Here is a 72089-nt window from a genome sequence, read left to right as displayed (position 1 = left end):
TCATAGGAGCAGCCAACCGAGAAAAGTTCTCAATAAACCTTCTGTAGTAACCCGCCAATCCAAGAAAACTTCTTATTTCCGTTACCGACTTCGGTCTTTCCCAATCAGCCACAGCTTGAACTTTTTCAGGATCGACACGAATACCTTCGGCTGAAACCACATGGCCAAGGAATACTACTCTCTTAAGCCAGAAATCACACTTGCTAAACTTAGCGTACAACTTCTTTTCTCGCAACCTTTGCAAAGTGAAACTTAGATGGCTCGCATGCTCTTCTTCGCTCTTCGAATAGATCCAGATGTCGTCGATGAATACAATCACAAACTTATCAAGCACATCATGAAATACTCGGTTCATGAGGTCCATGAACACCGCAGGAGCATTGGTCAATCCAAAGGGCATGACTCTGAACTCGTAGTGACCATACCGCGTTCGGAAAGCTGTCTTGAAGATATCACTAGACTTCACTTTCAATTGGTGATATCCGGATCTTAAGTCAATCTTTGAGAACCAAACCTGCACCCTTTAACTGATCGAAGAGATCATCTATTCTGGGCAGCGGGTATCTATTCTTGATAGTCAGCTTATTCAACTCACGGTAGTCGATGCACAGGCGCATACTACCGTCTTTCTTCTTGACAAACAAGACCGGAGCTCCCCAAGGTGATACACTAGGTTGTACGAAACCTCTATCAATGAGCTCATTCAACTGGTTTTGCAACTCTTTCAACTCAGTAGGAGCCATCCTATACGGAGCTTTATATATCGGAGCGGCACCAGGGACGAGATCAATAGAAAACTCGACATCCCTGTCTGGAGGCACTCCCGATAGATCATCAGGGAAGACATCAACAAAGTCAGAGACAACCCTGACTTCATCGACTCTTTTCTCCACTTTACCCTTGCCTTCGGATGAAGCATCATCCACTAGGGCATAGACTTGCATCAGTGCAGACAGCACCTTCTTACAAACCCTTCTCTTTTCACCATGAAATTCTAAGACCGGACTTCCACAAATATGAAACTGAATCTTCTTTGAGGAACAAAGGAACACAGCTTTGTGGGCTGTTAACCAATCAATTCCCAAAATAACATCGAAGTCCTTCATATCAAGAATTACAAAATTGGCTTCCAAGTTCTTCTCACCAATCAACACAGGACATTTAGATAACCCCTTATCTAGTTTCACAATAGGACCAGTAGGTGTACTAATCAATAAGCAACTAGACAACTTCTCAGGGATTAGGTCAGTCTTCTTGATGAATGCAGATGACATGAACGAATGAGATGCACCCGTATCAAATAAGACAAATGCAGAAATAGAAGCAACTAACAATGTTCCTATAATCACTTCATGGCTTGGATCCTGCTCAGCACTGGAAATACTGAAAACTCTACCAGAGGGAGGAGCAGGAGCACTCTTCACCACTGGAGCGAGCTGCTGCTGGACGGGCCGCTTCGGACAAGCACGAGCAAAATGACCAGCTTGCTTGCGGTAAAAGCAAAACAGGATTGCTTTGGGTCCAACGCTGGGGTAGCTGCAACGAGAGGGCTTCGAACAAAAGGCCTAGCACTTGCACTCACTGGTGGTCGGTTTCCGCCATCTTGTCTAAACTGGCCGGGTTGCTGAAAACCCGAGTTCTGACCTACACTCTTAGGCTGAAAGGTAGGAGTGGGGTAGGGTGTAGGTCTCACAAAACGCCGATCATTACGATCCACCAACCCAGAGTTCCTTGGCTGCCGGGGCTTTTGCACACGTGCACTTTCCTTCTCTGTTTCTTCCAATTTCTTCGAGTTCCGCACCACTTGAGCATAGCTCACTATAGGCTGGACTTGTGAGGTAAGCTTTAATGGCGGGCGCAATCCTTTGAAGAACTTCTTCGCTTTGGCGAGATCGACCTTCGAGAGAATCTGGAGCAAAGAAATGAAGCTCCTCAAACTTCAGTTGGTACTCCAACACGGACAGAGATCCTTGTGTGAGAACCATAAACTCAGCTTCCTTCGCATCCTTCACCGCCTCGGGAAATAATTCATACAAAAAGCCTCTTTGAACAACTCCCAAGTTACAACTCCTGCATGCAAACCTTCCAAAACAGGCCGAGTGGAGATCCACCATGCATCGGCTTCTTGTTGCAACTTCGTTCAGCAAACAGAATCTTCGAGCTTCCGAGCATTGCGGATGTCGGAAAGCCTTCTCCAACTCACGAAGCCACTTGTTAGGAAACAAGGGGTCCTTGGTAACTCTAGTGAAAGTGGGTACTTGCATCTTGAAAAAACTCTCCATCGAAGTGAGTATGAGGAGTTCCGAGCTAAACCTCCCGCATTCGGGACTGCGGCATGAGGATTCACATTAGCACCAGCTCGAGTCTCATTATGCGAGTCATGAAACCCACCAACATCTGGTTGAACCGAGAGCTGCTTGCTGCTGCATCATATTGCCCATAATATTGGCAATATCACGGAAGCTTCCAACATTCGGGGCATCGGGTATCTCATGGGTACCCTGATCAACATTAGGTATCTCACCACCTCCATGAGGTATTTCACCACCTCGCTGAGGTATTTCACCACCTCCTTGACCACTGGATTCACCATGCCCACTTCTCAGAGTAACCATTCTGCAAAACTGAGAACATCAAAATACCGAATTTCGAAGTTTCAACATAAACCACAAGTCCAAATGATTTGAAAACTTAAATCATGCTCAAATATATCCATATAGTCATCAAACAATAATCCATAAGGCAAAAATCACATTTTCCAAAAATTCAACAGCAAAAGAGGTCTCTGTGACCATTGGTCGAGTGATTGGTCGACTGACCCAGTCGACCAATGCAGACAGAATGCGAAAATTCGCATTATAAGCCTCATTTCCACATTCCAACTTCATTCTATCCTCTTCCAAAGGTGAGAGAGCTCTAGGGAAAATCTCCAAAAGTTCTCACAAGTGTTCTTGAGGTGTTTTGGTGCTTCAACAACAACACATCAACACACAATCATCACAAACAAGGTAAATCTCTCATTCTTTCTTCCATTTTCATCTTCTCATGCTTGCATTTCAATCAAAACCATGCTTGCTTGTATCCAATGCTAGAAATCATGCTTAGGAATACTTAGAAACATATTCCCTAAGTTTTAAACACAATGCCATGCATAGACAACAAGTTCTAACATATTGGTGTTCATCTCGCAACGTTTTCATACCGAAATCGTTATCTTTAGAAAATTTTCGTTTTCTCTCAAACCGCTTGAAATTTTCGCACGAAATCAAATGCTACATGCTCAAGATGATATTGTAGATAGGTCCATATAATTTGATTTAACCAATTTCAACTTTTAAAAAATCCAATTTTGACCTAAATTGCAAAATCCCCAAATTTTCCTTCTTGCTGAATTTTCCGCTTTAATTCAAGTTTTCGATCGATTTTCTTCAAACAAACTTCATAGACATGAAATTCCTAGTATTGCGCACATGCTAGTATGTTCAAATCAAATTTCCCCCAAATATGAAATTTTCCGAAAAATTACGAAAATACCCTTTTGGCTCAAATCTTAAAGTAGCACTAACTGGAAATGTCTCTTGTCTCTTCCACAGTTACACTATGCAGAGGGGAGGGCGAGGACGAGGTAGAGGTCGTGGTCGCATTGTAGGGGCACTTAGGGGCAGAGGTCAGGTTCCTTCAGAGCCTAGACAGGAGCTTCGGAGACCGGACATGTTCGACACACCTCAGGCCGAGTTTTTGTACGAGCCCTACTTCAGTTACTGTAACATCGAGTTGGGACGTCTACTTCACCTACGCCAGCTCAGAGTCTTTAGGATTCGGCGAGAGATTCGACACGTTGCGGTGGACTCATCTCTTCACCGAGGATCTGCCGGTATACCCGGAGCTAGTGAGGTTGTTCTTCAGCAACCTAACCTACACAGAGGAGGCTCGAGGTCAAGGACATCCACTTAGACTCGTCCTAAGGAGCACGGTCTTCCGGACTCAGATTCGCTTTTCCACTCGAGCACTGGCTGAGATCTTGCAAGTTCCTTACTACCCACAGGCGGTGTGTGTGGATACCTGCGCGGGAGCAGATTTGGACAGCCATCCGATGCCGTACGAGCTTCGCGAGATATGCTCTACGCTATGGGATAGTTGTCGATGCTTCACTCCGTGGACCAGCGGACGGATGACGGATTCTGCACGGATTATCGGTCGCATAGTCGGCCGAAACATTATGCCGAAAGCCGGACATCACCATCGGGTCACAATGATGGAGGCCTTAGTCATCTACCGCATCTACATGGGCTTCGAGATCGATCTCTCCTACATCATTCAGCGGGTCATGCTTTGGACTTGGTTCTGCGGCCTAGCATGCGGAACCTTTGCTATGGGAGGCTACCGACCTTGATCTTCGGGCATTTCGGGGTGAGTTTCGAGGATACACCGGTGGACACCGGTTCCACGGGGATACTCTATCGGGACTCGGACCATTAGTCGGATGAGGCTGCAGCGGTCTAAGAGATCTCCTGGTCCGGAGGGTGAGGATGATGAGGAGTCGGAGGATGAGGATCGGGAGTCGGAGGATGGAGGAGAGGATATCGGTCCCGATAGTGATGATCAGGCCGGAGATGATACGAGATATGCACGAGGCTGAGCCGGTGCATCACGAGTTTCCTTCATCACACTTCGAGGCGGGTGGCCCTTCACATGCGGTTCCGGAGACTTTAGATTTTGGGGCACGAGATGAGATCGATGACTTCCATGCTAGAGAGGATGGAGGTCGGACGAGAGTAGATGTATGAGAGGATGGAGTCACGACGGGATAGGATAGAGCATCGGGTGACTCAGCTAGCGGAGGAGTTCAAAGCATACGAGAGATCGAGAAGATCACCTAGATAGACTGTACCCTAGGATTTTCATTTATGCATTTCAGATGTAATCGTTGTAAAAGCTTTTGAAATTAATGTAGTTCATTTTGTTTCGCTTAATTATTGTATATTATGCACCTTTCTTTTCTTTGCATTAGTGACATTTGTTTAAGTATAATTATGGTATGTTATTCGGAAATGTTCTGTTATGCTTCATAGGTTAAGTTTCTAATCCAAGTGTTCTATTATTCACTTCTAAGAGTAGAGGAGTCATTTCAGATCAATGTCTCAGGAATGTTCAGTTATTGTCTTTTGTGGTTAGGATTTCCTCGAACCTTGGGCTCTGATACCAATCTGTCACATCCTCCCAGCCGGTACCCTATCTGGCATACCCGAGAGTGTGATCCACAGCCCGAAGATCAGGTATCGAGTAATCAACCTCCCACATAAACAATAACATAATCATGAACAATAATAATAAAAGTGCAGAAGATAAACCATATATCCAAATAAGGAAGGAATGAATAAGCAAAATGTACTAAATCAAAGTGTCTAAATCAGATAAGTAAAGTGAGGTGAAATCTCACTCTACAACCAGCGGAAAAGTAGTTCTAAAAGAGAATAAGCAAGATAGAATCTAATCCCAGTAGCAGGTACAATGGGTAACTAAATTGTTCTCAACTTTATAGACAACATCCCTATAAGTATAAATCTTATAAACAACACAAGGGCGCTTCCACTCTATGGTCGGACTAAGCATCGTACGGAGCATAACCACTCGCGGGATCTTCAGTGTAATTGTTGTAACCGCAATCACCTTCCTGGAGATATGCCTCTTCTCCTTGCGCTTCTTCATAGGGGCCGTCATGATATTCAGTACCTGTAGAATAGTCTAACAAACATTGTACAATAAGGGAATGAGTTTCTTGAGTTTCAAAGAAACTCAGTAAGGCAGTTAAATCCATAATAACATAAATGGCAAAATTTCAGAACAAACATAAATGCAATATGGTATGAAACAAACAATGAATGTATGAATCTAACTCTACATCTGCTAGTCTCTATTGGCAGACATGCTTTAAGTCATAACACCGTACTTCTTTAGGAAGGTCTCAATCACTCATCATCAGTTGGTAATGGGTCCGGCATCCCTCGGGACATTCCATGGCTGGGGGTATAGGTCACCACTCTCTCACATCACCATTGGTCTAAGTACCGGCGCATGTCAGGGTAAAGCCTAGCCAAATGCAAGTCTTCTACTTAGTTACATAAAGTCAGATCCAGATACGTCCATTCCTCGTCCCTGACGATCCTTTCCGGTATCCTTCACACTATAGTCCTCATAGTCCCTGACTACGGACTCATCAACCCTATTGGTCATCCACATATGGTAAACGGGAAGCTCTCACGTCCTCTCACGGGTTGGTTACCGGTCTTGAGCGCCCGTGAGCCCAAGTCTATCCATATGCAACCCTCCAATAAATGGCCCCCACAATGTGATTCCTGTCCTCTCACGGGTTGGTTACCGGTCTTGAGCGCCCATGAATCCCCATTGCTACCACGGGTCGTTCGGTCTCAATACCCCTCCGATTAGGGTCTGACATAACGGGACATCCTAGCCAAACACTACTAGACAGTCCTAAATATGTCATCCAACAGTTTAGGAAGGTGTCCAGAGGGCATCTCCGGAAACATCCCATAATATTCCCGTAGTAGTCCAAGGACAGAAGTGTCAAAAGGACACCTCTCCTTTCCAAACCATACTTAAGCATACACATGCATCAATACATATCATCACATATATGGTAACTTCATATATGGAAAGAAATCAATAACTACAATCAATTTGTATATAATTGGTAAGTAAATCATACATGAGTCAATTCAATATGAATAAGTAATGCTACTGATATCAAGACAGTACCACAGTAGTATAACATTATAAGAATCTAATTAAAGAAATAACTTAACAAGATTCAAATATAGAAACTAAGATATGCAATTTATGTTGTTAAAGAAGTAACCATCCTTACCTTTTATAACTCGCAAAGGAATCCTAAGAAATCAAGTAAGATCTTGACAAACTTGAGAAGAAGGTCCTAAACAAGTGTATACAACATATTAGGAAAGATCCCTAATAGAAAAGATACCAAAGCATCCAAAACAGACCAATTCTGGAGTTGTTGTACTCATTGGTCGAGTGGATTGGTCGACTAGTCCAGTCGACCAATCGATCGACCAATGCGAGACGATAGCCTATAAAATCAGAGTTTTGAGATATAAAATCCGAATTTGGTGGTTCAAAAGGGTACTAATCAAGGGGTAAACTACATTAGTAGTATCCTAACATATAGGAGATCTCAAAACACTAATCAAATCAAGTCATCAAGATCCAAATTAGGAAACAAAAAGTTACCATAATTAGATCAATCATGGATCTTGAAGAATTCAAGATAGAAATCAAAGACAAGAACAATAGGAGAATGGATCATTGATTCAGGTAAAGGTATCATGAAAAGCATACTTAGATCTTCAAGAAAATAGACCTAAGAGCGTAAATCTAAATAAGGAAACAAAACCTACCATATATGTAATTATCATGATTCATGAAGAAAACATGGTATGGTAGAAGAGAAACAACTAGAGATTGATAGATCATGGATCATGAAAAGAAAACACAGCAATTGACTACTAACATGATCAATATAGTAGATCCAAGGAGATCAGAATTCAAATCAAAAGATAAACAAAGACTAGATCATGGTTTGATCATGATTCCTTCAAAAGCTTGCAATGATCATGGTTAAGATCATTCCATTAGCCATTAATCCTTAGGAAGATCATGAGAGACAAGTCCAGAGATGTTTGCAACAGAGAATGCAGCATCTCCTCTATTGTCTCAACTCAAAAAGGAAAGAAAAACAGAGATGGAGGAGAAGAAGAGAGTGTAGACATACCTTTGATGCAAAAGGAAGAGTTTTGACGAACATCCGTCAAGAAAATCACCAAGGATGCAAGGGAGATGACTTGCAGAGGTCTTTGGTTCGTTCCAAAGAGTTTGGAGGCAGCAAATACGAAGTAGACTCGAGATTGGACTTAAATTGAGCAAGCAAGACCTAATTGCCAAAGACAGCACCCATTGGTCGAGTGGATTGGTCGACTGGTCCAGTCGACCAATCAGTCGACCAATGCAGACAGCAATTCCAAAACAGGGAATTGAAGACCCAGATCAAATCCAATCCTAAAGGGGTTTTGCACACATATCAAGTGACTTACCTAATAGGTAGAAATGCCTTCAAACCATGATAGAGAGCACTCCAAGTCCATCAACTAATCCGATCTTCATCAAGATTCAGTTTCCATAAATAGAACTTCATCATCTACTCTCATGGATTCAAAGCCAGCCACCAAGTCCTCCACTGGGATGGCCCAAAGCTGACTTCTTACTTTACTTCGGGTCACTGGACCTACAAATAACAAGGTTTCCGGGTCAAGGCTAGGGCTGGGTTTTACATCCATGCCTAAGATCTGCCCAGAACCCAGTGAGGATTAGGGATCGAAAGCATGAATATTGGACCGGGGTGCTATTGACACACCTAGGGAGTTGCTTGGGGCAGTCGACCTGCCCTTGTGGGCTGGACTAACCGCCCTTTTTGTTGTCCAGATGTTGGTCGTTTGTTTTTGCCAGATGAACCTCAACCCTAATTCTAATTGCATGAACACGTATTTAGGAGTTCAATGGCTTGCTAGCATATTTGTTTGAGAACTTTGGATTTGTTTTGAAGGACTTGGATGATCATTTAGGTGAGCAAAATGATTCACATATGCTTGGATTGAATCATAAGTTTTTCATATGCTTTTAGATGCATGCTTATGAGATGCTTTAATGTTTGTACATGTTGTTTAGGACGTGCATACAAGGGGTGCATTATTGGAGTATATTTATTATGTTTTTTTCTTTAATTTCATTACTTATCTTCTAATGGAAAGCATGTTGGGCTTGGAGTTGACATATTGCATCCATATTTGTAAATATATTAGGGGTTGTTGTTTAGGTCATTGCTTTGGTACTTCTTGCACAATATGTAGTTCTACACATGCATATTATGATTTTCTAAATGTAGGGCTAAAACACGATTGCTTGTTGCTACCTTTTAGGCAAGGAGCATTGAAGCTGAGTGATCCATGATAGCGGTAGGTGGCTGATGGGCATCCAAAAGATGATTGAGAGCAGTGAGGAGACACAGTCCAACAATGAAATTTCCTCTTTTGAATCATCGTGATTTATTCTGTTATTTTTGTTCTATTTGTTACACACATACGTTACTTATGGCAGTGCATCAGCCAATCTAAGAAGGGGCCTGTGTTGGAATCTTGTGCTGTTGAGCTAATACCGATATTCCTTGGGTTGGGATGTAATTGTCACATCCACCCAGTCGGTACCCTATCTGGTATACCCGAGTGTGTGATCCACAGCCTCGAAGATCAAGTATCGAGGAAATCATCCTCCCACATAAACAATAACATAATCATGAACATAAATAATCAATGTGTAATTATAATAATCAAGAGATCCAAATAAGGAAAGAAAAAGATCATATAACAGATAAGTATCTAATCAAAAGAAGTAGAGTGAGGCGGAATCTCACTCCACAAGTGCAACGGAAAGTAGCTCAAAAGAAGGAAAGATATTACAACTATTCTCAAAAAGAAGTAACAAAACTAAACTAAAGAGTTTTCAACTTTATAAAGAAAGTCTTTATAAGTGTAGACTTCTGAAATCAGGCACGGATGCTTCCACTCCACGGTTGGGCTAATCATAGTACGAAGCATGATCACACGAGGGATCTTCACCGTAATCGTCGTAACTGCTATTACCTTGCATGAAGTATACCTCTTCACCTTGCGCTTCCTCATATGGACCGTCATAGTATTCAGAACCTATAGAGAAGTCTAACAAAAGATATTGTATAAAAAGAGTGAGTTTTAAAGAAACTTAGTAAGGCAAGTTAAATCTACAACAACATAAATAGCATGATTACAAAGCAAGCATGATGCAATATGATATGAAATAGACAATGTATGTATGATTCTAACTCTACGTATGCTGGTCTCTATTGGCAGACATGTTTTAAGTCATAGCACCGTACTTCTTTAGGAGGGTCTCATCACACAACACCGGTTGGTAGTGGGTCCTTCATCCCTCGGGACAATCCATGGCTGGGGGTATAGGTCACCGCTTTCTCACGTCACCATTGGTCTAAGTACTGACGCATGTCAAGGTTAAGCCTAGTCAAATGCAAATCTTCTACTTAGTTACATCAAATCAGATCCAGATACGTCCATTCCTTGCCCCTGGCGATCCTTTCGGTATCCTTCACACTAGAGTCCTCATAGTCCCTGACTATGGACTCATCAACCATATTGGTCATCCACAAATGGTAAACAGGAAGCTCTCACGTCCTCTCACGGATTGGTTACCGGTCTTGAGCGCCCGTGAGCCCAAGTCTAGCCATTTGCAACCCTACCAATAAATGGCCCCCACAATGTGATTCATGTCCTCTCACGGGTTGGTTACCGGTCTTGAACACCCATGAATCCCCATTGCTACCACGGGTCGTTCGGTCTAAATACCCTTCCGATTCGGGTCTGATATAACGGGGACATCCTAGCCAAACACTGCTAGACAACCCTAAGTATAACAACCAATAGTTCAGGAAGGTGTTAATGGTGTAAAACCCAGCCCTAACCTTGACCCGGAAACCTTGTTATTTGTAGGTCCAGTGACCCGAAGTAAAGTAAGAAGTCAGCTTTGGGCCATCCCAGTGGAGGACTTGGTGTCTGGCTTTGAATCCATGAGAGTTGATGATGAGGTTCTATTTATGGAAACTAAATCTTGATGAAGATCGGATTAGTTGATGGACTTGGAGTGCTCTCTATTATGGTTTGAAGGCATTTCTACCTATTAGGTAAGTCACTTGATATGTGTGCAAAACCCCTTTAGGATTGGATTTGATCTGGGTCTTCAATTCCCTGTTTAGGAGTTGCTGAACTGATTGGTCGACTGGACCAGTCGACCAATCCACTCGACCAATGGGTGCTGTCTTTGGCAATTAGGTCTTGCTTGCTCTATTTAAGTCCAATCTCGAGTCTACTTTGTATTTTCTGCCTCCAAACTCTTTGGAACGAACCAAAGACCTCTGCAAGTCATCTCCCTTGCATCCTTGGTGATTTTCTTGACGGATCTTCGTCAAAACTCTTCATTTTGCATCAAAGGTATGTCTACACTCTCTTCTTCTCCTCCATCTCTGTTTTTCTTTCCTTTTTGAGTTGAGACAGTAGAGGAGATGCTACATTCTCTGTTGCAAACATCTCTGGACTTGTCTCTCATGATCTTCCTTAGGATTAATGGCTAATCAATGATCTTAACCATGATCATTGCAAGCTTTTGAAGGAATCATGATCAAACCATGATCTTGTCTTTGTTTATCTTTTGATTTGAATTCTGATCTCTTTAGATCTACTATATTGATCATGTTAGTAGTCAATTGCTGTGTTTTCTTTTCATGATCCATGATCTATCAATCTCTAGTTGTTTCTCTTCTACCATACCATGTTTTCTTCATGAATCATGATAGTTACATATATGGTAGGTTTTGTTTCCTTATTTAGATTTACGCTCTTAGGTCTATTTTCTTGAAGATCTAAGTATGCTTTTCATGATACCTTTACCCGAATCAATGATTCATTCTCCTATTGTTCTTGTCTGTGTTTTCTATCTTGAATTCTTCAAGAACCATGATTGATCTAATTATGGTAACTTTTTGTTTCCTAATTTGTATCTTGATGAATTGATTTGATTAGTGTTTTGAGATCCCCTATATGTTGGGATACTACTAATGTAGTTTACCCCTTGATTAGTACCCTTTTGAACCACCAAATTCGGATTTTATATCTCAAAACTCTGATTTTTTAGGCTACTGTCTGCATTGGTCGACTGGGGCAGTAGACCAATCCAATTGACCAATGAGTACAGCAACTCCAGAATTGGTCTGTTTTGGATGTTTTGGTATCTTTTCTGTTAGGGATCTTTCCTAATATGTTGTATACACTTGTTTAGGACCTTCTTCTCAAGTTTGTCAAGATCTTACTTGATTTCTTAGGATTCCTTTGCAAGTTATAAAAGGTAAGGATGGTTACTTCTTTAACAACATAAATTGCATATCTTAGTTTCTATATATGAATCTTGTTTATTTAATTCTTTAAATAGATTCCTATAATGTTATACTACTGTGGTACTGTCTTGATATCAGTAGCATTACTTATTTATATTGAATTGACTCATGTATGATTTACTTACCAGTTATATACAAATTGATTGTAATTATTGATTTCTTTCCATATATGAAGTTACCATATATGTGATGTTATGAATTGATGCTTGTGTATGCTTAAGTATGGTTCGGGAAGGAGAGGTGTCCTTTTGACACTTCTGTCCTTGGACTACTACGGGAATATTATGGGATGTTTCCGGAGATGCCCTCTGGACACCTTCCTAAACTGTTGGATGACATATCTAGGACTGTCTAGTAGTGTTTGGCTAGGATGTCCCGTTATGTCAGACCCTAATCGGAGGGGTATTGAGACCGAACGACCCGTGGTAGCAATGGGGATTCATGGGCGCTCAAGACCGGTAACCAACCCGTGAGAGGACATGAATCACATTGTGGGGGCCATTTATTGGTAGGGTTGCATATGGATAGACTTGAGCTCACGGGCGCTCAAGACTGGTAACCAACCCGTGAGGGGACGTGAGAGCTTCCTGTTTACCATATGTGGATGACCAATAGGGTTGATGAGTCCGTAGTCAGGGACTATGAGAACTCTAGTGTGAAGGATACCGGAAAGGATCGTCAGGGACAAGGAATGGACGTATCTGGATCTTACTTGATGTAACTAAGTAGAAGACTTACATTTGGCTAGGTTTTACCTTGACATGCGCCGGTACTTAGACCAATGGTGATGTGAGAGAGTGGTGACCTATACCCCCAGCCATGGAATGTCCCGAGGGATGCCGGACCCATCACCAACTGATGATGAGTGATTGAGACCTTCCTAAAGAAGTACGGTGCTATGACTTAAAGCATGTCTGCCAATAGAGACCAACATATGTAGAGTTAGATTCATACATTCATTGTTTGTTTCATAACATATTGCATTTATGTTTGTTCTGAAATCCTGCCATTTATGTTATTATGGATTTAACTGCCTTACTGAGTTTCTTTGAAACTCATTCCTTTATTGTACAATGTTTGTTAGACTATTCTACAGGTTCTGAATATCATGACGGCTCGTATGAAGAAGCGCAAGGAGAAGAGGCATATCTCCAGGAAGGTGATTGCGGTTACAACAATTACACTGAAGATCCCGCGAGTGGTTATGCTCCGTATGATGCTTAGTCCAACCATAGAGTGGAAGCGCCCTTGTGCCGTTTATGAGATTTATACTTATAGGGATGTTGTCTATAAGATTGAGAACAATTTAGTTACCTATTGTACCTGCTATTGGGATTAGATTCTATCTTGCTTATTCTCTTTTAGAACTACTTTTCCGCTGGTTGTAGAGTGGGATTTCGCCTCACTTGACTTATCTGATTTAGACTCTCTGATTATATCTAGTACTCTGAGTTATATATGATTCATCCTTTTCTTATTTGGATCTATGGTTTATCTTCCGCACTTTTATTATTATTGTTCATGATTATGTTATTGTTTATGTGGGAGGTTGATTACTCGATACCTGATCTTCAGGCTGTGGATCACACTCTCGGGTATGCCGGATAGGGTACCGGCTGGGAGGATGTGATGATTGGTATCGAGCCCAAGGTTCGAGGAAATCCTAACCACAAAAGACAATAACTGGACATTCCTGAGGCATTGATCTGAAATGACTCCTCTACTCTTAGAAGTGAATAATAGAACACTTGGATTAGAAACTTAACCTATGAAGCATAACAGAACATTTCCGAATAACATACCATAATTATACTTAAATAAATGTCACTAACGCAAATAAAAGAAAGGTGCATAATATACAATAATTAAGTGAAACAAAATGAACTTCATTAATTTCAAAAGCTTTTACAACGATTACATCTGAAATGCATAAATGAAAATCCTAGGTTACGATCTATCTAGGTGATCTTCTCTAATCTCTCGTATGCTCCGAACTCCTCCGCTAGCTGAGTCACCCGATGCTCTATCCTATCCTGTCGTGACTCCATCCTCTCATACATCTGCTCTGTCCGACCTCCATCCTCTCTAGCATGGAAGTCATCGATCTCATCTCGTGCCCCAAGATCTGAAGTCTCTGGAACCGCATGAGAAGGGTCACCGCCTCGAAGTGTGATGAAGGAAACTCGTGATGCACCGGCTCAGCCTCGTGCATCTCTCGTATCGTCTCCGGCCCGATCATCACTATCGGGACCGATATCCTCTCCTCCATCCTCCCGACTCCTGATCCTCATCCTCCGACTCCTCATCATCCTCACCCTCCGGACCAGGAGATCTCTCGAGCTGCTGCAGTCTCATCCGACGAATGGTCCGAGTCCCGATGACGTATCCCCGTGAACCGGTGTCCACCGGTGTATCCTCGAAGCTCACCCCGAAATGCCCGAAGATCAAGGTCGGTAGCCTCCCATAGCAAAGGTTCCGCATGCTAGGCCGCAGAACCAAGTCCAAGCATGACCTGCGCTGAATGATGTAGGAGAGATCGATCTCGAAGCCCATGTAGATGCGGTAGATGACTAAGGCCTCCATCACCGTGACCCGATGGTGATGTCCGGCCTTCGGCATAATGTTTCGGCCGACTATGCGATCGATAATCCGTGCAGAATCCGTCATCCGTCCGCTGGTCCACGGAGTGAAGCATCGACGACTATCCCATAGTGTAGAGCATATCTCGCGTAGCTCGTACAGCATCAGATAGCTGTCCAAATCCGCTCCTGCAGGTATCCATACACACTGCTGTGGATAGTAAGGAACCTGCAAGATCTCAGCCAATGCTCGGGTGGAAAAGCGAATCTGAGTCTGGAAGACCTTGCTCCTTAGGACAAGTCTAAGTGGATGTCCTTGACCTCGAGCCTCCTCTGTGTAGGTAAGGTTGCTGAAGAACAACCTCACTAGCTCTGGGTATACCGGCAGATCCTCAGTGAAGAGATGAGTCCACTGCAACGTGTCGAATCTCTGCCGAATCCTAAAGACTCTGAGCTGGCGTAGGTGAAGTAGACGTCCCAACTCGATGTTACAGTAACTGAAGTAGGCCTCGTACAAAAACTCGGCCTGAGGTGTGTCGAACATGTCCGGTCTCCGAACCTCCTGTCTAGGCTCTGAAGGAACCTGACCTCTGCCCCTAAGTGCCCCTACAATGCGACCACGACCTCTACCTCGTCCTCGCCCTCCTCTCTGCATAGTGTGTATCTGTGAAGAGACAAGAGACTTTTCCAGTTAGTGCTACTTTAAGATTTGAGCCAAAAGGGTATTTTCGTAATTTTTTGGAAAATTTCGAATTTGGGGAAAATTTGATTTGAACATACTAGCATGTGCGCAATACTTGGAATTTCATGTCTATGAAGTTTGTTTGAAGAAAATCGATCGAAAACTTGAGTTAAAGCGAAAAATTCAGCAAGAAGGAAAATTTGGGGATTTTACAATTTAGGTCAAAATTGGATTTTTGAAAAAGTTGAAATTGGTTAAATCAAATTTTATGGACCTATCTACAATATCATCTTGAGCATGTAGCACTTGATTTCGTGCGGAAATTTCAAGCGGTTTGTGAGAAAACGAAAATTTTCTAAAGATAACGATTTCGGTATGAAAACGTTGCGAGATGAACACCAATATGTTAGAACTTGTTGTTTATGCATGGCATTGTGTTTGAAACCTAAGAAATATGTTTCTAAGCATTCCTAAGCATGATTTCTAGCATTGGATACAAGCAAAGCATGGTTTTGATTGAAATGCAAGCATGAGAAGATGAAAATGGAAGAAAGAATGAGAGATTTACCTTGTTTGTGTTGGTTGTGTGTTGAAGTTTTGTTGTTGAAGCACCAAAACACCTCAAGAACACTTGTAAGAACCTTTGGAGACTTTCCCTAGAGCTCTCTCACCTTTGAAAGAGGATAAAATGAAGTTGGAATGTGGAAATGAGGCTTATAATGCGAATTTTCGCATTCTGTCTTGATTGGTCGACTCATTGGTCGACTAGGTCAGTCGACCAATCACTCGACCAATGGTCACAGAGACCTCTTTTGCTGTTGAATTTTTGGAAAATGTGATTTTTGCCTTATGGATTATTGTTTGATGACTATATGGATATATTTAAGCATGATTTAAGTTTTCAAATCATTTGGACTTGTGGTTTATGTTGAAACTTCGAAATTCGGTATTTTGATGTTTTCAGTTTTGCAGAATGGTTACTCTGAGAAGTGGGCGTGGTGAATCCAGTGGTCTAGGAGGTGGTGAAATACCTCAGGGAGGTGGTGAAATACCTCATGGAGGTGGTGAGATACCTAACGTTGATCAGGGTACCCATGAGATACCCAGTGCCCCGAATGTTGGAAGCTTCCGTGATATTGCCAATATTATGGGCAATATGATGCAGCAGCAAGCAGCTCAGTTCAACCAGATGTTGGTGGGTTTCATGACTCTGCATAATGAGACTCGAACTAGTGCTAATGTGAATCCTCATGCCGCAGTCCTGAATGCGGGAGGTTTAGCTGGAACTCCTCATACTCGCCTGATGGAGAGTTTTCTGAAGATGCAAGTACCCACTTTCACTGGAGTTACCAAGGACCCCTTGTTTCCTAACAAGTGGCTTCGTGAGTTGGAGAAGGCTTTCCGACATCTACAATGCTCGGAAGCTCAAAAGATTCTGTTTGCTGAACAGAAGTTGCAACAAGAAGCTGATGCATGGTGGACCTCCACTCGGCTTGTTTTGGAAGGTTTGCATGCAGGAGTTGTAACTTGGGAGTTGTTCAAAGAGGCTTTTTGTATGAATTATTTCCCCGAGGCGGTGAAAGATGCGAAGGAAGCTGAGTTTATGGTTCTCACACAAGGATCTTTGTCTGTGTTGGAGTACCAACAGAAGTTTGAGGAGCTTCATTTCTTTGCTCCGATTCTCCCGAAGGTCGATCTCGCCAAAGCGAAGAAGTTCTTCAAAGGACTCGCGCCCGCCATTAAAGCTTACCTCACAGTCCAGCCTATAGTGAGCTATGCTCAAGTGGTGCAGAACTCGAAGAAGTTGGAAGAAACAGAGAAGGAAAGTGCACGTGTGCAAAGGCCCTGGCAGCCAAGGAACCCTGGGTTGGTGGATCGTAATGATCGGCGTTTTGTGAGACCTACACCCTACCCCACTCCTACCTCTCAGCCTAGGAGTGTAGGTCAGAACTCGGGTTTTCAACAGCCCGGCCAGTTTAGACAGTATGGCGGAAACCGACCACCAGTGAGTGCAAGTGCTAGGCCTTTTGTTCAGAAGCCCTCTGTTGCAGCTACCCCAGTTGGACCCAGCAATCCTGTTTGCTTTTACTGCAAGCAAGCTGGTCATTTCGCTCGTGCCTGTCCGAAGCGGCCTGTCCAGCAGCTTGCTCCAGTGGTGAAGAGTGCTCCTACTCCTCCCTCTGGTAGAGTGTTCAGTATTTCCAGTGCTGAGCAGGATCCAAGCCATGAAGTGATTACAGGTACATTGTTAGTTGCTTCTATTTCTGCATTTGTCTTATTTGATACGGGTGCATCTCATTCGTTCATGTCATCTGCATTCATCAAGAAGACTGACCTAATCCCTAAGAAGTTGTCTAGTTGTTTATTGATTAGTACACCTACTGGTCCTGTTGTGAAACTAGATAAGGGGTTATCTAAATGTCCTGTGTTGATTGGTGAGAAGAACTTGGAAGCCAATTTTGTACTTCTTGATATGAAGGACTTCGATGTTATTTTGAGAATTGATTGGTTAACAGCCCACAAAGCTGTGTTTCTTTGTTCCTCAAAGAAGATTCAGTTCCATATTTGTGGAAGTCCGGTCTTAGAATCTCATGGTGAGAAGAGAAGGGTTTGTAAGAAGGTGCTGTCCGCACTGATGCAAGTCTATGCCCTAGTGGATGATGCTTCATCTGAAGGCAAGGGTAAAGTGGAGAAAAGAGTCGATGAAGTCAGGGTTGTCTGTGACTTTGTTGATGTCTTCCCTGATGATCCATCGGGAGTGCCTCCAGACAGGGATGTCGAGTTTTCTATTGATCTCGTCCCTGGTGCCGCTCCGATATATAAAGCTCCGTATAGGATGGCTCCTACAGAGTTGAAAGAGTTGCAAAACCAGTTGAATGAACTCATTGATAGAGGTTTCGTACAACCTAGTGTATCACCTTGGGGAGCTCCGGTCTTGTTTGTCAAGAAGAAAGACGGGTATGCGCCTGTGCATCGACTACCGTGAGTTGAATAAGCTGACTATCAAGAATAGATACCTGCTGCCCAAAATAGATGATCTCTTCGATCAGTTAAAGGGTGCAGTTGTGTTCTCAAAGATTGACTTAAGATCCGGATATCACCAATTGAAAGTGAAGTCTAGTGATATCTTCAAGACAGCTTTCCGAACACGGTATGGTCACTACGAGTTTAGGGTCATGCCCTTCGGATTGACCAATGCTCCTGCGGTGTTCATGGACCTCATGAACCGAGTATTTCACAATGTGCTTGATAAGTTTGTGATTGTATTCATCGACGACATCTTGATCTATTCGAAGAGCGAAGAAGAGCATGCAAGCCATCTAAGTTTCACTTTGCAAAGGTTGCGAGAAAAGAAGTTGTACGCCAAATTTAGCAAGTGTGATTTCTGGCTTAAGAGGGTAGTATTCCTTGGCCATGTGGTTTCAGCCGAAGGTATTTGTGTCGATCCTGAAAAAGTTCAAGCTGTGGCTGATTGGGAAAGACCGAAGTCGGTAACGGAAATAAGAAGTTTTCTTGGATTGGCGGGTTACTACAGAAGGTTTATTGAGAACTTTTCTCGGTTGGCTGCTCCTATGACTAAGTTGACCAGGAAAGAAGAAAAGTTTGTTGGTCTGACGCCTGTGAGAAGAATTTCCAAGAGTTGAAAGATAGATTGACAAGTGCCCCAGTTTTGACTATACCTGATAGTTCCGGTGGTATGACAGTTTATACCGATGCGCCAAAGATTGGATTGGGTTGCGTACTGATGCAACATGGCAAGGTCGTAGCCTATGCTTCTCGGCAATTGAAAGATTATGAGCGGAATTACCCCACTCACGATCTAGAACTTGCCGCTGTTGTCTTTGCTTTGAAGATTTGGAGACATTACCTCTACGGTGAGAAGATTGCCATTTTCACGGATCATAAGAGTTTGAAATACTTCTTTACCCAAAAGGAGTTGAACATGAGACAAAGGAGATGGTTGGAACTAGTCTCTCGATTATGATTGTGATATTCAAGATCACCCCGGGGAAGGCAAACGTTGTTGCTGATGCTCTTAGTAGGAAGAACCAGAAGAAGAATTTGGATTTGAATGCTTTGAGTTTACCATTGTGGTCTTCTATTGAGAGTTTTGATTTGGAAATTGTCCCTGAGAATTCTGATTTTATTCTTTCTCGCCATGATGGCAAGATCTGGCCTTAGAGATAAAATTGTTGCTCACAGAGTTCGACCAAGAACTTTTGATCAAAGTTGAGAAGATTTCTTCGAATCCCGAGTCGGACCCCGACTTTGGTATATCCATGGATGGTGCTTTATTGTTTAGAGGAAGATTGTGCATGCCTCGCAAACGAAGAAATTAAGAAGGAAATATTGAAGGAAGCACACACCGTCGGTCTTTACTATACACCCGGAAGCACCAAGATGTACAAGGACTTGAAGGAACATTTTTGGTGGATTGGTTTGAAGGCTGATGTTGATGATTTTGTTGCCAAGTGTGAGACTTGCCAACGTGTGAAAGCCGTTCGACAACCCCCATCTAGATTACTTCAACCTCTTCCTATTCCTAGTTGGAAGTGGGAGGATATCTCTATGGACTTTGTGACTAGCTTGCCTCGGACAAGTAAAGGCAATGACACCGTGTGGGTGATTGTTGATAGGTTGACCAAATCAGCCCACTTCATTCCTATGAAGATCAATCATACTCGGATAAGCTAGCAAGGCTTTACGTGGATAATGTGGTTCGCCTGCATGGTGTGCCATTGAGTATTGTTTCTGATCATGATCCTAGGTTCACCTCAAGGTTTTGGAATAGTTTGCAGAAGGCCTTGGGAACCCAATTGAACTTGAGTACAGCTCATCATCCACAGTCGATGGACAATCCGAGCGGACAATACGGACATTGGAAGACATGCTCGAGATCTTGTGTGGTGGATATGGGTGGTAATTGGGATGAACACCTAGCTTTGGTTGAGTTTGCCTATAACAACAGTTATCAAGCAACAATAGGCATGGCTCCATTCAAGGCTTTGTACGGCAGTACTTGTAGGACACCTTTGTACTGGACTGAGACAGGTGAAAGAAAAGTCTTAGGTCCCGAGATGATTGAAGCTACGAGTGCTATGGTAGATATGATAAGAGAAAGGATTAAGTCTCCCCACCCACTATCAGAAGAAGAAGGGGAGTTGGGTGGGTTTTGTGGGGGAGAGTGTTTTTCAAGGGGTTTCCCCCAGAGGGGGGGGGGGGGGTTGTTGTGTGGGGGGGGGTGAGCCCCCCCCCTTCTTTGCCCTTTCCCTGATTTTTTAGGGGGTGGGGCCGGTGGCGTGCCGCTCGCTTTCCCCCCCCCCCCCTTTGTTGTTCCCATGGTTTTTTTTTTTTCGCCCCCCCCGGCAAAACCGGGAAGCCGCCGCCCCCTCTTCCGCAGCCCCCCCGCGGGGGGGGGGCTCCCCCCCCCCCCCCCCCCCCCCCCCCCCCCGCACCCCCGGGGGGGGGCCCCCCCCCCCCACCAGGGCGGCCGGGGGGGCCCCCCCCCCCACAAGCAATAACATAATCATGAACAACCATAACAAGAGTGCGGAGATAAATCAAAGATTCAAAAAGAAGAATGAATCGTAAACGAAACGGAATAATAAATATATAATCGAGTGTGCAACGGATAAGTAAAGTGAAGCAAAAATCCCACTTTACATCCAAATGGAAAAGTAGCTCGAAAGAATAAACTAGATAAAAGCTAATCCCAAAGAGGCAAGTACATTGGGTAACTAAATTATTCTCCACTTTGTAGACGACATCCTTGTAGGTGTAGATCTCATAAATAGCACAAGGACGCTTCCACTCAATGGTCGGACTAAGCATTGTACGGAGCATAACCACCCGCGGAATCTTCGTAGTAATTGTGGTAACCGCAATCACCTTCCCCGGAGATATGCCTCTTCGCCTTGCGCTTCTTCATAGGGACCGTCATAGTACTCGAGACTGGCAGGATAGTCTAACAACATTGTACAATAAAGGAATGAGTTTCAAAGAAACTCAAGAAAGGCGCTTAAAAATCCATAATAACATAAATGGCAGGATTCCGTAACAATCATGAATGCAATATGATATGAGACAAGCAATGAATGAATGAATCTAACTCTATGTATGCTGGTCTCTATTGGCGGACATGCTTTAAGTCATAGCACCGTACTTCGTAGGAAAGTCTCAATCACTCATCATCAGTTGGTAATGGGTCCGGCATCCCTCGGGACATTCCATGGCTAGGGGTTAAGTCAACACACTCTCTCACAACCATTTGGTATAAGTACCGGCGCATGTCGTGGTAATACCTAGCCAAATGCAAGTCTTCTACTTGGTTACATCAAGTCGATCCAGATACTTCCATTCCTCGTCCCCGACGATCCTTTCCGGTATCCTTCACACTAGAGTCCTCATAGTCCCCGACTACGGACTCACCAACCCTATTGATCATCCACATATGGTAAACGGGAAGCTCTCACGTCCTTTCACGGGTTGGTTACCGGTCTTAAGCGCCCGTGAGCCCAAGTCTAACCATATGCAACCCTACCAATAAATGGCCCCCACAATGTGATTCCCTGTCCTCTCACGGGTTGGTTACCGGTCTTGAGCGCCCATGAATCCCCATTGCTACCACGGGTCGTTCCGGTCTCAATACCCCTCCGATTAGGGTCCGACATAACAGACATCCTAGCCAAACACTACTAGACAATCCTAGATATGTCATCCAACAGCTTAGGAAGGTGTCCAGAGGGCATCTCCGGAAACATCCCATAATATTCCCGTAGTAGTCCAAGGACAGAAATGTCAAAAGGACACCTCTCCTTCCCAAACCATACGTAAGCATACACATGCATCAATTCATATCATCACATATATGGTAACTCCATATATGGAAAGAAATCAATATTTACAAACATTTGTATAACATTGGTAAGTAAATCATACATGAATCAATTCAATATGAATAAGTAATGCTACCGTAATCAAAGTTATGCAACAGTAGTATATCATTGTAAGAATCTAATTTAGGAAACATATTAATGATATTCAAATATAGAAACTAGATTCATGCTATCTATGTAATTAAGGAAATAACCATCCTTACCTTTTATAACTCGCAAAGAATCCTAAGAAATCAAGTAGGATCTTGGCAAACTTGAGAAGAAGGTCCTAAACAAGTATATACCACATATTAGGAAAGATCCCTAACAGAAAATATAGCAAAGCATCCGAAACGGACACCACTCGGAGTTGCCGTACTCATTGGTCGAGTGGATTGGTCGAGTGGTCCAACGACCAATCAACGACCAATGCAGACAGAGCTTAGAAAATCAGAGTTTTGAGATATGAAATCCGAATTTGATGGTTCAAGAGGATACTAATCAAGGGGTAGACTACATCAGTAGTATTCTAGCATATAGGGGACCTCAAAACACTAATCAAATCAAGGTATCAAGACCCAAATTAGGAAACAAAAAGTTACCATAAATAAATCAAACATGGATCTTGATGAAGTTTGAAATAGAAAACAAGGACAAGAACAATAGGAAGATGGATCATTGCTTTCGGTAATGAAAACATGAAAACATGCATAGGTCTTCATGGTATAAGGCTTAGAAGCATAAATCTAAATAAGGAAATAAAACCTACCATATATGTACTATCATGCATCATGAAGAACACATAGTAAGGTAGAAGAGAACAACTAGAATTCTATGGATTATGGATCATAGAAAGAAAACACAACCATTAACCACTAACATGATCAATGAAAGAAGATCCAAAGAGATCAGAATTCAGATTAGGAAATTAACAGAGATTAAATCATGGTTTGATCATGAATCCTTCAAAAGCTTGCAATGATCATGGTTAAGATCATTGTTCTAGCCTTTAATCCTTAGGATGATCATGAGAACATGTTCAGAGATGTTTGCAACAGAGGATGCAGCATCTCTTCTACTGTCTCAACTCAAAAAGGAAAGAAAAACAAAGATGTAGGAGAAGAAGAGAGAGTAGACATACCTTTTGATGCAAAAAGAAGAGTTCCGACGAAGATCCGCCAAGAAAACTCCAAGGATGCAAGAGAGATGACTTGCAGAGGTCTTTGGTCTGCTCCGCAGGGTTTGGAGGCAGCAAATACGAAGTGGACTCGAGGTTAGGCTTAAATAGAGCAAGAATCAACCTAATTGCCAAAGACAAGACCCATTGGTCGAGTGGATTGGTCGATCGGCCCAAGCCGACCAATCAACGACCAATGCAGACAAAAGAAGGCCAAAACAGGGAATTGAAGGCCCAGATCAAATCCAAACCTAAAGGGGTTTTGCACACAAGTCAAGTGACTTACCTAGTAGGTAGAAATGCCTTCAAACCAAGATAGAGATCACTCCAAGTCCATCAACTAATTAGATCTTCATCAGGATTCTGTTTCCATAAATAGCACCTCATCATCAACCTTCATGGATTCAAAGCCGACACCAAGTCCTCTACCGGGATGGCCCAAAGCTGACTTCTTACTTTACTTCGGGTCATCGGACCTACAAATAACAAGGTTTCCGGGTCAAGGTTAGGGCTGGGTTTCACATTCTCCCCCCTTAAAGAAATTTCGTCCCCGAAATTGGAAAGCGCACTCGTGCTTCCAAAGAGGTAAGGAAACTTCTCCTTCATGTCTTCTTCCTTCTCCCAAGAAGCTTCTTCAGGGGTATGGTTCTTCCACCGAATCTTCACCAAAGGAATGGCGCGATTCCGCAGCCGCTTGTCCTTCCTATCCAGGATTTCGGCCGGTTCTTCATCATAGGTCAAATCAGCACTAAGTCCTTCAGTGCTTGCTGCAAAATGTGTTCCGGATTCTCTATGTATTTTCGGAGCATCGAAATATGGAACACATTGTGCACACCAGCAAGAGGCGGAGGTAATGCTAATCGATACGCAACGGGTCCAACCTTTTCCAAAATCTCAAAAGGTCCAATGTAACGAGGGCTAAGCTTTCCCTTAACATTGAATCTCATCACACCCTTCATTGGTGAGACCTTCAGAAAGACTTTCTCTCCAACTTGAAATTCCAAATCGGTCCTTCTCTTATCAAGATAAGATTTCCTCTCGATCAAGCGACTTAATCCTTTCTCTTATCATATCTACCATAGCACTTGTAGCTTCAATCATCTCAGACCTAAGACTTTTCTTTTCACCTGCCTCACCAAAGACAAAGGTGTCCTACAAGTACTACCATACAAAGCCTTGAATGGAGCCATGCCTATTGTTGCTTGATAACCGTTGTTATAGGCAAACTCAACCAAAGCTAGGTGTTCATCCCAATTACCACCCATATCCACCACACAAGATCCGAGCATGTCTTCCAATGTCCGAATTGTCCGCTCGCATTGTCCATCGACCGTGGATGATGAGCTGTACTCAAGTTCAATTGGGTTCCCAAGGCCTTCCGCAAACTATTCCAAAACCTTGAGGTGAACCTAGGATCACGATCCGAGACAATACTTAATGGCACACCATGCATTTAACCACATTATCCACATAAAGCCCGGCTAGCTTATCCAGAGTATGAGTGATCTTCATAGGAATGAAATGGGCTGATTTGGTCAACCTATCAACAATCACCCACACAAAGGTCATTGCCTTTACTTGTCCGAGGCAAGCTAGTCACAAAGTCCATGGAAATATCTTCCCACTTCCAACTAGGAATAGGAAGGGGTTGAAGTAATCCAGATGGAGGTTGTCGAACGGCTTTCACACGTTGGCAAGTCTCACACTTGGCAACAAAATCGTCAACATCCGCCTTTAGACCAATCCACCAAAAATGTTCCTTCAAGTCCTTGTACATCTTGGTGCTTCCCGGTGTACAAGAAAGACCGACCGGTGTGCTTCCTTCAATATTTCTTTCTTAACTTCATCGCTTGCAGGCACACACAGCCTTCCTCTAAACAACAAAGCACCATCCATGGATATACCAAAGTCGGGGTCCGACTCAGGATTCGAAGAAATCTTCTCAACTTTGGTCAAAAACTCTTGATCGTAACTCGCAGAGCAACAATCTTATCTCTAAGACCAGATCTTGCCGTCATGGCAGAAAGAATAAAATCAGAATTCTCAGAACGATTTCCAAATCAAAACTCTCAATAGAAGACCACAATGGTAAACTCAAAGCATTCAAATCCAAAGTCTTCTTCTGGTTCTTCCTACTAAGAGCATCAGCAACAACATTTGCTTTCCCAGGATGATACCGAATATCACAATCATAATCGGAGACGAGTTCCAACCATCTCCTTTGTCTCATGTTCAACTCCTTTTGGGTAAAGAAGTATTTCAAACTCTTATGATCCGTGAAAATGGCAATCTTCTCACCGTAAAGATAATGTCTCCAAATCTTCAAAGCAAAGACAACGGCGGCAAGTTCTAGATCGTGAGTGGGGTAATTCCGCTCATAATCCTTCAATTGCCGAGAAGCATAGGCTACGACCTTGCCATGTTGCATCAGTACACAACCCAAACCAATCTTTGACGCATCGGTATAAACCGTCATACCACCGGAACTATCGTATAGTCAAAACCGGGGCACTTGTCAATCTATCTTTCAACTCTTGGAAATTCTTCTCACAAAGCGCCGCACCAAACAAACTTCTCTTCTTTCCCGGTCAACTTAGTCATAGGAGCAGCCAACCGAGAAAAGTTCTCAATAAACCTTCGGTAGTAACCCGCCAATCCAAGAAAACTTCTTATTTCCGTTATCGACTTCGGTCTCTCCCAATCAGCCACAAACTTGGACCTTTTCAGATCGACACGAATACCTTCGGCTGAAACTACATGACCAAGGAAAACTACTCTCTTAAGCCGTAAATCACACTTGCTAAACTTAGCAAACAACTTCTTTTCTCGCAACCTTTGCAAAGTGAAACTTAGATGACTCGCATGCTCTTCTTCGCTCTTCGAATAGATCAAGATGTCATCAATGAAAACAATCACAAACTTATCAAGCACATCATGAAATACTCGGTTCATGAGGTCCATGAACACCGCAGAGAGCATTGGTCAATCCGAAAGGCATGACTCTAAACTCGTAGTGACCATACCGCGTTCGGAAAGCTGTCTTGAAGATATCACTAGACTTCACTTTCAATTGGTGATATCCGGACCTTAAGTCAATCTTTGAGAACACAACCGCACCCTTCAACTGATCGAAGAGATCATCGATTCTCGGGCAGCGGATATCTATTCTTGATAGTCAACTTATTCAACTCACGGTAGTCGATGCACAAGCGCATACTACCGTCTTTCTTCTTGACGAACAAGACCGGAGCTCCCCAAGGTGACACACTAGGCTGTACGAAACCTCTATCAATGAGCTCATTCAACTGATTTTGCAACTCTTTCAACTCAAGTAGGGAGCCATCCTATACGGAGCTTTAGATACAGGAGCGGCACCAGGGACGAGATCAATAGAGAATTCGACATCTCTCGTCCGGAGGCACTCCCGATAGATCATCGTGGAAGACATCAACAAAGTCGCAGACAACTCGACTTCATCGACTCTTTTCTCCACTATACCCTTGCCTTCGCATGAAGCATCATCCACTAGGGCATAGACTTGCATCAAGTGCAGACAAAGACCTTCTTACAAACCCTTCTCTTTTCACCTTGAAATTCAAAGACCGGACTTCCACAAATATGGAACTGAATCTTCTTTGAGGAACAAAGGAACACAGCTTTGTGGGCTGTCAACCACCAATTCCCAAAATAACATCGAAGTCCTTCATGTCAAGAATCACAAAATTGGCTTCCAAGTTCTTTTCACCAATCAACACAGGACATCTAGATAACCCCTTATCTAGTTTCACAACAGACCAAGAGGTGTACTAATCAATAAACAACTAGACAACTTCTCGTGGATTAGGTTAGTCTTCTTGATGAATGCAGATGACATGAACGAATGAGATGCACCCGTATCAAATAAGACAAATGCAGAAAATAGAAGCGACTAACAATGTACCCGTAATCACATCATGGCTTGGATCCCGCTCAAGATCGAAATACCGAAAACTCTACCAGCAGGGAGGAGCAGAGAGCACTCTTCACCACCGGGGCAAAGCGCAAGCAGCCGCTTCGGACAGCACGAGCAAAATGACCAGCTTGCTTGCAGAGAGAAGCAAACAGATTGCCGGATCCAACAGGGTGGCTGCAACAGAGGACTTCCGAACAAAAGGCCTTGCACTCGCACTTGCACTTGCACTTGCATTTGCCGGTGATCGGTTTCCGCCATACCGTTTAAACCGGCCGGCCTGCTGAAAACCCGTGTTCCGACCTCACACTCTTAGCCCGAAAGGTAGGAGTGGGGTAGGGTGTAGGTCTCACATAACGACGGTCATTGCGATCCACCAAACCAGAATTCCTTGATCGCCAAGGCTTTTGCACACGAGCACTTTCCTTCTCTCGTTTCTTCCAACTTCTTCGAGTTCTCGCACCACTTGAGCATAGCTCACAATAGGCCGGACCGTGAGGTAAGCTTTAATGGCAGTGGCGCAGTCCTTTGAAGAACTTCTTTGCTTTGGCGAGGTCTTCCTTCAAAGAATCTGAGCAAAGAAATGAAGCTCCTCGAACTTCGTTGGTACTCCAACACAGACAAAGTTCCTTGAGTCGAATCATAAACTCCGCTTCCTTTGCATCCTTCACCGCCTCGGGAAAGTAGTTCATACAAAAAGCCTCTTTGAATAACTCCCAAGTTACAACTCCCGCATGCAAACCTTCCAAAACAGACGAGTGGAGATCCACCATGCATCGCCTTCTTGTTGCAACTTCGTTCAAAGGAACAAAATCTTCTCGAGCTTCCGAGCATTGCAGATGCCGGAAAGCCTTCTCCAACTCACGAAGCCACTTGTTAGGAAACAAGGGGTCCTTGGTAACTCCAAAGAAAGTGGGTACTTGCATCTTCAGTAAAACTCTCCATCAAAGTAGTATGAGGAGTTCCAACTAAACCTCCCGCATTCAGGATCGCGGCATGAGGATTCACATTAGCACCAGCCCGGGTCTCATTATGCAGAGTCATGAAACCCACCAACATCCGGTTGAACCGAGCCGCTTGTCGCCGCATCATATTGCCCATGATATTGGCAATATCTCTCAAACTTCCAACATTCGGGGCACCAGGGATCTCATGAGTACCCCCGATCAGCATTTGGTATCTCACCACCTCCATGAGGTACTTCACCACCTCCCCGAGGTATTTCACCACCACCATGACCACCGGATTCACCACGCCCACTTCTCGTGAGTAACCATTCTCGCAAAAACCGAGAACATCAAAATACCGAATTTCGAAGATTCAACATAAACCACAAGTCCAAATGATTTGAAAACTTAAATCATGATCAAATATATCCATATAGTCATCAAACAATATTCCATAAGGCAAAAATCACATTTTCCAAAAAATTCAACAGCAAATGAGGTCACCGTGACCATTGGTCGAGTGGTTGGTCGAGTGACCCAACTGACCAATCGCCGACTAATGAAGACAGTAATACGAAAATTCGCATTATAAGCCTCATTTCCACATTCCAACCTCATTCTAACTTCTTCCAAAGGTGAGAGAGCTCTAGGGAAAATATCCAAGTGTTCCCACAAGTGTTCTTGAGGTGATTTAGTGCTTCAACAACAACACCACAACACACCATCTTCATAAACAAGGTAAATCTCTCATTCTTTCTTCCATTTTCATCTTCTCATGCTTGCATTTCAATAAAACCATGCTTTACTTGTATCCAATGCTAGAAATCATGCTTAGGAATGCTTAGAAACATATTCCCTAGGTTTTAAACACAATGACATGCATAGACAACAAGTTTTAACACCTTTGGTGCTCATCTCGCAAAGTTTTATACCGAAATCGATATCTTTAGAAAAATTTCGTTTTCTCTCAAAACCGCTTGAAATTTTCGCACGAGATCAAATGCTACATGCTCAAGATGACATTGTAGATAGGTCCATACAATTTGATTTAACCAATTTCAACTTTTCAAAAATCCAATTTTGACCTAAATTGCAAAATCCCCAAATTTCTTCTTGCTGAATTTTTCGCTTTAATCCAAGTTTTCGATCGATTTTCATCAAAACAACATCATAGACATGAAATTCCAAGTATTGTGCACATGCTAGTATGTTCAAATCAAATTTCCCCCAAATTTGAAATTTTCCGAAAAATTACGAAAATACCCTTTTGGCTAAAATCTTGAATAGCACTAATTGGAATTGTCTCTTGTCTCTTTCACGGATACATCATGCGTAGGGGAGGACGAGGAGGAGGTAGAGGTAGAGGTCGCATCGTAGGTGCTCTCAGGGGCGGAGGTCGGTTCCTTTCGAGCCCAGAGAGGAGGTTAGGAGACCGGACCTATTTGACACACCTCATGCCGAGTTTCGTACGAGGCCTACTTCAGCTATTGTAACATCGAGATGGGGCGTCTACTTCACTTACGCCAGCTCGTAGCCTTCAGATCCGGGCAGAGGTTCGACACCTTACAAAGGACTCACCTCTTCACCGAGGATTTGCCGGTATACCCGGAGCTAGTGAGGTTGTTCTTCAAAGCAACCTTACTTACACAGAGGAGGCTCGGGGCCGTGGACATCCACTCGTACTTGTCCTCGGGAGCAGTGGTCCACCAGACTCGCATTCGCTTCTCCACCCGGACACCGGGCTGAGATCCCGCAGGTCCCTTACTACCCACATCAGCTGTGTGTGGATACCCCGCCCGAGCAGCACTCGGACAGCCATCCGATGCCGTACGAGCTTCACGAGATATGCTCTACGCTATGGGATAGCCGCCGATGCTTCACACCGTGGACTAGCGGACGGATGACGGGTTCTCGCACGTATTATCGGTCGCATAGTCGGCCGAAACATCATGCCGAAAGCCGGACATCACCATCGGGTCACAAAGTGATGGAGGCCTTGGTCATTTACCGCATCTACATGGGCTTCGAGATCGATCTTTCCTACATCATTCAGCAGGTCATGCCGGACTTAGTTCTCGCGGCCTAGCATGCGGAACCTTTGCTATGGGAGGCTTCCGACTTTGATCTTCAGGCATTTCGGGGTGAGTTTCGAGGATACTCCGATGGACACTAGATCACAGGGATACCCCATTGGGACTCGGACCATTCGACGATGAGACTACATCGCTAGAGAGATCTCCCGGTCCAGAGGGTGAGGATGATGATGAATCGAGGATGAGGATGAGGGATCCGAGGATGGAGGAGAGGATATCGGTCCCGATAGTGATGATCAGGCCGGAGATGATACAGATATGCGCGAGGCCGAGCCCGTGCATCACGAGTTTCCTTCATCACATTTCGAGGCAGGTGGCCCTTCACATGCGGTTCCGGAGACTTCAGATCTTGGTGCACAGATGAGATCGATGACTTCCATGCTAGAGAGGATGGAGGTCGGACAGAGCAGATGTACGAGAGGATGGAGTCTCGACAGACAGATAGAGCATCGGTGACTCAGCCTAGCAGAGGAGTTCAGAGCATATAGAGATCGAGTAGATCACCTAGATAGACCGTACCTTAGGATTTTCCATTTATGCTTTTCAGATGTAATCATTGTAAAACTTTTGAAATTAATGAAGTTCATTTTGTTTCTCTTTATTTATTGTATGTTATGCACTTTTCTTTTCCTTGCATTAGTGTCATTTGTTCAAGTATAATTATGGTATGTTATTCGAAAATGTTCTGTTATGCCTCAAAGTTCAAGTTTCTAATTCAAGTGTTCTATTATTCACTTCTAAGAGTAGAAGAGTCACTTCGGATCAATGACTCAGAATGTTCAGTTGTTGCCTTTTGTGGTTAGGATCTCCTCGAACCTTGGGCTCGATACCAATCATGTCACGCCCTCCCAGCCGGTACCCTATCCGGCATACCCGAGAGTGTGATCCACAGCCCGAAGATCGGTATCGAGTGATCAACCTCCCACATAAGCAATAACATAATCATGAACAACCATAACAAGAGTGCGGAAGATAAATCATAGATTCAATAAAGAAAGAATGAATCGTAAACGAAACGGAATAATAAATATATAATCGTAGTGTCAACGAGATAAGTAAAGTGAAGCAAAAATCCCACTTTACATCCAAATGGAAAAGTAGCTCGAAAGAATAAACTAGATAAAAGCTAATCCCAAAGAGCAAGTACATTGGGTAACTAAATTATTCTCCACTTTGTAGACGACATCCTTGTAGGTGTAGATCTCATAAATAGCACAAGGACGCTTCCACTCAATGGTCGGACTAAGCATTGTACGGAGCATAACCACCCGCGGAATCTTCGTAGTAATTGTGGTAACCGCAATCACCTTCCCCGGAGATATGCCTCTTCGCCTTGCGCTTCTTCATAGGGACCGTCATAGTACTCAAGACTGCAGGATAGTCTAACAACATTGTACAATAAAGGAATGAGTTTCAAAGAAACTCAAGAAGGCGCTTAAAAATCCATAATAACATAAATGGCAGGATTCCGTAACAATCATGAATGCAATATGATATGAGACAAGCAATGAATGAATGAATCTAACTCTATGTATGCTGGTCTCTATTGGCGACACATGCTTTAAGTCATAGCACCGCACTTCCTAAGGAAAGTCTCAATCACTCATCATCAGTTGGTAATGGGTCCGGCATCCCTCGGGACATTCCATGGCTAGGGGTTAAGTCAACACACTCTCTCACAACCATTTGGTATAAGTACCGGCGCATGTCGTGGTAATACCTAGCCAAATGCAAGTCTTCTACTTGGTTACATCAAGTCGATCCGGATACTTCCATTCCTCGTCCCCGACGATCCTTTCCGGTATCCTTCACACTAGAGTCCTCATAGTCCCCGACTACGGACTCACCAACCCTATTGATCATCCACATATGGTAAACGGGAAGCTCTCACGTCCTTTCACGGGTTGGTTACCGGTCTTAAGCGCCCGTGAGCCCAAGTCTAACCATATGCAACCCTACCAATAAATGGCCCCCACAATGTGATTCCCGTCCTCTCACGGGTTGGTTACCGGTCTTGAGCGCCCATGAATCCCCATTGCTACCACGGGTCGTTCGGTCTCAATACCCCTCCGATTAGGGTCCGACATAACAGGACATCCTAGCCAAACACTACTAGACAATCCTAGATATGTCATCCAACAGCTTTAGGAAGGTGTCCAGAGGGCATCTCCGGAAACATCCCATAATATTCCCGTAGTAGTCCAAGGACAGAAGTGTCAAAAGGACACCTCTCCTTCCCAAACCATACGTAAGCATACACATGCATCAATTCATATCATCACATATATGGTAACTCCATATATGGAAAGAAATCAATATTTACAAACATTTGTATAACATTGGTAAGTAAATCATACATGAATCAATTCAATATGAATAAGTAATGCTACTGTAATCAAAGTTATGCAACAGTAGTATATCATTGTAAGAATCTAATTTAGGAAACATATTAATGATATTCAAATATAGAAACTAGATTCATGCTATCTATGTAATTAAGGAAATAACCATCCTTACCTTTTATAACTCGCAAAGAATCCTAAGAAATCAAGTAGGATCTTGACAAACTTGAGAAGAAGGTCCTAAACAAGTATATACCACATATTAGGAAAGATCCCTAACAGAAAATATAGCAAAGCATCCGAAATGCACCAATTCTGGAGTTGCCGTACTCATTGGTCGAGTGGATTGGTCGAGTGGTCCAACGACCAATCAACGACCAATGCAGACATGTAGCTTAGAAAATCGAGAGTTTTGAGATATGAAATCCGAATTTGATGGTTCAAGAGGATACTAATCAAGGGGTAGACTACATCAGTAGTATTCTAGCATATAGGGGACCTCAAAACACTAATCAAATCAAGGTACCAAGATCCAAATTAGGAAACAAAAAGTTACCATAAATAAATCAAACATGGATCTTGATGAATTTTGAAATAGAAAACAAGGACAAGAACAATAGGAAGATGGATCATTGCTTTCGGTAATTAAAACATGAAAACATGCATAGGTCTTCATGGTATAAGGCTTAGAAGCATAAATCTAAATAAGGAAATAAAACCTACCATATATGTACTATCATGCATCATGAAGAACACATAGTAAGGTAGAAGAGAACAACTAGAATTCTATGGATTATGGATCATAGAAAGAAAACACAACCATTAACCACTAACATGATCAATGAAAGAAGATCCAAAGAGATCAGAATTCAGATTAGGAAATTAACAGAGATTAAATCATGGTTTGATCATGAATCCTTCAAAAGCTTGCAATGATCATGGTTAAGATCATTGTTCTAGCCTTTAATCCTTAGGATGATCATGAGAACATGTTCAGAGATGTTTGCAACAGAGGATGCAGCATCTCTTCTACTGTCTCAACTCAAAAAGGAAAGAAAAACAAAGATGTAGGAGAAGAAGAGAGAGTAGACATACCTTTTGATGCAAAAAGAAGAGTTCCGACGAAGATCCGCCAAGAAAACTCCAAGGATGCAAGAGAGATGACTTGCAGAGGTCTTTGGTCTGCTCCGCAGGGTTTGGAGGCAGCAAATACGAAGTGGACTCGAGGTTAGGCTTAAATAGAGCAAGAATCAACCTAATTGCCAAAGACAAGACCCATTGGTCGAGTGGATTGGTCGATCGGCCCAAGCCGACCAATCAGTCGACCAATGCAGACAAGAAGGCCAAAACAGGGAATTGAAGGCCCGATCAAATCCAAACCTAAAGGGGTTTTGCACACAAGTCAAGTGACTTACCTAGTAGGTAGAAATGCCTTCAAACCAAGATAGAGATCACTCCAAGTCCATCAACTAATTAGATCTTCATCAGGATTCTGTTTCCATAAATAGCACCTCATCATCAACCTTCATGGATTCAAAGCCGTACACCACCCCCCCCCCCCCCCCCCCCCCCCCCCCCCCCTTCCCCCCCCCCCCCCCCCCACCAACCCACACCCACCCCGGCCCCGGGGAGGGGGGGGCCCCCGCGCCCCACTCACCCCCCCACCCCCCCCCCCCCCCCCCCCACCAACGCCACCCCCGGCCCCACCCCCCCCCCCCCCCCCTTCCTGGTGGGGGTGGGGGGGCCCCCCCCCCCCCCCCCCCCCCCCCCGGGGGGGGGGGAGAAGAAAAAGAGGGGAAGCTTCCCCCCTTTCGCCCCCCCCGCCCCCCTCCCACTCCCCGCCCGAAATTTTTTTAAGGGGGAGAATGTAAAACCCAGCCCTAACCTTGACCCGGAAACTTTGTTATTTGTAGGTCCAGTGACCCGAAGTAAAGTAAGAAGTCAGCTTGGGCCATCCCAGTGGAGGACTTGGTGTCTGGCTTTGAATCCATGAGAGTTGATGATGAGGTTCTATTTATGGAAATTGAATCTTGATGAAGATCGGATTAGTTGATGGACTTGGAGTGCTCTCTATCATGGTTTGAAGGCATTTCTACCTATTAGGTAAGTCACTTGATATGTGTGCAAAACCCCTTTAGGATTGGATTTGATCTGGGTCTTCAATTCTCTGTTTAGGACTTGCTAAACTGATTGGTCGACTGGACCATTCGACCAATCCACTCGACCAATGGGTGCTGTCTTTGGCAATTAGGTCTTGCTTGCTCTATTTAAGTCCAATCTCGAGTCTACTTCGTATTTTCTGCCTCCAAACTCTTTGGAACGAACCAAAGACCTCTGCAAGTCATCTCCCTTGCATCCTTGGTGTTTTTCTTGATGGATCTTCGTCATCTATGTAATTATAGAATTAACTATCCTTACCTTATATAGCTTCGAAGAATATCCCAAGAATCAAGGTGAATGGTTCCAAACTTAGTAAGAAGATCCTAAACAATCATAGATACATTATTAAGAAAGAGATCTAAAAGATAGAAGATCAAACCATTCAAAACAGACCAAACACAGAGCTACTGACTTGCTTGGTTGATTGGTTGGTCTACTGACTCAGTCGACCAAGCAGTCGACCAACTGAGTCAGTACCAAACAGAAATGATGTTTCTAATCCGAAACTTGATTTACATGATTCGAAACATCACCAAACTTGAAGGAGATTACTATAACAGTGTTCTAACACTAAAGAGCAAGACTAGACACTAACAATGATCAAAACATAAAGGTACTAAATAGGAAACAAAACTTTCTATAAAAGTAATAATTAGGGTTTTTGATAAAAACGTAGTATGATCATGAAGGAAAACCAGAGATTGAGGGATTATCATTATAGTAAAGAATTAACAAAGATTATACACTAATCTACAAAGAAAAACAGATTTAATCATGCTTAAAAATCAAATTGAAGATTGAATCAAAGAAGAGGATCATAGCTTTATGAAAAACTTGCAAGATTAAGGTTAAGAACACTATGATGATCATAAAACCTTAAGAATAATAAGGGATTAGTGAAGAGATGGTTGCTAATAGAGAATGCAGCATCATCTTCAGTGTCTCAAACAATAAGAAATAGAAAATCATAGATGAAGAAGAAGATGAGAGAATGGACAAACCTTAGATGCAAGAAGAAGGATTGCTTGAGTTCTTGCAAGAATATCACCAAGGATGCAAAAGAGAAGCTTGGAATGGAGTCTCTACACGTTCTAGAGGGCTTAGGAGGTAGAGGAGACAAATTAATCTCGAAGATGCACTTAAATAGAGCAACCAAGACCTAAACAGCAAAATAGATTTGGTTGGTTGATTGGCCCAATCGACCAAACAGGATAGCAAGGCCAAGACAGGGATTTGAAAGACCAAAACCCAACCAAACTTAAAGAGCTTCTCCACACACATCATATGACTTACCTAGTATGTAGAAATGTCTTTGAACCAAGTCAAATAATACTCCAAGTCCATCAACTAATCTCATCTTCAACTAGGTGCAGTTTCATTTTCAGTTCCGAACAAGTTTCCATATATGGAACACCATCATCAACTTCCATGGGGTTCTAGGTCAAACACCATGTCTTCCACTGAGAGGGCCCATAGTTGACTTCTTCATTTACTTCGGGTTATCGAACCTACAAACGACAGGGTTTCCGGGTCAATGTCAGCGTTAAGATAGGGCTGGATTTCACAGTAATAGTCCAAACCTACACTAGAGGGGTTCTTTCTGCTTACCTTTTTTTTTGGGTAATTTTCATCTAGACCCCCTGAGGTTTGTTCCAGGTCACTTTTAGTCCAGTTTAAGCTTTCTTTTGCATATGGCTCCCCTGTGGTTTTAAGAAATGATTAAATAAGGACAAGATAACAGAAACCGTTTGTTTAATAAATTTTGTGACGAAAATACCCTTGTGTCCTTTAGATTTATTTATTTATTTTTATTTTAATTTAGTAAAATAAATACTATAAAATAATCGGATTCCCTTTGAACAATTATCGTCTGAATCGGAATGCATTCGCCGTCGACGAGGAGGATCAGAGGAGCCACATCGAATTTTCAGTTCACAAGAGAAGGGAAACCCTGAAAGCAATAATTTTTAGTTCAGTATATACACTTCAAATCACAACCTCTCAAACCCTAAAAAACATCAAAATGGAAATTATGAGGAACAAATTTCAAACTTCAATTCCATTCTGATCTGAGATGAATGATTCTTCGTCATATACCATACTTATTCTCACCACTGGTTCTTTGAGAAAAAACTCAAAACGATGAATCCACAATACAAGTAAAGCAAAGCAAGAGCACCTGCAAAAACGGAAAAAGAAAGTCAAAAGCCAAAAAAAAATCTGATTTTTTCTATCAGACTGTAGAGGAACTTCAACTATGTATCGAATCCATCTAAAATAGAAGAAAATATATAAAAATAAAAAGCCCCTAAAGAAGAAAAAAGACCATCAAACAAAGTCAGAAACCCTGAAAAAAAGTGAAAATTAGATATGGATGTATTCATGTATTGAATAATCCAATAGCAAAAGAACCTACCACGATCGACAATGCTTACCTCTGGTGATTCTACGAATGAAGCAAAAGATCCACTTCAAAGAAAAAGAGCAATTGATCCAAGCTTGAAACATGAGAAAGGTAACACTTTTGAAGAGCGGTTACCCCCGTTGCAGACAGAGAGACCAGCAGTAGCAAAAGAAGAATAAATCGTCTTCATTTTCTTTTCTGTTTTCTTTTCTGTGCAGTCGCATGAGGATCACAGCCTTTTGTAGATCTCTATTGATGATGATGAAGAAGCCTTCTCATTTTCTTTTCTGTGCAGTCGCATGAGGATCACATCCTTTTGTAGATCTCTATTGATGATGATGAAGAAGCCTTCGTGGGATGAAGCGAAAAATATCAACAAGTCTCAGATCCACCTCATCGGCGAATGTGTTCCGACTCCGACTGAAAAAGTCGATGACTATTTATTATTTATCTATTTTATAGTATTTATTTTAGTAGATTAAAACTAAAATAATAGAAAAATCTAAACGACACAAGGGTATTTTCGTCACACAATTTATTAAACTAACAGTTTCTGTTAATCTTGTCCTTAATCATTTATTAAAACCACAGGGGAGCCATATGCAAAAGGAAATTTAAACAGTACTAAAAGTGACCAGGACCAAACCTCAGGGGGTCCAGATGAAAATTACCCTTCCTTTTTTTAACCCCAAAAAATTTCTAACAGCAAATGTACCAATTAAATGAGAAAGTTAACAGAAGAGAGGAATTTTTCACCTTCACCAAATACAAGGGAGTGCTAATGTCATTACCCAACTATGAGGAGATCTAAATGTCATTTGATCAACTAAGAAGGGAAAACTGTCATTAACGCTAAGTTATTTTTATTTAATATTCGTCATCATACATTTCTTGCATTATGCATACTACCAGTCATTTATATTAAAACAATCATTTGAGGCACAACCAAAACCTGTCGCACCATCCACACATTGGAAGGCAGCAGTGACCCATGCATAGTAATAAGTTCAAATAAGAGCTTCTACCACTAGCAAATAATGCATTGACAGCAATCAATGAAGAATGATTTATCTTCAAGTTCTCAGTTTGATGGAGCTTGAAATAGTCTTCTGTTTGATGAAGCTCCTGGTGCGCAAGAAACAGGGAGGAGGCAATACAATGCCTGAACTTGAGCCCTTCACTTGCCAACAATAAGCGCTGGTAGGATCTCCAGAACACGATAGCAATTCAATATCTTCCAAATATATCCCATGACATGGTAAATTGTCACTGCATGAAAATTTTATTGCTTCTTCAGTGGCTGAAGTTCCTTTTATGTCAATGAAAGAAACACCTTCTACCTGAACAGCCATGGTCTGCATTTCATTGTATAATGCAACTTCAGCAACTAGACTTGATTAACTAACATTTAGTAAGGGAGAGGGAGGGGGGAGCAGGGAGAAAAAACGTCCTTCCTAGAGAACATCTATGTAAAACAAAAACTTGCAACTCGGGTAAAGTAAGTTTCCAAGAACTTAAAGTCAATAACTGACAAAAATTTGCAAGTTAGATCAAAATCTCACACAAGGAATTAAGCTCAAAGGGCATACTTAACAGTAAAAACTAAAATCTGGTCAGAAATATCACGTAAGCTTACTACCTGGTTTTGACATGGTATCTGTGAATCACAGTAATACTGATCAATGGTGATTGGGTTAGAAACATTTTCCATTACCACATTCCGGAAAGTTATCCTTCGAGCAAAGCCACATCCACCCTGATGCATACAAAGCATGTCATCATCATGGATTCACTTCTTCAAATACATTGTCCTGAACATTTTAGTGATTACCTGCCATGTTTTGATCCTCAGCCCATTCTCAGTGTTCGTTATCAATGCTCCATCAAGTAATACCTCGTGCACATTATCACATGAATTTGATTTTCCCAAACTTCCTACACTATTTCAATGAAGTCTGGTATAAAGAAATCTGGGTTCTACCAAGAAAAGGCCCAAATGATCTGTGATATTTAATTGAAACTCGATTTAAGTTTTACCTTATACCATGGCCAGGGCCACATGAAATATTTCTGATTTTCACCCTAGAAGTATTGCTAACTATAGAGATGCAGTCATCACCTGAAACACCCCAAAAAGATTCATGCCAAAGATGTATCAGAATCACAATCATATGATATATTAATAGGTTGAAGATGCTAAAAGCGCAAGAGAAGGCAAAGCCATTGATTTCTGATCAATATAAATCTTAGGTAGTTTAACATACAGGTTGCAAGAGTGCAAGTAATCTAACTGCTCAGAAATGGAGACATGTCTCAATTAGAGGGCAGGCAGAAATAAAATGAATGCTAAATCAGGGTCCGCGACAAAATATTATGAATAAATAATCTCTCCATATCATCTTGACCTAAGAAAGGGCTGGCCTTGGTGCAACAATAAAAGTTGCTCTATTTGACCACAGGGTAATAGCTAGACGCAGAAAAAAGAAAAAAATGACCAGAGTCACAGGAGCCTCTCTGTGAAAGCAGGGGTGAGGCTGCATACTATATGATCCTCCCCAAAATTGGAGGGAGCCCCATGCACTGGGTCATCATCATCATCACTCAAGATCCTATAGTGAGAATATAAGTTTCAGATGCTTAAGAAGATAGCACGTCTTTCCACTAAAAGGGGTTGGAATGCCTGGATACCTAATCTATGCAAAGTGGGTGCTCTATTCAGCAATACAGGATGTCCTTGCATGACTTCTTGAAGTATTTCCCATACAATTGGTTCATTTTCCCTAATTTTACTTTTAGCAACCCCTATGTTGGAAGCAAGTTGTCTGATTAGACCACGAATTACAAATGTCTGTGATGCCTAGACCAACCAAATTACTAATGTACAGGGGTTGAGAAAACATTTTTTCACATGAAAACTATGTAACTATATGGTTTATGAACTGGAAACTTAAACAAGTACAGCTGCATATAGCTTAATTTACAGATTTATTAAAGTATCAGACCTGTTCCAATTACACTATCCTTGACTTGAACATTAGTAGATGCACTTATGTGAATTCCATCAGTGTTTGGACTTCCGACAGGTGCAAGCACTATAAGATGAGATGCCACAACCTGGTGGCAGTTGGTGAAAGCAATGTGCATTTGCTGACTGTTCAGTGTCATGATGTTTCTGACTTTCAGATTTTCACACCTGTGAAAAGCAATGGCCTGAACAGCAGTAGTAAAAATTACAAGATCAAGAGTAATATAGTATTGGATTTTCAACACCAAGATAAGAAACAAAGAGAAGTACAAAAATGCATAGAACTAACACAATTGTTAAAAGAATTAAGGAAGCATGAACTAACCGTTGGAGCATGTCTACATGGCTGCAAAGATAAATTCAGAACAATGGTTACACATCACTACTCGAAAAGAAAGAAAAGAAAAAGGAAAACATCTTAGTCATAAACAAATATTATTTCTGGAAAAATAGAAATACATTTGTTGTGTTGATCTTGCAAGAGCGAGACCACCATTCTTGTCCCATCCCATTGATTGTGCCTCCGCCTATTAAGGTGAGATGATTGAGATTATGGAAATAAAGCCACCTCTGCTGATTTAAACCATCCCAGACACGAGGATCTTCAGGAGCAATGATGGTACCAGAGACCTATAACAAAATGGAAATCCATACACAAAGAAATCAAAGGAACTCCACACATTATTCCCACAGGGTTGTCCAGTTGGCAAGGACCAACACCGAAAAGATGATGTAATGATTTCAATTCTCCTTGGGTGCTAACTTTCCCAAGAAAACGAATTAAGTTCACAACTGGCTGACAAATGTAAACGTTCGAAAATATAGTAAGCAGTAGAGAGGTTCTAGAAAATCTCAGCTCTTACATACCCTGAAAGTCACCTTGGATTGACATGGCCCACCAAAATCAATAGGCCCAACCAGATAAGTTCTTCCAGCTGGAACTTCAAGTGTTGATCGTGATGGTAAAGAACAAACTGCATTCCAGGCATTGTGAAAAGCCTGAAATTAGGGATTCATAAATAGACATTAATTAGTAGCAAAGTAGACTCTTTCATGGCAATTCAGGCTTCAGAATGAACTAAAGCAGTACACAAGCTTGAATAATTACAGTGCAACTAAGGAACTTTGGATCTGGAAGAAATTCACTCATAAGTAGTTTAGAAAATCCTCATTTACTCCAGGTTTGGATTTGAACTCTTTTGGATAAAAAAGATTCGGACAAAATGGGTATGGAAGAACAAAGGTCTATCTCATACTATTTCGATTTTGATAGATCTGAAAAAACGTAGAACACAAACTCCTTAAATTCACTCGAATAATAGAATGTGAATATCCTTTATGCAGATAGGGTTTCGCGTGTGAACATTGATGCTCTCAATTAGTAAAGAACAGTTTAACAAGCATCTGGTTTCCTTTAATCATTGTCAAGCAATTTTCACTTATGGGAAAACGGTATTTCTATATTTTGTTGCAACAAATTCCAGAGATATTTTATTGTAAGGAACAGTTTAACAAGCATCTGGTTTCCTTTAATCATTATCAACCAATTTTCACTTATGGGAAGAGGGTATTTCTACATTTTATTGTAACAAATTTCAGATATATTTTATTTCACCGCACACACAAAATTATCGAAACTAAACCCAACCTATGCTGAAGGATACAGAAAGCTTGAGTTCTTTGGCTTACCTCCGTGTCGTTGTGAAGACCATCTCCTTTTGCTCCATAATCGAATACAGAGACAGCTTTCTTGCTGCTCCTTCGGTTTTGAGGTAGTCGACTTGTACTCCAACGAAACCGGGGCAACGAAATCAGAGGATCAAACCCTTCAACATCAAGGAGGTTTGAACAGACAAATAGACAAATTAAAAGAAGAAATCGAGCGCAAGAAGAACTCGGTTTTCTCATCAGATTCTCAGAGCCAGGAAAGCTGATGGATAACACAGTGCACAACGGTGATTAAAAAGATTTGAGAATTTCCATTTTTCTACTTTACACTTATATATCCTTGTTTATTCAAGGCTGTTTAGTTACCGACATTACCTGCTGGGTGTGCATTTCCGCCACATTCAACTACCCTCACTGCGGGGATCAGAGAGTACATGAAAATTCATGTGAATAGAAATGGATGTTCAGACGATCTGCGGGCATAAATTGATAGGTTTGACTTGCGTCGTCGTGACAATCTCGGGAATTGAATCGTTTCTAGCGTTGGGGTGGTAGGATTTTCCAGCACGGCTTCACAGGATAGCACGGGAGAGATGACCAAAATCTATGGGCTACTACAATAAGGCCCCAATATCCAGGTCCATTTTTTACAAGGAAATAGATCATTCATTTTCTAGTAGATGTGTGGGATGTGTCCCAACATCACATCATATGGTTAAAATTCATTTATCAATCACATCAAAAAGTTGATTAATGTGATTGATAAATAAATTTCAATAATTTGATGTGATGTTAGGACACATGGCACACATCTACAAGGAAATAGATAGTCCATTTTCTTGTTAGAAATGGACCTAATATTTGTGCCCAGTTCGAGCAGTATAAATCAAATCTAAACTGGGCCCTCAAAACCAAAAGACTTTTAACTTTTAATTTTTAATTTTAATTTTTATTATTATTTTTTTTGAGTTTAATTAAAAAAACGAAAGAAAAAACATACATAAAATTCTTACGAATGGAACTAGGAGAAAGAACAATAAAATTACAATCCCATATTGCGACAAAAGTTATCTTGTATGCTCTTTTGTAATCTCTTCTTTGTGAAATAAAGATAATCTTTTATGGGAAGTTTTTTCTCTCTATTTTCATAAGTTTTCTTTAATCTTTTTGAGAACTCGAAAGGGAACCCAAAAAAGGTAAGGAGATCAAAAGGCATGTTTTTCATTTTATTTATCTTAATTTCATAGAAGAAAGATTTGAGATTATATGGATTATTTCATAGAATTAATATATATATTGATATTGGTTTGAAAATTCTTCTTTGAATCTTTCCCATATTACTTTGGTTGAATCTCCTAAATGTATATATATCATACTATCATACTATCATATCCTACTATCCTACTACTATTATAAAAGCATGAACTCAATAGAAATGACTACATTTAGTTTTCCACTACTGTCCCTCTGAATTTAGTCAATTAGATTTTAGCATTTCTTTGCATTAATTGAAGATGATGTCTATAATGGTAAATTACCACGTTTGAACTGAAAAGATATTTCGTATTTAATTATCTATGAAGTTAAAAGACATTTCCTAAATTTTAAGCAATAAGGAAGAAGAAACGTTGAGTCGATTAAGGTCATGCTGCCTCCTCCTTCAAGATCGGGCCAACCGCGTTCTCTTCACGCCGTGAACCTATATTCCAATCTCTCTCTCTCTCTCTCTCCCTCTCTCTATTTCTTCGTCTCGAGACTCTCTTGCATCATCTTTTCTCCTTCATGAAACCATGGCTAGAGGCTTGAAGAGAAATCAAATCACAAAAAAGAAAGCAAATCTCCTGAAGAGCTTCCGAAAGAATCTACCAAAGCTACCAAAACGAGTTAAAACTCCTGTTACTCATAAAACTAAAGCTGAACCTGAATACTTTCATGAGAAGCACAATCTGGTTTGTCTATTTCTCCATTCCCCTTCTTCAACCCCATTTTCAAATCGTATTTCTTCGATTCTAATAAACGAGTCTTATGGTTTAAATTATTAGGGCTTTGCTTCATGCTATTGAGGTTTCACTTTCTCCATCGCTATTTCGTGTGGTGGAGTTATATTTCTAGCCATTTCCCCCTTGAAGCTATGTTTTCTTTTGATTTCGATTACTTTCAATAGAATTCTAGGGGAACCAGTTGCTACGACTTGGAAGTTGCTTATTTCGGACTTTCGTTTTAGTAAATTTGCATTTGGAGCTCTGATGTATATCCAACAGCTCAGTCTTTCGTGCTTGCGTGTTTCTTTTCTTTGATCTTCATTGTTTCTTCAGTTTTAGTTGCAGCCGATCCTCAACTGAATTAGATTGGTTGTGCAGATGGTGAATTTACCTATTATATAGTTAAATTAGTTGGACATTGACTTTGTTTTCTCTTTCATTGATCCAAATGTTGGTTTCCGTTTTGTAGGAAGATTTGCGGCAAGATGCATTTCCTGTAGGAACAGAGGTCTGATTGGAACTTTATTAGTCTTCTTTTATTATTGTTACTACTTAATTCACATCAAGTCCTCATTTTATTTTTATATTTAATGCATCCAAAATCTGCTCAGCCCTTAAATCACTGATAAATGACCTGCAAAACAATCGTCAGATTTGTACCAATCGTGGGGGTCGGGAGGCCACCTCCGAAGGCTAAATCAATTAATGAACTGATCACAAAGGCTTTGGCTAATTGCAAAGCAAAAGTATGAATACGTTTCCCTTACCTTCTTCGTATGTGGGTTATGACTTATATAGTGTTTACCTTCTAATCTTGTCCGTTGAACTCGTTTAAGCCTTCTTCTGGTAGCCGTCGGATCTTTGCGGTTAGACTCGATGGTGGGGTGATGGACAACTTCCCTAGATCACATGATCCTTTGTTGCAAGTGAGGGAGTTACCCCAGTTTGCACGATCGTCTGCTACTGCGAGCGTTATCCATCCCCAAATTCCTGGGAGTGCGCTCGCCTATTGAATGTGCAAGGTTTCTTCCTTAGCACGCTACCTTCAAACACGGTTCGTTCGAACCTGAAACGGTTAGATCGTTCCGGACTGGGTTCAATGGTTGAATCAAGGGTGAACCCGATTTCTTCATATTTCTCTTGTATCACAAGCCCCCCAGGCCAAGGGTTCGGGAACACCGAGGGCTTGGTTTGGTTTAAACCGAGCATGGATGTTGAACGAGGAATCCGAATGATTTCTCACTCATTTGAATGTCAAGTCGCATTTATGTATTTGGGTGACGGTTTGCTTCTCGAGCTGCGCTCCTTCGTAACAGGCGTTTAACGCTCCACGTGGATGCTTGCGACGGCTCTAACTCTCTCATGTCAAATCTGAAGAGTCATTGATTTCTAGCCGTTGATCTTGGATTCAATGATCGGTATTCAAACCATCACTCTTCTTTGTCCCTTAATTCAATTGAGTCACACCTCTTCGCCTTACTTCTTGAGGTTATTTAAACCCCCTAGCTGCTCTTCAAACCTTGTTTTCATCTTTTGCGAACGCAGCAATGTTTGAGGTATGAAAGTTCTTCTTTGCAACTCTCTTTGCTTTAGTACTTTTTGTTGAAGGATTGTTGAAGGCTTTTGAACGAGTAAGTCTCTTCCTTTGCTTGTTCTTTTGAGTCGATTTTTTAATTTCTTCTCTCCAAGAGACTCCAAGGCAGTGGTTCTTTCATTCCGTTACCTGGGGTAGTCGGCTCTAGCAATTACTTGTGCACTTTGGGTTACCTGGTAGTATGTGAGAAGATCACTGTTCTGGTGCCAGATTCTTTTCCTTTGACGCCGAAGATTCTCTCATGAGTATTTTCAGGAGGAGACTTGAATCTTCATTTTGATTTTCCTCTTGGTCGTCATGTAGACTTTAGGATCTTGGGTTCTATATTTTGAGGAGAATGCTTATTCTTCCTTTTCAATGCTTCCAAGGTATAATCCTGATGCCGTTCGGGCCAAGGCTGCCAAGAAGGTCACATCAGCCGAAAAAAGGACCGTTCGGTTTGAAGAGGAAAGCATTGTTCCCTCTTCTGATGTCCCAATCTCGAAGGCATTAACCGCAGCCTCAGCATATTCAGCCAAATCCCCCTTAGTTGTGGAAGACCCTGCACATCGTGTGCCTATCCTGATGAAGGAGAATCAGGAGATTTCCCAAGAGCCCGAGGGTGTTGCTTCTAGGAGAAAGTGTCCTCGTTCCGATGATGAAGTGTATGGCCTTCTTGGTGGTTGAAAAGGTCTGACTTTGTGACGGGCAACTTTGAAAAGGTGTTGGAATGGTGTATCTTTGCTCAAATGCCCGCAGAAAGCAGAGCCTTCAACATTATTCCTGACGAAGCCTTCGTGAACTCATTAGTAATGTGAGTCTATCTTTTCATCCCCTTTCCTTTTGGAATGTCTTTAATTCTCGAATAACTCTTGTAATGTTGCAGGAGTACTGTAACATCCAGCCCAAACCTAGCCCGGACACCCTATTTATTTTGGTATAAAGAAAGACTTGTTCAATGTTAGACCTTAAAAGTTGGACCTTGATTTCAGTGTTATTATCTTTAAAAGCCTTAAGAAGTCATGCCAGACCTTTCCTTTAGGGTAGACCTGTAATATTTGACTTATCCTAACCTTGGCCCGGTCCAGAATCTGTTATGTTTATAGGTCTGAAGACCCAAAGTGGGGGAAAAGAGACTTGTGGACCCTTTTGGTTGATATTTTGGTGTCAGAACCCAAGCCCTTGGACATTAACGATGATGTCCCTCACTTGAGAGCATTGTCAGTGTTAGTTTTGAATTTGCGCACCAAAGAGGGGTGGATTAGTTGAACTAACAAATGAACTCCTGTGTCCAATCTGATTATATTTCCTGAAACTAGACTTCTTGATGGAATTGTAGGAGAAAACCCCACTCAATTTGACCCCATATAGCCCCCCAAATCCCTGTCCGAAATTGCTGAACTATGTCTGGCAAATCCTGCTTGCGCATCGAAGAAGGTGAGCTTAGTTCGTGGACCTAATGAACTCCCATGCTTGATCCAAAAGTATTTCTAGAAACTAGACTTCTTGATTGAATTGTAGGAGAAAACCTCACTCAATTTGACCTTGTATAGCCCTCCGAATCCTTGTTCGAAGTTGTTGAACTATTTTTGGATTTCCTACTGAAACCTGTTACCTGTTTTGGTCGATCCTTTTGGTCGATGCCATCAACCAAAACCATCTACCAAAGTTACCCAGAATCGAGAAAAAGATGCTTTTGGATATTCCTTCATCTATTTAAGTGAAACCTCGAACCTAGAAATATATTTTACTCATTTCAACACCTGAGAACGTGGGAAGGCTCCTCTTAGGCTCCTCTTTGGCTTGGGTGATGATCTTCTACAATAATCATTGTCTCTTTTCTCCAACTATCATCTTCCAAGGTATGATTCTCTCTCTTGCTCTCTATTCTACTCACTTCTCTTCTTCTTTTTACTGATGAGACCATGGCCAAGGTGCTGCAACCTTGCAAACACCTTGCCATGAATGTCTCTTCCAATTTATACTTGATTTTCCTTCATTCTTGCTATGCCTCACTTGCATCTTGATCCTTACATATACATTACCATGATTCCTTGCTTAACAACTTGATTTCTTATACTAAACTGAGATGTGGAGTATGACTAGTCTAATCTCTAGCTTGCAAATGATTGTAATCATGTTCCTAACTATTCCCCAACTAATTCTCTAGCTTCCCTTTCAATTACATCAATTTCTCATGAATGCTAGGATTCTTGTCTTTAGAACATAGGACCTCAATTTGGGGGTTTTTCATTTGGACCATTGGATTGTGATAATACTTGCTAGGTAGTGTTCTTACATTGTTATTAATCATCCCTCCAAGTTTCGGATCGATCTGAACCCCGGAAGACCCATTTCGGACCAAAATCCTCTATTCTGTCCCGAAGACAATTTTGGTCGATCCTTTTTGTTGATACCATCGATCAAAACCATCGACCAAAGTTGTTGCTGACAGCAACCTTGGCCAGTTTTGATCCAATTAGCATCCGATCTTCCCGACTTCTTCTCTAACTTATTATTGATGTTTGTTTAGGGTCTTAACAATTCTTTTGGACTATTTCTTGGTATTCTCAATTCATCATCAATTCAACCTAAGGTAAGGATGGTTATCTCCATAAACATATAGATCATCAACTTATGATTCATGTCCTTATTTATGAATAGAATCTCTTGATTACTTTTAATCTTTATAAGACTGTTATATATGTGTTAGAACAGTAGTATTGAAATCTTTATAGTCTTGTCATGGTGCATTACTATTCTTGTTCACTTATGTCTATGATGATTCATTTCAATATCATGATTTAACTTGTATTATGAAGATGTATTGGATGCATGAGAAGTGATGAACTTGAATATGTGATTGCCTACGTACAACTTGGGATTGGGGAGTGTCCTATTGACGCTTCTGTCCTTGAGCACCGGAGGGAATAGTATGGGATGTTCTCCGAAGGTGCCCATCAACACTTTCCTGAGTTATTGGATGACATACATAGGGCTGTCTAGTTGTTTGGCTAGGATGTCCCTGTCGTATCAGACTCGAATCGGAAGGGCATTGAGACCGAATGACCTGTGGTAGCAGTGGGGATTTGTGGGCACTCAAGACCAGTAACCAACCCATGAGAGGTCATAAATCTCATTGTGGGAGCCATTTATTGGTAGGGTGGCAAATGGATAGACTTGGGCTCACGAGCGCTCAAGACCGATAACCAACCCGTGAGAGAACATGAGAGCTTCCCATTTACTATTTGTGGATGACCAATAGGGTTGATGAGTCCGTAATCCAGGATTACGCTGACTCTAGTGTGAAGGATACCGGAAAGGATCGCCGGGGGCGAGGAATGGACGTATCTGGATCTGAGATGATATGACTGAGTAGATGACTTGCACTAGGCTAGGCTTTACTGTGACATGCGCCAGTACTTATACCAAATGGTGATGTGAGAGAGCGGTGACCGATCCCCTTACCATGGTTTTTGAGATGACTTTACCGATATTCCCCTGGCATTCCCAAGATATGGAATGGGAGAGTGACAGACGACCCAAAGAAGTATGGTGCTATGACTTAAAGCATGTCTACCTTAGAGACCAGTATTCATAGAGTTAGAACCATACTTGCATCATGTGTTCCATATCATATTGCATCATATTATGGCTTGTATCATATGGTTTATATTTTTATGGAATGACTACCTTGCTGAGTTCTTTTGAACTCACTCCTTTTTGCAACAATTTTTGTTAGAGTTTTCTACAGGTACTACCACTGTTGACTGTGGCAGTCAACCCTTTGGAGGCCGAGTTGAAGACTTGTATCATACTGGTGGCGATGAACTAGTTGATAAAGACGAGTAGACCGAGATCGGGACTTGTTTGTAGCAATTCAGTTTTATATTTGTGTGTTAGGGATGGGATGTCGCCTCATTCCCTTTTTAACCTTTTATTTGAATTGTCGGGACTATAGCTTAGTTGTTTCACTTGTTATTTGGTGAATCGGTTGTAACCTTTACTTTTAGTCGTTTCAGCTTCCGCTAATATTATAGGACAGGTTTCCTCCCTCCTTTTCACACTTGATTGTTTATACTAATGAAATCCTTTTCGCACTCTGATGTTATTTGTGAATCCTTCTGAAGTACTTTCTCGACTTTTATTATTAAAATATTTGGATACAAGGAATTGATCTTGCTTTTGATTATATTATTGTGCTAAGTGACTATGATCGTTCCTAAACTTGATCGGCGGGACTGTAATTCACTCCCCGGGTAATCTAGATAGGGTATCCCCTTGGTGGATTTAGGGCAGGATGTGACAAGTACTACTAATAATTTCCACAAACAAGTGGAATCATCCTTTCGGATCAGGAGATTACATTCCAATTTTCCCAAGCTTTGGGAGGAACCCAAAGCAAGAAATGTTGAGATTGAACGCCTTCGGGACAGACTCTGGGATGTGGCCAAAGTGAAGAATACCGAGATCGGGCAGCTTTCCTCGGCCTTGGATGTTGCTAAGAGGAGCATCCGTAGCTTGGAGATGGAAGTTGGGAAGCTTTCGGAGGAACTGAAGGAATCTGTAGCGAAGATCATCGAACTCCAAAGGCAGGCAGTTTCTTCTAAACCCAAACATATTCCATTCGAAGTTCGGAGGGCTTGCGTCTTCAAATATTTGCACAGTAAACCTTTTGATGATATATTGAATATCTATAATCTGCAAGCTTATCGAGATGGCCAAATGAGGTTTGGAAGTCGATTTTGAAGAGGGATACAAACTTTGACACGGCTCCTTACCAGATACATTGTCATCTCGAAGTATTTGGAAAGCTACAACTCCCTCCTTCCGACTGGGCTGAAGACGTGGTGGACCAGCTTACTCCAGATTCGGATATAATGCTCTATCTTGATGATTCTTCTCCTCTGTCCCCCTTTAGGGAAAGATCTATGAAGAGCTTGTCTCGAACGTCAACCTTGCTAAAGATCAGGCTTCCTCATCGGTCGAAAAGGGCAAAGAGGACGAACCCTAGAGTTCGTCGTTCCTCATGTTCTTCATTCTTCTTACCTTTATTTGGGGGAAGCTTATGAAACTCTTTGCAGTCCTTTTCCCAAGAAAAGCTAGACTAAGGGTATGGAATTGCATCGTTACTCTCGACCTTTTGTAGGTGGGAGCTTACGGAACTCTTCGCAATCGCCGAGGGCGGGGGATCTTGCTTTGGTTGTTCTTCCCGATCTTCATTCTCCTTATGTGAAATCCCTCGGATTTCTACCCCTTTAACCCGTGGCTTCAAAATTGAGAAAATCGAGCCTCGAGTTGACAGCAAATGTGGGCCATTCAAGTGGAGCTTGAAGAGCTGGAAATGGAACCAATGTTGGTGGATGACCCTTGTGATGACTCATCAACTCTCCTAAAGTTTAATTGAAGAAAAAGATTAATCTCGATGGTGTAAAAAGGGTGATTTTGGAAAGTCCGTAGATCGGCGATGGAGAATCTGATTGACGCAAATAAGGTATCAAATTGAAGATCGTCGAAATACCTTTCCAACAAGACAAAAATCACCAAAATCGGAGTCTATTTGAGGGGTCAACTTGGGGGCGGTTGAACAGCCGGTCGACCACCCCAACCCCCCACCCATTTTCCAACTTCGGGGCAAAAGCGAGTTTTTCATGTTTAAAACCCTATTTTATGTTGCTAGTACGAGGATGAGGCTCAAGGAGGAGGAGAAACAAAGGGAGAGGAAGGTTCCTAACCATTCGGACACGTGCCGGCACCTGGATTATTGCGGAAACGTTAGGAAAGGTAAGAATCATCAAACCCTATTCTTTGGGCTTTGTTTTAGGAGTAGTTCTTCGCTAAAAATGTTGGATTTGAGTAGTTTTAATATGACAGGTGTCTTGAATGCTTGGAAATAGTTTCATTTATGTTTCCCTTTTGTTTGTGAGTGGTTTGTGCGAGTTGTTGCAAACGATTTTGCATTTTGGCTCTCAGACCCAGCCGAGAGCATTCGCGAGAGCAAAAAATTGGGGCTTTTTGATTGAGATGGAATTAGATCAAATTGAAGGTATACTTAGGACCCTATTTCTGCCAATTAGACATTCCCAAAGTTTCGTTTCGATTCGACTTCGAATCACTGGTGAAATTTGATTTTCGCTGAAACTAGGTTGAGAAAGGTGGGTTCGAAACTAGTTGGCAGATTAGGCTTTTGTTGGGTGATCTTTGAAACCTTATTAAAACCCAATTGACTTCTAATTTATGTCTAATGATCCTCTTACATGATTAGGTTTATTTTGATTATAATCACGAACTCGTAAGTGTGACTTTGTGGAACTTTGGAGAGCTTATGCTAACTAAAAAGGTGAGGAATATACTCAACCTTATCTTGCATGTTTAATTATGTAATTAAATTTCATTATTGATATATTGCCTTGTTTTAATATTTTTTATCTTGTGATTATGTGTGGGACTTTGCACGAATGAAAGGTAAGCAAGTATCTTTGCTTCTATTTTCAATATTCTTTGAAAACAATAGGAGAATGTATGAGATGGATGAGATTGAATGGATTGAGTGTTTTCTTTTTCAAATTCTAAATCATTGATATGAATCATATGGATGATGTTGAATTAAATTACTCTTTTTATTTTATGTTTCAAACTTGGGTTGTGGGTTCGCCCATTACCCTAGTGAACTTACATGAGTATGCATCTAGACTTAAGTACATGAATGCTAAGTGTCTAGAAGTGTTTGGCTAGGTAACCTCACGAGTACTACTACCCTTCAGGAAGGGGTATTGAAGCCGGTTAACCCGTGATGTTAGTGGCTGGGTCCTGAGCGTCAAGTAGGCCCACTATCATCATAGAGAGGTAGAGTTGCATATAATAGATAAGGGCTCATGGGCGCTCAAGACCGATGAATTGATCCGTGAGAGGACATGGAGAGCATCCTGTCCATTATATGTGGATGACCATTGGGTTAAGGAATGGGATCCAACAGATGCCTCCCGTTGAGGATTCCATTCATAGGTGGAAAGGTATTGAACCAAAAGGGCACTAGGCATGAGGGGAGATATCCAGACCATATGTAGTACGAGACCGTATGACTTTGCACTGGGCTAGGGCTATCCTTGACACGCGCCAATCTCATACCAAATGGTGATGTGAGAGAGTGGTGACCTATACCCCAACCATGGCTTGACAGGACTTTACCCAACAACCGCGGAGAACCCAATAGACGTCTCTTGTTGAGGGAGAGTGACTGAGACCGCCCAAAGGAGATTGGTGTACAAACTTAATGCGTGTCTATCATAGAGACTTCATGATAGAGTTAGGAGCATAGTATTATAATCATTCATACATCATATCACTATCATTAATTACATTATCGATACTCAAGCTATGTGTGTGGTGTGGAATCTTGTGTACGAATGCATGATATGATGTGGAATCTTGTGGACAAATGTATGATAAGATGTTGAGTTGACCTCACTGAGTTCTGTTGAATTCATTCATTTTTATATGTCTATTTCTATTAGAATATTCTGCAGATCATGAGGACTCCTTCCAAGTGGAGGATTCGTCGTCGACAGGCTTTCTTGAAGGAGTGACTGAAGAAGATGTAGACTTGCATGGAGCTTCATGCCCGTGCAAAGACTATTCTTATGAGGTTGGATTCCATTAGGGAATCCGTTTAGTTTAAATTCCGCTGCAACAAACTATGTTTCATTCAAACTTTGATGTCCATTTTGATTAACTTTAGATAATGGATGACTGTAACCTTTTGATGAATCAAGTTTGATAACTTTATACTTGAACTTGATTTATTCTTGTCCTTTTAATTATGCTATATCTTGTGTTGTATGGAATTGTCACTGAACCTAGGTCCTGCGGTATATCACCCCCACGGGTATTCAGGTATGGCCGGATCCGGCTGGGTGGGGTGTGACACCTTACCTCTGAAAAATGGAAGCTTACGGAACTCTTTGCAATCACCGATGATGATACTCAGAATTTACCGTTTTGTCTGAACGAAGAAACTTGTCTTGAAGACTGTTGTTTCACATGTATCCTTCAAAAGGGATACTTTTAATTTTTTAAAGGTTGACCCCTTCTGGCCGTTAAAGAAATAAAGAATTATCCTTTAATCCTTCCAATCTCTTGGTGTCTGAAGGTCTTGTTCGGGTTTCTAACCGAGGCCTTCTTCTGTTCTTCTGTAAAATTCCTTAGAATTTTTCCTTTTAATCGATTGAAACCGAAGTTGTGAAAAATCTTATTCGGTCGTAATTGTAAAATCCAGCCCTATCCTAACCCTGACCTTAACCTGGATCCACTGTTGTTTTTAGGTCCGAAGACTCGAAGAGGTGGTAGAAGAGACTTATGGACCCTTTTGATTGATAATTATAAGTCAGAGACCGAGCCCATGGACATTGACGATGATACCCCTTACTTGAGTACATTGTCAATGTTTAGCGAAAGTCTGCGCATCGGAGAAGAATGATTTAGTTGAAGTACCTAATGGACTCCCATGCTCAATCCGAAGGTATTCCTCGAAACTAGACTTCTTGATTGAATTGTAGAAGAAAACCCCATTCAATTTGACCTTGTATAGCCCTCCATATCCCTGTCCGAAGTTGCTGATCAAAACCTGATTTTTCTGTTGGAAGACATTTTGGTCGATCCTCTTTGGTCGATGCCATCGACCAAAGTTCCCCAGACAGATAAGTTAATGATTCTTGGAATATTCCTTATTCTATGTTTTGAGCCCTATTGCAATCATTATCACTCCTAAGAACGTGAGGAGAGCTTCGCATCTCCTAGGCATTTGTGAAGAAGATTCCACCAAAACTCATTGTTAATCATTGTTCCTTGTCTCCATCTACAACTACAAGGTATGATTCATCACTTCCACTCTCTATTCTATTCTTTTCTATCCCTCTCTTGCTGTTGAGACCTTGAAGATGGTGCTGCAACCTTGCAACCATCACTTCAAGTGTCCACTCTTGCTTAACCTATGATCCTCTCGCTTGTCTATTGATGCTATGCCCCCATTTCAAGCCTTGCATATACATTCTTTAATTTTCTCCTTAACTTTATGCCTTCTTGTACAAAACTGAGGTATATAGTATGCTATGTACATGTTTATCACTAGCATATGATCCTAATCAAATTCCTATAAGTTTCCTTAGCTAATGCATGCCTTTTCAATGTCAATGCAATCAATTTCAATCCATGCTATGATGCTTGTCTCTTGAACTTAGTAGCTCAAATTGGGGCTTTCTATTTAGACCATTAGATTATGTTAATTCCTTGATTTGTAGTGTCCTCATACCGTTATTAAGCATCCCTCCAAGTTCCGGATCGATCCAAACCCCGGAAGACCAATTTCGGACCAAAATCCAAAAAACCCACTATTCTGTCCCAAAGACATTTTGATCGATGCCATCTGTCACATCCACCCAGCCGGAACCCTATCTAGCATACCCGAGTGTGTGATCCACAGTCCACAAGATCCAGTATCGAGTAAATCAACCTCCCACATTCACAATAATATAATCAAGAACAGGACTAAATCAAGGTTAATAATATTATTCAAATGAATCAAAGTAAAGTAACGAGATAATCATCAGAGTGCGGAAATGATACCAATAGATATATATATATAATAAAAAATGTAGAGTGAGGCGGGATCTCACTCCATGAGTACAGTGGAATGAAGATCGAAACTCAAAGGAGATTACAACTGGTTCTAAAGACAAGAAAGAAAGATATAATCTAACTAAGATAGAGTCTATTCTACTTTATAAAGAACGTCTTCATAAACATAGACTTCATCAATCACGCCCAGATGCTCCCACTCCACAGTAGGGCTAATCTTGGTAACAAGTAAGACCACTCGAGGAATCCTCAACGTAATCTTCATAGTTGCCAACACGTTGCGTATTGTACGCTTCTTCATCTTGCACTTCCTCATATTGGCCTTCATAGTCATCAATGCCTGCAGAATAATCTAACAAAAGATGTTGTACAAAAGGAGTGAGTTTCAAAAGAAACCCAGTAAGGCAAGTTATTCCATAATAGCATAAATAACATGATAGCATAAGCAAAGCATAATGTGATATGATATGAGACAGACAATGCATGTATGAATCTAACTCTATGTATGCTGGTCTCTATAGGCAGACATGCTTTAAGTCATAGCACCATACTTCTTTGGGTAGGTCTCAATTCACTCATCCTCAGTTGGCAAAGGGTTCTTCATCCCTCTCGAACAATCCATGGCTGGGGGTTAAGTCACCTCTCTCTCACATCACCATTTGGTCTAAGTACTGGCGCATGTCAGGGTAAAGCCTAGGCAAATGCAAGTCATCTACTTAGTTACATCAACTCAGATCCAGATATGTCCATTCCTCCCCTCTCTGGATCCTTTCCGGTATCCTTCACACTAGAGTCAGCGTATCCGACTCTCTCAAATACAGACTCATCAACCCTATTGGTCATCCACATAAAGTAAACAGGAAGCTCTCATGTCCTCTCACGGGTTGGTTACTGGTCTTGAACGCCAATGAGCCCAAGTCTATCCATATGCAACTCTACCCAGAAATGGCCCCCATAATGTGATTCATGTCCCCTCACTGGGTGGTTACTGGTCTTGAGCGCCCATAAATCCCCATTGCTACCACGGGTCGTTCGGTCTCAATACCCTTCCGAATCGGGTCTAATATAACAGGGAATATCCTAGCCAAACACTGCTAGACAAGTCCTAGGTATGACAACCAATAAAATTCGGGAAAGTGCCAAAGGGCAACATTGGAAATATCCCATACTATCCCCAATGATGTCCAAGGACAGAAATGTCAAAAGGACATTCCCCAATCCCCAAATCAAACCTAAATAATCACAATCATAATTCAGTCATATCATCCACGACAGATATCTCATCATATGAAAGAGTATAATAAGACAATATCGAAATAATGAGCAACATCCGTGAATAAATATTCATACATGATCCAAGTACATAAAGTTAAATAAGGAAATAAGATCCTACTGTACTTACAACATTCATATCCAAATAGAAACTAACATAACAGTAGCAAATATAAGTAGTTCCCAAATTAGAAACTAAATCTATGCAATCTATGTTAATATGGTAACAACTTTCCTTACCTTAAATAGATTCGAATATATTCCGGACGGACAAGAGGATGAATCCAAAGTTAGCAAATAAACCCTAGAATAACATCATACAGTCATTAGGAAGTAGTCCTAAAAGAATAAGCATCAATCGAATCGAAACGGACGAAGAAATCCAATTCTGTCATTGCGGGTTGATTGGGGGTTGATTGAGTCAGTCGACCCAGTCAATCTGCCCAGGAGTAAATCCGAGTTCAAAAATAGAATCTTGATCCGAAACCTATGCTATACAATCCAGAATGCTACGAAACTTGGAGAGAATGTCTAACACAGTAGTCTAATACTAAAAATCATATTTTAGACATCAAACAATGATTAAAACCATTACTTACTAATTTGAAATCATAGTTTAAATTTTGGTAAAAATCATGGTTTTCATTGGAAACATGCTATGAATGAAAGAGATGAACTAGAGATGATAAGGTCTCATTCTAGTACAAGAACACAGTAAATCAGAGGTATGAATAATCATGGAGAGGCATCTACAATGCCAGAATAAATCAAAATAAGAATATGATCATAGTTTAAGAAGAAATCATAAAAATCATATTAAGAATGAATAAGATGATCATGGCATAAGAGAATGAAAAGAGATTGTAAAAATATGACTACAAGGTTGCAGCATTTTCATCGAAATCTCAGTTCAGAGATGAGAGTGATCATGGAAAGAATGAATCAATAACACAAAATATTGAATACTAACATTTGATTGAAGAACAAGAGAGAGAATTTGCAAGTTTGCAAGATTAGATCTTCTTCAACACCTTTGGAGGCTTGGAGATGAGTTCACTTCGTTCTCTAAGTGTTTTGGAGGCTAGGGATACTAAAATCATGAAGTCATGGGGGTATATATAGCAATATAACCTAAACAGAAGATTCTGCTCGAGTTCAGCAACTCTGGGTCGATTGGCTGGGTAGCCTGGCCCAGTCGACCCAAGCAGTCGACCTAGGCAGACAACAAAGCCAAAGTCAGGGATTTGAGGGCCTTCCACTACTTGGAATCAAACGAAACTTTAAACACATATTCTATAACTTACCTAGCATGGAAAAATGGCTTTAAATCATATCCCACCAAGCTCTAAGATCATCAACCAATCTTCTCTTCATCAAGGCGTAGTCTCTTTTCTATATCCAACACTGTCTTCAAGTATGGGGCATCATCTTCAATCTCCATAGGTTCGGAGTCGAACACTATATCTTCTACTGATATGGCCCATAGTTGACTTTCACTTCTACTTTGGGTCTTCGGACCTATAGACAAAAGAGTAATCGGGTTAAGGTTAGGCCCGGGTTTCACACCATCGACCAAGGACCATCGACCAGACTTGTTGCTGACAGCAACCTCAGCCAGTTTTGACCCGTTCCACATTCGATCTTCCCGATTTCTTCTCTAACTTCTTATTTATGTTTGTTTAGGGTCTTAACACTACTTTTGGATCATTCCTTGGTAATTCTTGATTCATCATCAACTCAACCTAAGGTAAGGATGGTTATCTCCATAAACACACGCTCACCAACTTGAAGAGTGCTCTTGTTCCTGCCCCTGCCCCTGCCCCTCCTTTTGGCAGAGTATTCAGCATATCTGGTGCTGAACAGGATCCTTGCCACGATGTTGTCACAGGTACATTGTTGGTTGCTTCTTTTCAAGCATTTTGTTTGATACGGGTGCATCTCATTCGTTCATATCATCTACTTTTTCTTTTAAGACTAACCTGACACCTCGGTGTTTAACTAGTTGTTTGTCAATTAGTACCCCTATTGGGTCTACTGTTAAACTAGATAAAATGTTAGAAGATTGTATTGTATTAATTTTTGGAAGGAATCTGAAGGCAAATCTTGTATTGTTTGACATAAGAGATTTTGATGTAATCTTGGGAATCGATTGGTTGACATTCCACAATGCTATGATCTTGTGCTCTTTGAAGAAGATCCAGTTTCGAGTGGAAGAGAATTCAATTTTCGAGTTCCAAGGAGAGAAGGGAAGAATTAGCAAGAAGACTTTGACTGCTTTAATGCAAGTCCATGCTTTAGAGGAAAGTGCTTCGCCTGGAAGTAGGGTCAAAGAAGGGAAGAGACTTGAAGAAGTCAAAGTTGCTGGTGATTTTGCTGATGTACTTCCAAAAGACCTGTCAGGATTGCCCCCTGATAGGGAAGTTGAGTTTTCCATAGACTTAACTCCTGGAGTTGCTCCGGTATCTAAAGCTCCTTACAAAATGGCACCTACCGAACTAGAAGAGTTGCAAACACAATTGAATGAGCTCTTAGAGAGAGGTTTTGTGCAGCCAAGTGTATCGCCTTGGGGAGCTCCAGTCTTGTTTGTAAAGAAGAAGGACGGTAGCATGCGTCTGTGCATTCATTACCGGGAGTTGAACAAGCTGACAATCAAGAAAGATACCCGCTGCCCTGGATTGATGATCTTTTTGATCAGTTGAAAGGCGCAACTGTATTCTCGAAGATTGATTTGAGATCGGGATATCATCAGTTGAAAGTGAAGTCAAGTGATATCTTTAAGACGGCGTTTAGAACAAGGTATGGACATTATGAATTTAGAGTTATGCCTTTTGGCTTAACTAATGCTCCTGCCGTGTTCATGGACCTCATGAACCGAGTATTTCATGATGTGCTCGATAAGTTTGTAATTGTTTTCATTGATGACATCTTGATCTACTCAAAGAATGAGGAAGAGCATGTGAAGCACCTGAACTTCACATTGCAAAGGTTGAGAGAAAAGAAACTCTATGCTAAGTTTAGCAAGTGTGACTTTTAGCTCTCAAGGGTAGTATTTCTCAGCCATGTTGTTTCAGCCAAAGGTATTCGTGTGGATCCTGAGAAGGTGCAAACAGTTGCTGATTGGGAAAGACCGAAGACCGTGACTGAGATAAGAAGTTTCCTTGGATTGGCGGGATACTACCGAAGATTTATTGAAAACTTTTCTAGGTTGGCTGCTCCTATGGCTAAGCCAACTAGAAAAGAAGAGAAGTTTGTGTGGACCGAAGCTTGCGACAAGAATTTCAAAGAGTTGAAAGTTAGATTAACAAGCGCTTCGGTTTTGACTATACTTGATAGTTCTGGCGGATTGACAGTCTACATTGATGCTTCCAAGATTTGGTTTGGGTTGCGTGTTGATGCACCATGGTAAGGTAGTGACTTATGCCTCTTGGCAATTGAAGGATTATGAGAAGAACTACCCCACTCATGATTTAGAACTTGCTGCCGTTGTCTTTGCTTTGATGATTTGGAAACATTACCTGTACGGTGAAAAGATCGCCATCTTCACGGATCATATGAGTCTGAAATACTTCTTCACCCAAAAGGAGCTGAACATGAGACAAAGAATATGGTTAGAATTGGTCTCTAACTATGATTGTGACATCTAGTACCACCCAGGTAAAGCAAATGTAGTTGCGGATGCTCTTAGTAGGAAAAGCCAAAGGAAGGAATTGGACTTGAATGCTTTGAGTCGGCCTTTGTTGTTGTCATTGGAAAGGTTTGGTTTGGAAGTTGTCCCTGAGGGTTCAGATTGTATTCTTTATGCCATGACTGCAAGATCCACCCTTAGAGATAAAATTGTTGCTTTGCAAAGTTCTGATCGAGAGTTGAAAGAGAAGATTGAGAAGATTGCCTTGAATTCAGAAATGGACCCTGCTTTTAGTACATCTATGGATGGTACCTTATTGTTTAGAGGTAGACTCTGTGTGCCTGCTATTGATGAAATTAAGAAGGAAATATTGAAAGAAGCACACCAGTCCATCTTTACAGTACACCCTAGAAGTACCAAGATGTACAAGGACTTAAGGGAACATTTTAGGTGGAATGGTTTGAAAGCTGACGTTGAAGATTTTGTTGCCAAGTGTGAGACTTGTCAACGTGTGAAAGCCGTTCGTCAACCTCCGTCTGGATTGCTTCAGCCCCTTCCTATTCCTAGTTGGAAGTGGGAAGATATCTCAATGGACTTCATGACTAGCTTGCCTCAGACAAGTAAAGGAAATGACACTATGTGGGTGATTATTGATAGGTTGACCAAATCAGCCCATTTTATTCCTTTGAAGATCACTTAAACTTTGGATAAGCTAGCTAGGTTTTATGTGGACAATGTAGTTCGTCTACACGGAGTGCCTGTGAGTATTGTTTCTGACCGTGATCCTAGGTTCACCTCAAGGTTTTGGAATGGTTTGCAAAAAGCCTTGGGAACCCAATTGAATCTGAGTACATGTGAAACCCAGCTCTAACCTTGACCCGGAAACCTTGTTGTTTGTAGGTCTGACAACCTGAAGTAAAGCAAGAAGTCAGTTATGGGCCATTCCAGTGGAAGACTTGGTGGCTGGCTTAGAATCCATGAGTGTTGATGACAGTGTTCCATTTATGGAAACTACACCCTGAGGAAGATGGAATTAGTTGATGAACTTGGAGTACTCTCTGACTTGGTTCGAAGGCATTTCTACCTACTAGGTAAGTCACATGGTGTGTGTACAAAATCCCTTTATGTTTGGATTTGATCTGAGCCTTCATTTCCCTATTTTGGACTTGTTGTCCTGATCGGTCGACTGGGCCAGTCGACCAATCAATCGACCAATGAGATCTGATTTTGCTGATTAGGTCTTTGCTTGCTCTATTTAAGTCCAATCTCGAGTCTACTTCATATTTTCTACCTCCAAACTCTTTGGAACATACCAGAGCCCTCTACAAGTCATCTCCCTTGCATCCTTGGTGATTTTCTTGACGGATCTTCGTCAAATCTCGTGCATTTACACAAAAAGGTATGTGATCATCCTCTTCTATGTTTCATCTTTGATTCTCCATTAATTTCCTTTCCTTTTCTTATTGAGGACAGTAGAGATGATGTTGTGTCTCTGTTGCAACTATCTCTTTACTCTTTCCCTCTCTTTTCCTAAGGATCTAAAGCTTGATGGATGATCTTCATCAAGATCATCACTTGCTTTTGAAGGAAAACATGTATTCATTCACTTTCCTTATTTAGATTGATGTTCATCAGTCTTAGATCTATTCTTCTTGAAGATCTATGCATGCTTTTCATTATTTCTTTATCACAATTAGTGATCCATCATCATATTGTTCTTGTCCATGATTTTTACGATGAATTCTTTAAGAACCATGATTGATCCAATTATGGTAACTTTTTGTTTCCTAATCTGTGACTTGAAGACTTGATATGATTAGAGTTTTGAAGTCCACTATATACTAGTATACTGTCATAGTAGTTTCTCCCTTGTTTAGTACCCTTTTGAACCACCAGATTCGGTTTTATATTCTAAAATTTCTGATTTTGAAGGCCACTGTCTCTATTGGTCGACTCATTGGTCGACTGAGGCAGTAGACCAATCAATCGACAAATGAGGACAGCAACTTCATATTTGGTCTGTTTTGGATGTTTTGATATCTTTCCTTTTAGGTATCTTTACTTTCTTCCCAAGTTTAGTCAAGGTCTTACTTGATTCCCTAAGATTCCTTTGCGAGTTATATAAGGTAAAGATGGTTATTTCCTTAACTACATAGATTGCATGTTCTAGTTTCTATATTCGAATCTTTGATTTATTTCCTTAATTAGATTCTTACACTGATATACTACTGATGCAATTACTTTGAATTACAGTAGCATTACTTGATCATATCAATTGATTCATGTATAATTTACTTATCAATTATATGCAAGTTGGATGTTATTATTAATTTCTTTCCATATAAGAAGTTACCATATATGTGATATGATGGAATTATGTTTGTGTATGACTAAGTATGGTTTGGAAAGGAGAGGTGTCCTTTTGACACTTCTGTCCTTGGACAACTACGGGAATATTATGGGATGTTTCCGGAGATGCCCTTTGGACACCTTCCTAAACTGTTGGATGACATATTGAGGGTTGTCTAGTAGTGTTTGGCTAGGATGTCCTGTTATGTCAGACCCTAATCGGAGGGGTATTGAGACCAAACGACCCATGGTAGCAATGGGGATTCATGGGCGCTCAAGACCAGTAACCAACCTGTGAGAGGACAGGAATCACATTGTGGGGGCCATTTATTGGTAGGGTTGCATATGGATAGACTTGGGCTCACGGGCGCTCAAGACCTTTGGTGAAGATTCGATGGAAGAACCACACCCCAGAAGAAGCTTCTTGGGAGAAGGAAGAAGACATGAAGGAGAAGTTTCCTCATCTTCTTGGAAGCACAGGTACGCTTTCAATTTCGAGGACGAAATTTCTTTTCATGGGGGGAGAATGTAAAATCCAGCCCTATCCTAACCTTGACCCTAACCTGGATCCACTATTTTTTTTTTGTCCGAAGACCCGAAGCGGTTGTAGAAGAGACTTATGGACCCTTTTGATTGATAATTATGACTCGGAGACCGAGCCCATGGACATTGACGATGATACCCCTTACTTGAGTACATTGTCGGTGTTTAGTGAAAGTCTGCGCATCGGAGAAGAATGATTTATTGAAGTACCTAATGGACTCCCATGCTCAATCCGAAGGTATTCCTCAAAACTAGACTTCTTGATTGAATTGTAGAAGAAAACCCCATTCAATTTGACCTTGTATAGCCCTCCATATCCTTGTCTGAAGTTGTTGATCAAAACCTGATTTTTCTGTTGGAAGACATTTTGGTCGATCCTCTTTGGTCGATGCCATCGACCAAGGACCATCGACCAAAGTTCCCCAGTCAGACAAGTTTATGATTCTTGGAATATTCCCTATTCTATGTTTTGAGCCCTATTGCAATCATTATCACTCCTAAGAACGTGGGGAGAGCTTCCCAAAGCATCTCCTAGGCATTTGTGAAGAAGATTCCACCAAAACTCATTGTTAATCATTGTTCCTTGTCTCCATCTACAACTACAAGGCATGATTCATCACTTCCACTCTCTATTCTATTCTTTTCTATCCCTCTCTTTCTGTTGAGACCTTGGAGATGGTGCTGCAACCTTGCAACCATCACTCCAAGTGTCCACTCTTGCTTAACCTAAGATCCTCTCACTTGTCTATTGATGCTACGCCCCCATTTCAAGCCTTGCATATACATTCTTTGATTTTCTCCTTAACTTCATGCCTTCTTGTAAAAAATTGAGGTATATAGTATGCTATGTACATGTTTATCACTAGCATATGATCCTAATCAAATTCCTATACGTTCCCTTAGCTAATGCATGCCTTTTCAATGTCAATGCAATCAATCTCAATCCATGCTATGATGCTTGTCTCTTGAACTTAGTAGCTCAAATTGGGGCTTTCTATTTAGACCATTAGATTATGTTAATTCCTTGATCTGTAGTGTCCTCATACTATTATTAAGCATCCCTCCAAGTTCCGGATCGATCCGAACCCCGGAAGACCAATTTCGCACCAAAATCCCTCAAACCCACTATTCTGTCCCGAAGACATTTTGGTCGATCCTCTTTGGTCGATGCCATCGACCAAGGACCATTGACCAAACTTGTTGCTGACAGCAACCTTAGCAAGTTTTGACCCGTTCGACATCCGATCTTCCCGATTTCTTCTCTAACTTCTTATTTATGTTTGTTTAGGGTCTTAACACTACTTTTGGATCATTCCTTGGTAATTCTTGATTCATCATCAACTCAACCTAAGGTAAGGATGGTTATCTCCATAAACACATAGGCTATGAACTTCTGTTTTGGTACTTATACTTAGTGAGCATAATCTCTTATTTTTTTTTGAGTATTATAGGACTACTATACATGTTTTAGAACAGTAGTATTGCGACTCATATACTCTTGTCATAATGATTTACTATTCTTGTTACTTGTGTTCATGGTGGATCATTTCAATATTATGACTCAACTCTTATCATGAAGATGTATTGAATGTATGAGAAATGATGGACTTGAATATGTGATTTAGTATAACTTGGGATTGGGGAGTGTCCTATTGACGCTTTTGTCCTTGGGCTTGGAGGGAATAGTAGGGGATGTTCTTCGAAGGTGCCTATCAACACTTTCCCGGGTAATTGGATGACATACATAGGATTGTCTAGTTGTGTGGCTAGGATCGTTCTTGTCGTGTCAGACCCGAATCGGAAGGGCATTGAGACCGAACGACCTGTGGTAGTGTATGGTTTGATGGGCGCTCAAGACCGGTAACCAACCCGGGAGAGGACATAAACCATGCTATGGATACCCGAAATGGGCCATTTATTGGTAGGGTTGCAAATAGCTAGACTTGGGCTCACGGGCGCTCGAAGATTGGTTAGTCATATCCGTGAGAGGACGTGAGAGCTTCTCGTATACTATTTGTGGATGACCAATAGGGTTGATGAGTCCGGTGGGTAATATCTGTGACTCTAGTGTGAAGGATATCGGAAAGGATCCCGGGATGGGAGGAATGGAAGTATCCGGATCTGACTTGATACGACTGAGTAGATGACTTGCATTGGGCTAGGCTTTACGTTGACATGCGCCAATACTTAAACCAAATGGTGATGTGAGAGAGTGGTGACAGAAACCCCAACCATGGATTTGTCCGAGAGGGATGCAGGACCCAATTCCCCCCGGTATTGAGTGATTGAGACTTATCTAAAGAAGTATGGTGCTATGGCTTAAAGCATGTCTACCATAGAGACTAGCATTCATAGAGTTAGAATCATATTTGCATCATATGTCTCATATCACATTGCATTATGTTATGATCTGTAATTGTATGATGTTAAATTATGGAATAACTGCCTTGCTGAGTTCTTTGAACTCATTCCTTTTGTGCAAATGTTGTTAGATTATCCTCCAGGTATTGAAGACTCTGATGGCACACTCTATGAGAGGAACTTTGATTCCTCATACTACCCTCCAGGTGGTAGCTACAGTGAAGATCAGAGTTATGGTGCCGAAGAGGATTACTCTACGTACTAGGGTTAGCCCCACTATTGTGAGGGAGTGGCCGTGCTGGGCTTTCTTCGTCCACACCTATGAAGAGACGATCATTAGGATAGAAGAAACCCTTGTCTAGTGCCCCATTTCCCTGGATTATTGTGGAACATTTTAGATATGTAATTAACTTTCTTTGAGTTACTCTTTAAACATGGGATTGTAACTTAACTTGATTTTTACTACTTTTCCGCTGCCTCGAGAGAGTGACTTTCACTTATTCTCTCATGCTTATGATTACACTTATACATTTGGTATTATATATTCCCGCACTCTGATTAGTTGATCTTATCTTATTCATGATATCTATTATTTGTTGCTTTTACCTTGATTATTATTGTTCATGATTGTGTTATCGCGTATGTGGGGGGCATGGTCCCTCGATTCTTGATCCTTGAACTGTGGATCACATTCCCTGGTATGCCAGATAGGGTACCAGCTGGGTGGATGTGACAGTAACCGATGCCTCTACTTAGAGATTCCTGAGAATTCTTCTAAGCTTTCGAAGGTCCCACTTGGGTTTCAAACCGATAACTTTACCTAGAGATTCCTGAGAATTCTTCTAAGCTTTTGAAGGTCCCACTCGGGTTTCAAACTGATGCCTTTACCTAGAGATTCCTGAGAATTCTTCTAGGCTTTCGGAGGTCTTATTTGGGCAATGCCCTGTAATTAGCATACTTAAGAATTTCCTCAAAAATTCTTTAAGTTTTCGAAGGTCTCATTAAGGTTTTAAAACGAAGCCTTTTACTTTTGAAAATTCCATAGAATTTTTATAAGCGTTCAAAGGTATCATTCGGGTTTTAAACTGAAGCCTTTTACCTTTGAAAATTCCGTAGAATTTTTATAGGTGCTTGAAGGTCTCATTCGGGTTTTAAACCGAAGCCTTTTACCTTTGAAAATTCCGTAGAATTTTTGTCACATCCACCCAGCTGGTACCCTACCAAGCATACCCTAGTATGTGATCCATAGCCCCGAAGATCGAGTATCGAGGAACCATGCCTCCCTCATACACGATAACATAATCATGAACAAATATAATCAATGTAACGACACATAAACAATGAGATCAAGACAAGATTAAAAGAGACAATATAATTAGAGTGCAGAAGTAAATGATACCAAAGCATAAATATAATTAGAGTGCAGAGAGTGAGCGGAATCACTCCCTAAATCGCAGCGGAAAGTAGTTTGAAACAGTTAAGGGGTTACAATCCAAGTCTCAAAAAGAGAATTAAAGGGATAAATATCTAAACAAATGTTTCCTCAGTCTTATACAAAATATCCTCAAAGACATAAACAAGAGACACAAAACAAGGCTGAATCTGCTCCCGAGAAGATCTAGTCCTGGTAGACAGCATAATCCAATGAGGAATCTTCACAGTAGTCTTCGTGATCGCCAGCACCCTGATGGTAGTGTGACTCATCAAAGGGCACCTCATAGAATTGGCCATCCAGTTCTTCGGTACTTGTGGAATAGTCTAACAAAACATTTGCACAAAAGGAGTGAGTTCAAAAAAACTTAGCAAGACAAGTTATTCTATAATACATAATTAATATGATCCAAAGCATAACATGATTCAAGATGATATGAAACAAATGATGCAAATATGATTGTAACTCTATATATGCTAGTCTCTATGGTAGACATGACTTAATTCATAGCACCATACTTTCTTGGGTAAGTCCAGTCACTCGGCTCCGGTAGGCAATGGGTCTTGCATCCCTCGGGACAATCCATGGCTGGGGTTTAAGTCACCACTCTCTCACATCACCATTTGGTATAAGTATTAGCACATGTCACTGTAAAGCCTAGCCCAATGCAAGTCAGCTACTCAGTCGTATCAAGTTAGATCCAGATACTTCCCCTATGGCTACAACCAACTCTATTCAGTATCCTTCACACTAGAGTCACATATCCTATGGCTACAACCAACTCGGACTACGGACTCATCAACCCTATTGGTCATCCACAAATAATAGACGAGAAGCTCTCACTTCCTCTCATGGATCATTTCACCAGTCTCGAGCGCCCGTGAGCCCAAGTCTAGCTATTCCGCAATGTGATCTATGTCCTCTCACAGATTGGTTACCGGTCTTGAGCGCCAACAAATCCACATTGCTACCAGGGGTCGTTCGGTCTCAATACCTTTTCGGTTCGGGTTTGATACAACAAGGACATCCTAGCTGTCACATCCACCCAGCTGGTAACCTATCTGGCATACCCGAGTGTGTGATCCACAGCCTCGAAGAACAAGTATTGAGGTAATCATCCTCCCACATATGCAATAACATAATCATGAACAAAATATAATCAATGTGAAATGAAATGAACAAGAGATCCAAATAGGGAAAGAAATGACAATGTAATCAAAGTGCGAAAATGATACCAAATGTAGATATAATAAAAAAGGAGTAGAGTGAGGCGGAATCTCACTCCACAGTTACAACGGAATGTAGCTCATAAATCAAAAAGAATACACAATTGTTCTCAAAGGAAAGTAAGGAAATGATAATTAAACTAACTAAATGTTTTCTACTTTATAGAGAACGTCTTCATAAACATAGACTTCATCAACCATGCACAGACGTTCCCACTCCACGGAAGAGCTAATCATGGTACGTAACATGATCACACGAGGAATCATCAACGTGATCTTCATAGTTGCCAGCACCTTGCGTATAGTACGCTTCTTCAGCTTGTGTCACACCCCACCCAGCCGGATCCGGTCATACCCAAATGCTCGTAGGGGTGATACACCGCAAGATCTAGGTTCAGTGACAAATCCATACAAAACATAATATAGTATAATTAAATGGACAATAATTAATCAAGTTTCTCACATAAAGTTATCAAAACTGAAATAATGGTTACAATCATCCATTACTTCAAACTAAAAGTATAACATTAGAGTTTTGAAAAGAAAAGAGAGTAGTTTTATTCGCAGCGGAAAAATAAACTATCTTTAATGGAATCCACATTGACATTAAGCTCCAAGTGCTTCCACTTCTTCTTCGGTCACTCCTTCAAGATGTGTCAGCAACGGATCCTCCATTTGGAAAAAGTCCTCATAACCTGCAGTATATTCTAATAGAAAAAAGACATATAAAAGGAATGAGTTCAAAAGAAATCAGTGAGGTCAACTCAACATCATATCATGCATTCATTCACAAGATTCCACACCACACATACAATATGAATATCGATAATGTAACTAATGATAATGATATGATATATGAATGATTATGCTCCTAACTCTATCATGAAGTCTCTATGGCAGACACGCATTAAGTCATACACCAGTCTTCTTTGGGCGGTCTCATCACTCTTCCCTCACGGCACTCAAGCACGTCTGTTGGGTTCTCCGCGGTTGTTGTGTAAAGTCCTGTAAAGCCATGGTCGAGGATTAGGTCACCACTCTTTCACATCACCATTGGTGTAAGATCTGGCGCGTGTCAAGGATTACTATAAGCCCAATGCAAAGTCATACGGTCTCGTACTACATATGGTCCGGATACTTCCCCTATGGCACCAACCAACTCGGACTACGTTGACCCCTAACCCTATGGTCATCCACATATAATGAACAGGATGCTCTTCATGTCCTCTCACGGGTCATTTCACTGGTCTTGAGCGCCCATGAGCCCTTGTCTATTATATGCAACCCTACCATCTCATGATGACAGTGGGCCTGCTTGACACATAGGACCCAGCCGCTAACATCACGGGTTAACCGACTTCAATACCCCTGCCGAAAGGGTAGTAGTACTCATGAGGTCACCTAACCAAACACTTCTAGACATGCCCTAAATATGTAAATCAGTAATCGGGAAAGAGCCAAGGACACCATAGGAATGCGTCCCATACCGCCTCCTCTGGTATCCTATGGCAGAAATGCCAAAAGGGCATTCCCCATTCCCAACCACAATATAAGCAATCATATAATGTCACTAGGGCAATGGGTGAACCCACAACCCTAGTAGAAAATACAAGGTAGAGGAAATAATAATATTTCTCCTCTAATACAATCACATTCCATTTCTTAACAACAATAATAGATTTCAAAGCAAGGAGCAACATCAGAAGTAATAATAAACATAAATTATATCAATTCATATTTAACAAAAGACATAAAATAACCACAAGATAATACTAAAGCAATACAAGATATCAATAATGAAAAGTAACTAACATTATTACACATGTAATATAAAGTTAAGTATATTCCTCACCTTCTACTTTGTTCTTCCTCCAAATCCAAGAATCCACTCCCACAAATTAGTGATTAAAGATATATTAACCTATTTATGAAAAAGAAATAATTATCACAAATTAGAGCCAATTTGGGTTTCAAAGGATATCCTAAAATCTTCCCACGAAAACCCAAATCTGAAAAACTAGGTTAAAAAGAGTGTTTCTCAACCTCACTAGTGAATGGTCTTTAATTTGCCACCAATTTGAAGTCTATAATGAAGCAAAACTTTGGGAAAGTCTAATTGGCAACAAAAGGATCCTATGGGTACCTTCAATTTGATTAAATTTGACTCATCTCAAAAAGCCCTAAATTTGGCTCTCATAAATCACCCGTGGGTGACCTAGAGAGTCAAAAAGCGTAAACCTTAGTATGAGATCTTACCATTACTCTCATACTCAAAGAAACATTAATACAAGAAGGGAAAACATCCAAGATACCTAACAACCTTCCCTTTCAATATCTCCACCAAAGAAGAGAAGATAAACTCTCACCAACTAAAATTAAAGAGAAGGGTTAAAGAAAACAAACCTTTCATAGTGATTTTGCGAAGATTCGGATCATAAGAACCTTCGGAAGGATGGAAGTCGCTCCTCTCTTTCGTTTCTCCTTTTCTCCAAAGCCTCCACCACTTTCTAGCCTCCAAAAATGAGTTTACGGATGAGATAAAACATAAATAGGGTTTAAAAATCCGAATTTCCAATTTTGCCCCCAAACAGAAAATGGGATGGGGGTTTGGTTCACCCAAAAGGCCCAAACTTCTGATCCATGGTTGGACCCCCAAACGAACTCCGATTTTGATGAATTTTGGCTCGTTAGAAAGTTCTTTTGACGATCTTCAATTTGATATAATATTCATGTCAATCAGATTCTCCATCGCTGATCTACAGATATTCCAAAATTACCCTTTTAACACTATCAAGACTAATCTTCTCTCTTCACTTAAACTCTAGGAGAGTTTTTGAGTCATTATAAGGGTCATCTACCAACATTGGTTCAGTTTCCAATCCTTTGGGCTTGACTTGAATGATCCACAATTGTCGCTGAATCAAGGCCCAGGTTCTCAGTCTTAAAACCATGGGTTAAAGGGGTAGAAATCTGGGGGATTTCACATTCCTCCCCCCTTAAAAGAAATTTCGTCCTCGAAATTGAGGTACCAAAGGTGCCAAAGATGTCACACCCCACCCGTCGATCTCGATTACTCGCCCGACAAACCATGGGTGCGATCCGTCACAAGATCCAAGGTTTTAGTCTATCAACATTATTTAAGACAATTAAAGATAATCAAGAGCAAAGAATATTCAATAACTGAATTAAATGAATTACAGGAGTCCAAAATACTCCAATATCAAAGGAAAGAAATAAAGAATAAAGGATAAAACAAAAATGAGGGCAGCGGAATAATTCAAAAGTGTTTATATCAGTTTCTTTCTAGTTTGCTTTTCTAAGTCAATAAACTTAGACTCAAGTTTAATAAGGTGAGGGGTCCTCCAATTCTTCTCCAGTCTCTGTGCGAACTGCTTGACCACCTTTCTCCTCTGACCATCAACTGGTGCAATAACCGCACTCCATGCACCCGCAAGAACTCCCATACATGCTATTTCCGTCTCCCACTGGCGGTGCCACATCCTCTTCATACGGGATGGTTCCTTCATAGGAAACCAGCCCATCTTTAGATATAATTCCTTCTTCTGTGCAGGCTATAAACATACAAAGAATAAAGGAATGAGTTCTAAAGAACTCAGTAAGAAACAATCATAAATCTCATCCATCATCCAATAATGCCATGATACAAATGTAATATGAATGAATGCACAATATGAATGATACTATGATTTCTAACTATGCAAGTCTCTAACAGTTGACATGCTTTAAGATAAACACCAGCCCTCCTCTGGGTAAGTCTCATCACTCTGATCCGACAAGGACTGGTTACCTCTGTAGGGATCCAGGGAAAAAGGGAAAGTCCACACCTGGCTCACAAACCATGGTTAGGGGTTAAGTCAACACTCTCTCACCTCGACCATTGGTAATGAGTACTGGCGCATGTCGGGGTTTCTAATCCAATGCAAGGTCATAATGGTTACATGTCTACATGAAGTCAAGATACATCCCCTATGGCACCAACCAACTCGGTTCAGTATCCTTCGCAACCTAGGAGTAAGAATCCTCACGGACTGGCTACCTCTGTTGGACTCCACTCCTTAACCCTATGGTCATCCACATATTATT

General features: G+C 41.3%; 1 protein-coding gene across 1 annotated transcript; it reads right to left on the bottom strand.

Annotated features, from left to right (window-relative positions):
• Nucleotides 1–38026: 38026 nt before the first annotated feature.
• LOC149007458 (Pectin lyase-like superfamily protein) lies at nucleotides 38027–42399 on the bottom strand. Its single transcript, XM_089166775.1, has 9 exons — nucleotides 42011–42399; nucleotides 41189–41320; nucleotides 40781–40951; nucleotides 40647–40667; nucleotides 40299–40506; nucleotides 39334–39415; nucleotides 39128–39236; nucleotides 38936–39052; nucleotides 38027–38651 (listed from the first exon to the last, which is right to left on the bottom strand). The coding sequence occupies exons 1-9, from the start codon at nucleotides 42227–42229 to the stop codon at nucleotides 38370–38372; spliced, it is 1341 nt and encodes a 446-aa protein (XP_089022901.1). The 5' UTR covers nucleotides 42230–42399; the 3' UTR covers nucleotides 38027–38369.
• Nucleotides 42400–72089: the final 29690 nt, after the last annotated feature.

Source organism: Hakea prostrata, chromosome 8, assembly GCF_041222555.1.
Source record: "Hakea prostrata isolate BN-2017 chromosome 8, UWA_Hpros_2, whole genome shotgun sequence".
Lineage (NCBI taxonomy): Eukaryota > Viridiplantae > Streptophyta > Magnoliopsida > Proteales > Proteaceae > Hakea > Hakea prostrata.
Note: the sequence above shows the minus strand (reverse complement) of the source record. Positions and strands in the feature narration are given on the sequence as shown.

Coding starts and splice junctions, on each gene's coding strand:
- LOC149007458 (XM_089166775.1), bottom strand. CDS start 42,229: ATGAGAAAACCGAGTTCTTCTTGCGCTCGATTTCTTCTTTTAATTTGT. Junction 40,668..40,780: donor GCAAGATCAACACAACAAAT/GTATTTCTATTT, acceptor TTATCTTTGCAG/CCATGTAGACATGCTCCAAC. Junction 40,507..40,646: donor CATGTAGACATGCTCCAACG/GTTAGTTCATGC, acceptor ACTGCTGTTCAG/GCCATTGCTTTTCACAGGTG.